The sequence below is a fragment of the Ictidomys tridecemlineatus genome (genome assembly GCF_052094955.1).
Source record: "Ictidomys tridecemlineatus isolate mIctTri1 chromosome 1 unlocalized genomic scaffold, mIctTri1.hap1 SUPER_1_unloc_9, whole genome shotgun sequence".
Taxonomy (NCBI): Eukaryota; Metazoa; Chordata; class Mammalia; order Rodentia; family Sciuridae; genus Ictidomys; species Ictidomys tridecemlineatus.
Genome location: NW_027520950.1, coordinates 244,755 through 316,843, shown reverse-complemented (window position 1 = coordinate 316,843; position 72,089 = coordinate 244,755). Strand labels below are relative to the sequence as shown.

Here is a 72,089-nt window from a genome sequence, read left to right as displayed (position 1 = left end):
GAGTTTTGAGATGGGGTTAGAAGACATCAAACTTACATTTTATGCATAGCCCTTTGACCGTGGAGGGAAGTGGTGACTGCAAAGGGTCCAGTGAAGGAGGAAGAAGGAAGACCAATGGAGGGAGCTACTGCCACATCCAAGAGGGATTCTCAAATGACTGAGTGGAGCTGCTGAAAAGTGTTTGAATACTTCATATATTTGGAAGATGGAACAAGCAGGGTTTAACATAATGCATTTGAAGCTGATATTTGAAAGAGAGGAATCATGACACCTACATTTTTTGCCACTTGGTGAAGAAGGATCTTATTTATTGGAATAGGAAGACGAGCCAAAGATTATCTTTAAGTGTATACAATATCCTCTGAAATTAGTATCATTTTATTCCTATTTTATAGATGTGGAAGCCAAGGATTAGAGAAGTAAAAAGTTTGTCCTAGAAGAAGCTTAATCAGGATTAAGAGCAAAGTTTGATCTGTGCCCAAGTCTTACATTTCCAAACCAATTTTGTTGTACTCTGTAACTATTAGAATTTACAATGATGTCAGATTGATGAGAAATTGCCTGTGCAGATGCTTTAGAAATGCATGTGTTTTTTCAAGCAAAACTCTATTGAGGTATAATTTACATTCCATACAGCCTACTCATTATCAGTATACGGTTCCATAATTTTTAGTAAATCTGTTAAGAGTGGGCAGACATTGCCATGGTCCATTTTTTTTATTTCATAGTCAGTACCTATTACCATCCTTAGCCTTAGGGAAAGTGATCTTTTTTTTCTGTCTCCAGAGTTTTACTATTCTAGAAATTTTGTGCAAATGGAATCATATAACAGCCTTTTGTGTTCCAGTTGTTTTCATTTATTTAATGTATATGAGTGTATCCATTGTTGCATCACACATCTGCTTTTAAGGAACATTCTTGATCTTTCTCAGAAGGCAGCACTCTGAGCTGATGAGAAAGTCATCCACTGAAATATGCCTAAAGTTGGTAAAAATAATTACAGCTCGCATTTACTGAGCACTTGTTAATGACAGGCCTGGGCTCTGTTCATTATCGTATGTGATCTTCTATGTGATTCCATGCGGGACATAACATGATTAATGTTTTACAAATGAGAAAAGTAAAACAGACAGATTTTAGTTTTGGGCCTTGTTTGGGCCTTGTTTCTGTAGACCTGTGACCACTCCTAGGGTCCTTTACTGTTCATTTAAAGCTTGTACATCTTAGCTTCAAAAAGGGCTGGTAATCCCATTGGAATAATGCACTTGCCAGATAAAGCTTCAGTTGCACTTTTAAGGAGAATATTTGTTCTGAATTTGTATTTTGGTATTATTGTATGGAAATTACAGTGTTTTAAAGTTATCCTTTGGTAAATCAATATTGTTAGGCATAGTGTCAGAATGACACCAAATTAAAAACCATATTATGCCTTTAGGCCAAGTTTGCATGTTTGAGTTATGTTTTAAATGTCAATTTTACTAGAAATACATTTTTGTATGAATCATCCCTTGGCTGTTATCTTACTATTAATGGATAGAATTTAATTAGGCATCATGCATTTTTTTCAATGTTTATATAATTGTATTATGGGTTATTACATTTCCCCCTCTATCTACCAACTCTACATTTATTTAAAAAATTATTTTTATTAACTGTAGATGGATACAATGCTTTTCTTATTTATTTTTATGTGGTCCTGAGGATAGAACCTGGTGCCTCACACATGCTAGGCAAGAGCTCTACTACTGAACTACATCCCTGGCCCCAAACTCTAAATTTAAATGGTGTTTTTTCCCCTATCAACACTAATGTCCATATTGGAAGATTTCATATTATTTAGTGCACAGGAACTTCTGCCCTTCACAAGAGTTCTGAAATATTTGAAAAGATTTCAGGCACACAGGTAGCTTAGAGATAGTTATGAAATTTTGGCCACGATGAACAATAAAGTTTTTGGAGTAAGTACTCACTTTACCTGGATTATACCTTTATTTTCTGGTAAGACAATTTTCACTAGTCTCACATTTTCCTAATTTTGTAAAATATATTTATGGCCTAGTTAAACCAAATCTGCAAATGTCTTGCATTTTTAAGGATTTTTATTTATAATCTAGTTTATGAGATCAAAATAAAAAAAAGGAATGCTGTTTTTTACTTTGGAGTATATGGTTTTAAAAACAAAAAATTAATAACTTTAATTTTAAAATATTTCTTTCAACTGTCTAAGTAATCTCTATGTGTTGAAACCACAGGGGAATTTGCTTTTTTAAAAAAGATTAATGATGAAATACTTTGCCAGGCCTTTGAAGTTGGTTTTTTTGGTCAGCTTTTTTTCTGCTGCAACCAAAAGACCCGACAAGAACAATTTTAAGGAGGATATTTGGGGGCTCATGGTTTCAGAGGTTTTAGTCCATAGACAGCTGGCTCCATTCCTTAGGGCTCCAGGTATTGCAGAACATCATGGCAAAAGAATGTGGCAGAGGGACGCAGCTCACATGATGATCAAGAAGCAGAAAGAGTCTCCACTTGCCAGAAACAAAATAAATACCCTCCAAAGGTGCATTATTATTATTATTATTATTATTAATGGATTTAAACATATTGATAATGTATTTGAATCCAATCAGTTATTATCTGTGTTAATATGCAAATTGTTCTAATTTTGGCCAGTGGGATCTTCTTCAATATCTCCTGAATTCTTTAATATAACACTTTGATCTTTGGTAGCTACTATTGTGGTAACTTTCCCTAAGGTAGATTCTAGTTTATAGTAGAATTTAGTAATATATTTAATTTAAATAAACATATTTAATATTCACACAATAAATTTTGTTTAATCATTTGTCAAAATAAATAAATAAATATCCCAAAGACATGCCCGCTTCCTTTAGCCATTCCCTACCTGCCTTAAGTTAACACTCAGTTAATCCTAATCAGGGGTTTTTTCACTGACTAGGTTAGGCTCTCATAACCCAGTCTTCACCTCTAAGTCTTCTTGCATTGTCTCATACATGAGCTTTTGGGGGACACTTAATATCTAAACCACAGCAGTGGGTTCCATTCTTTTTGGACAGTTCTGTGCAGAGACAGGATAAAAATCCTATGACTTGAGCAAGAAACTTGAGAAAAGCAGGACTAGAGGGCAGAGGTAGAGACTTGAAAGGCTCAAAAAGTCTTTGCTTAACTTTAATTTTTGTCTTGGCTGGTAAGTGTGTATCACCTTCTTAGGCCACCAGCAGTGCATAAAATTTGGAAGCAGGTTCTACTGCTCTATCTCAGGCTGGCTTCTAACAGACACAGGCCTTCAAGGAAAAAAATATATATATATATATATATATATATATTTTAAAAGTTAAAGGGAAGTAAAAATTGAACCACACTGCAGTATGTGCATTTAGTGCATGTTATACCTCAGATGTTGAAAAAGAGACAAAAAAGCAAAACCGAGAAACCTTCTGGGTAGAGGTGTTAGGGTGGAATACTGTTCAGGAATGCCAAATCTTAGTTATCTCTTGAGCATTGCTTATCTCTTCCTCCTTTCCTAACTCATGGGCACTTTGTTTGCTCAAAGTGCTTATTTCTCAGAGTACTGATTTTCTACTTTTTAGTTGAAGCTCAGAGCTGTTATAGCTGTTATTAGCAGAATTGCTGGGCAGAGGAACCGGTAAGTGTCCTTTCTAGAGATCCCTGGGAACTCCCCCTTGTTTCTCCATGTGTGAGTCCTCCCCACTGAGGGTTTTATTGTTTGGAGCTGGTGAATCCACCAATCTATCACCCAGTTTTAGTAACTGGGCAAAGCCTTCAACTCAAGGGTGGCTGAAATAGTTTGAGAAATCAGACAGCAAAGAATGAAATGGACACCAGTGATCTGTTGAACCTCCACCCCTTCACCCCCCACATTCAATGCATCCCTCATTAGATTAAAAATGGATTTTTACAATTAGTTTCTTCCAACCAGGATCCCAGTAAAACGCACATAGCACATTTGACTGGTGTGCCTCTTAAAGCTTTATAAATTGAGAACAGATCTACTTCCCTCACCCTTTTCCCCTGTGCACTGATTTCTTCAAAAATTGACAATCTTTGTCCAATAAAACATTCTTAATTTGGCAACTAGTTTGCTTTTAGAACTTGTTTCACTTGTTTTTTTGTGTTTCTATAAACTGAAATCAAGTATTAAAGCTTGATTAGATTCTTAGTGAGTGTTTCGAAGAGGATTAATTTGTTGGCGGTGTCATCTACTTCATTTGCATCATCTCATGGAAATGTCTGGCTGTCTGACTTGTGATACAAACATTGATCATCAGGTTTTTGTCCTGGCAGCTTGATTCCTCATTGTGTATTTCCTCATCGACTTGTCTCTCAATGTTGTTAGCACCCATTGATGACAGTGACTTGAATTAATTATTTCATTAGAGATTGTTTAATGAGCATGAGAGTGAGTGTGAACTGAGACAGACTGGTCAGGGTGTCTGGGAAAACTGTCAACACTGATGGAGATAAGGGTCAATAAGAAACTTAATAGAGAAAAGCAAAGACTGGGTTGCATCCTCAGCACCACATAAGAATAAATAAGTGAAATAAAGGTATTGTTAAAAAAAAAGTCCTTTTTTCGTAGCCTTGTTGAGAAGGTTAGCTAACATGGTGCATGGAGAGAAATTAATGCAGTTCAAGGTACTCAGTAACTGCCCAGTGATTTTTTTTCTATTTTTTCAATTTGTTATTAAATAGAAATAGATAAATGTCACAGTGGAATAAAGCCAATTTGAAAAATTCTATTTAAACGTATGGAGCATGATGATTCATGCAGTCTGTATGGCTAACTAAAAAATCAAGCCAGTTCAAGGCCACATAATGTCCTGGGACCTAACCTCTTGCCAGAGAGAGTGCACTGAAAACTTAGAACCTCGGTGGACAAATGTGGACAAGGGGCCCTGCTAGTGGGAATGCTGCATTCTCCCTTCTAGCCTGTTGGTTGAAATCATGGCCTCCTTCATTGCTTCCCAGTAAATATGAACTGCTAATAAATTTATTGTTGGTATGTGTCTTCCATGTTTGAGAATCTCTCAGCGCATTTCAAATATAGTCTCATGAACATACATAAAAGTCTACATCAAAAGTCATTTCACTAAACATATTTACCTTCTCTGTTTGTAGGTACAAAGAAGTGACACTCTATTTACTACAAAATGGGAATGTACAGCTGGGCAAGGCAACACAGGCGTCCCAGGAGCTCAGGTGGCTGAGGCAGAAGGATCACAAGTTCAAAGCCAGCCTCAGCAACTTAATAAGGCCCCAAGCAATTTAGTGACAACCTGTCTCAACATAAAAAATAAAAATAATGTGGCTCAGGGGCTAAGTGCCCCTGGGTTCAATTCTTTGTAGCAAAAATAAATAAATAAATAAATAACAACAACAACAACAACAACAATAATAAGACATGGGAAAGTTTTTGTTGTTTTTTTCAGAGATTTATAAAGGGAAAGACGTGTTGTCATTCCCGCCACCCCCACTCCCTTTTCATTTAAATGCTAACAGGCAGATATAGCTCTTGTCTTTTTCTCTTGCATTTTGGTCACCTCTAACTCTTTCCCACCTGGCTGCACTGGAGAACAGAAGTCTCTGTGGAAAGGAGGGAAGCCCTTCCCTGCTGGCTACTGTTATTATGAAGCACTGAGGTCTCCCTCCTCCTACCCCTCAACAGAGGTACAATAAATGGGGAAATGGTTCCTTCAGGTGTTTGATCCCTTTGGCAGAAAGAATGAATTGGGAATAAAGTATTCAATATGGAAATATATGGCTGCTCCTTCAAAGATATGCCTCATAGCTGATGTAGAGGGTTCAGGATCATTCTATTAGAAGACATTGGTGGATTTTGAATCTATTATCCCTGAATATAGAAACACTTTGTGGTGAAGACTTCAAGTTGTAGAGTGAGACTTCCTGGATTCCACTTCCTGCTGTGCCACTGTCTTTCTTTTTTTTTTTTTTTTAAAAAAAATAGTAGTATGCATATTTTCTTTTATTACAATTTTTTTTTTTAGAAAGTTCTGGGTGAATGCCAGAAAGCCTCTCCCATTGCCTTTCTGTATGAGTTTGGTCAAGATGCTTGATAACATCAGCCAGTGGGAACAACAACGCTGCTCCCACCAAGAGATGTGGCCATGGGAGAAGCACTAAACCCAAGATGTGTGCTCCACATGGCGCCTTATTCTTGTGATACACGGGATAGGTGTTTGCTGAGAAGAATAAGTGATGTGCTTCTGGGACAAATTAAGTTCCCCTCCATGCAGACTTCCTTGAACACTTCACCCTCATTTGACCCTTAGCTTTAATCCAACGTGTGACTTTCTATGCACAGGTCTTTCTTTCCAGCTGCATTATGGATCCTCTAGTTTCTTTCTTCTTTCGTTAATCTCAGGATTCCCCTGCATAACCTAGGACAGCACCTATATCTTTAAGCTTTGGCTGTGTAACAAACTAGTTTAAAACTCAGTGAATGATGATGGGTAAATGGCAGGAAGCTCAGTTAAGAAAACAGGGGGTGGGAAAGGGGTAGGCAAGGAGAGATCCTGGGGACTGAATTAGAGCAAGATATATCCCAAGCTTTTGTAAATATGTCAAAAAGGATTTTACTACCACATATAACTAAAAAGAACCAATGAAAAACTCTGTCAATGGAAGTTACTATTAACTTATCCTTTTTCAGTAAGACACCTCTGTGTTAGGGTCTGTAAACAAGTCAAGATGGCGCCTGGCATTTTGCCAGAGGGAGTGGTTTGTGAAGTAACACCAGCGAGCCATTTAGTGTGGAGATTCCTTATTGGTTGACTGCTGTATCTAGTTTATGTTAATTAAGATAAGCTGTGTGTAATGTATATATATCCCTCCTGTCCTACAATAAACCGCTCCACTCCTGCTGTATCAATCTACACAAGTTGCTCGTCAGTCATCCCCCCACCTCGTTATTTTTTGTTGCAGCCAGACTGTGGCAACTCTGGGCTTGGTGTGCCTGGGAAATTCCAGTTTAGACTAGGCTCCTGATCTTAATTGTGCTGGCTCATGTGTCCGAAGTCAGCTGGAGGGCCACACGCAAGGGCTGGTTTGTCATAACCCATCATGGATGACTGGATGCCTGGGGCTTCCTTCTAGTTTCTTGACCTCTAATAGGCTCTCCTGGGCTTGCTGTCTGCTGGTTGCAGACTCCACAAGCACCAAGTTCTGAAAGTGCAAGCTCTCTTCAAATCTCTGATTCTGTCACATTTTTCTTTTGTTCTTTTATCACAGATAAGTCACATGACCAGAGCCAGTGAAGAAGGGGATACTGAAGGCATGGTAAGGAGAGGTAAGTGTGAATCAGGGGACATTACTACTATGGTCTACCAGAGCAACTTTTCCTCATCCATTTTTGTGTTGCTATAACAAAATGCCAGAAACTGGGTACCTTACAAATAAAATTAGTTCATTTAGTTCATAGTTCTAAAGTGTAAGGTGCCTGTGCCCTGGCAAGGGCTCCCCTGGATGCATCTCAACATGACAGAGAAACAGAAATGGAAATCACAGAGTGCAGAAGGAATGAAGCACATGGGATGACCTTACTTTATAGCAACCTGCTCGCACAAGAATTAGATCACTCTGAAAGACCAGCATTAATCCTATCCAAGGGCAGTGCCCCCATGACCTACCCATTTTCTTTTTTTTTTCTTTTTATTTATTTATTTTTTTTAAATTTTTTATTGGTTGTTCACAACATTACAAAGCTCTTGACATATCATATTTCATACATTAGATTGATACCCATTTTCTACTAGGACCCAGTTATTAAAAGTTCCATCATGTCAACATAGTCACACTGGGGAACAAGCCTCCAGCACATGAACCTTTGTGAAAACTCTCCAACCATAACCAAGCCATAGCACACCTCATAGTAGACGAATTAAGGGTTACACTCTGGGCCCTTTCCAAGGTGGGTGGTGTCAAGGGTCATGGAAGTTCCACTGTATTCTCTAAGACCAGAGTCCAGGCCAGTTTTCTACACCATGGATTCCACATGGACAGCTGGATGTGAGTTGCTTGTGCCTCCTCTGAGCTCCTTTAAAAGGAGAAGATGTGTTTCTCTCATGGATATGTCCAGGGATCCTTGCTTTAAAATCCCAGTGCTACCATTTTCCTGATTTTTGCTATGAACCTCCTTAATTATGCAGTGCTGAGCCTGTGCAAACATGAATGCCATTGCTGAGGCCTTTGGCAGAGTCTCTGGTGGATCTGCGGGGTTTCCAATCCTTCTAGGGACCTAGGTGACTATTTAGGCAAGAGAGAATGGGGGAGTTTGCACAGGCACAAATTGGATAGTTTAAGAGATTGGTACCTAGATCTTGTCATTATCTCCTGTAAAATTAGCACTTACATGTCAAGTAAATTTCCTTTCTCCTCTACCCTTCTCAACAGGTAGCAAATCATACAACTCTAATTTATACACTCTAGTTGAAGGAGTGGTGACAGAAAGGGAATCAGCATTTATTTAAGGCAATTATGTACCAGGAACATTAATATTGCCTTTAATCCTCCATACAGAATACCTTGTGAGTTGAGTATGATTAGCTCAGGTTTTGACGAAAGGCTAAATGAATTCAGAGAGGTTAAGAAACCTGCCTGTAGGCACAGAGATGTGGAACAATGGGGCTGGGATTCAAACTTCTTCCTAGTGCCTTGGCATTTCCCCTCTGCTGTGCAACAACAGTGCCCAGATGAATAGTAAATAGCTTGGATAACACCCCCTCCAAGTATCCCGACAATCACCAGTTGCCCATGGGTAACAGCAGTTGTCACATCAAACCTGGCTGGGGATGTGGGCCTCAGTGGGTGTCAGGACACTAGATACAATCATCCAGTGGGCCACAGGGCACATCACTGATGGAATGCTGACTCCATTTGGGGAAATTAGCTGTTTACTGTAGATAGAAAAACAGGAAATATTTCAACATTAAGGTATATGAGTTTTGGCAAGGAAAGATTTGATGACTTAATGATGAGCACTGGAGGCTAATTTCAAAACAGCAGATATCACCATCTGTACCTAAAATAGTAGACTGAGCTATTAAAGTGGAATGTTCTGACAAGCATGAAGACAGTGTTATTTAAATTGGACTTGATGGAGGATGCTCAGCACCAGGCGATCACTTTTATTTGTATTTACAATGGATGGTGTGGGGCTGGACCTGTTCAAGTCTGCAGGCTGGCTGGGAAGGTGGCCCCTCCTGAAAGTGCTATTGACTGGAAGTGACTGTCAGTCTTACTGGAGGGCTCTTCTGTATTCTGAAAGGAAAAAACAAAGTAATTAGAACTCCATATGACCCCATCACACCTGAAAGCCCCATTTCCTAGTCTGCCTGTGAAATTAGCCAACTCTCAGTTACCCGAAATGGCCCATCCACAGAAAATTCAGTGTTTCAGAAAGCACTGCTGATGTCATACCAGTCTAGGCTTGGTGCTGGGGTAGACAGACACACAAAGTGTCCTCATTCTTCAGGCCTACCCATGTTAAGGTGTATCAGGAAAAGTGAAGAGTTACCCTCATTGTGACAAGTTAAACCATGAGGTGGAGCCAGGCATGGGAGCTGTGGGTAGAAATGCCAGACCAAATGTGTTCATCTGTGAGGTGTTCAGCAGGAGCTGCTGTCCCCAAAAAAGCACAGGTGGAGGGGAGGGCCCTGGGAAAACCTTGATGGCAGCCGGTGGTCACATCCTCATGAGCCGTGAGGTCACTGGGCTTAACAGGATGCTAGAACTGACTCCAGGTGGTGATCTTCTTTGCCTTTGCCTACCCTACTCTGGCAGAGGAGGCCATGTGGGGAGAGAGAGACCAGGGTGATTGGGGTGGGGGACACATGGTAATCTGAGTAGTGGCATTTTACCAGCTGGTTGGTCAAGGCAAATAGGCCATAGAGTGGGAGGGGAATTACTAGAAGAGAGGTTACAAGGAGGCTAGGGGGAGAATGTTCCCAGAGAGTTTGAGGGAACAACCTCGGCTGCCGCAGAGCAAAGTCTGCCATTTATTACCATCTTAATGTGCTGAGATGCACCCTGACTGTTGGGCCTTGCCTTGGCCTCTGCACACCCAGATGGCCTCCTGGAAGCTCCCTAGGTGACCACTGAGTGTTGAAAGCAAAGCAAGGAAGTCTTCAGTGTGCGTAACTCATGTCTTTTTAGGTGGCTCATTTGGGAGCCCCAGGGGAATCCATTCGATGATGCATATTGGAGTTTCCAGGAGCTTCTCCTGCTCATCAGTTACATTCGGGAGTGCTGTGACCATGTCTAAGATCTTTTCTAGTTTGAACATCTTAACACTTAAGTGGATAATAGCCTCAAGGGGAGAATTGTGGCTCTTAAAATGTAACATTAATGCATTTGTATAGTTCTCCTAGTTCCGTCTGAGAAGATGCTAGTAATTTACCCTTCTACAAGGGTGCTGTTCCAAAGAGCAACTTGTCTAGGCTACATTCTCTTGTCTTTGTGTTTGTACCAAATATCAGATTAAAAAAAAAAGCAGTACTGAAAATCTCTAGTATACCTTGTGCTTAAGATTTGGGTTCAATTCCTGGCTGTCACTTGCTATCATTGTGACCCTGTGTAAATTGTTTAACTTCTGTATCTTATTTTCTTCATCTACAAAATGCATACAATAATGCAACCTTGTAGGAAGCACTTTGCACGAATTCCCTGGTGAGCCCAAGAACTTGGATCATGTGTCCCTTAGGATACCTGCTTATCAAGAACAAGGACTAGCTGCTTTGCTTATATCTCAATCTGTTTGGGCTGCTAGAGCAAAGTACCATAGACTGGGTGTCTTATCAACTGCAGAAATTTATTCTCACCATTTTGAAGGATGAAGACTGAGATCAAGGTGCCTGTGGCTGAATTCTGGTGAGGATGCTGCACTGAAAATAGATGCTGCCTTCTTGTATCTTCTCAAGGTGGAAAGACATGAGAGAGCTCTCTGGAATCCATTTTATAGGAGTACTAATCCCAGTTTGAGGGCTACTCTCAAATGTGATCCTCCCAAAGACACTATGTCAGGGGATAGAATTCCAATGTAAGAATAGTAGGAGAACACAAACACCAGGGATGTGTTCTCAGAACTCAGAACTGTCCCTGGCCATGGCAGGCTCCCAGGATACCCTTCCTGATCAAATGAATGAATAAAGAAACCAAGGAGAGAGATACACAGCTAGTGAGGGCTGAGCAGCATTTTGAAAAGGGCCAGTGTGATGTTGGAGGCAAAGCTTTTGATATAAAGTAGAATAATACTACAGTCCCAACTACAACACCTGTACCAGCCAGGCTCAGGGTCCTAAAGTTCAACTCTATGCTGTACAATAATACCAAGAATGTATTTGCCTCATTCCTTCTCATTCTCCCATGAGTACATGGTGGGATTTTCCAGAGACTCCATGATGTATGATATCTCAATAGATCAAAGGCAGAAGCAATTATGAGCATCCACCTGTTTTCTTTTCAGCCAGATATTTAAGAGCTTATGTGAATATGTCAAATTATGCTCTTCTTCTCATGCAAATGTTTGAAATTGAAAAACATGTAGTTGTTTGGGTAATGTAAAAGTGACATGCACACTTTGTCTGCCAAGCTGGCCAGCCTACGGGCCCCAGCATAGAAGTGGCTGCTGGGTGGTGGAGTAGTGGAGTGTTGGCCCAGGTGGGTCCTACCACAAGTGGCAAACATAGCCTGTGGCTTCATGGAGCCTGCCATTCAGATGCAGCCTGTCAATGCCCAGGCAAGCCAAGGCACACCAATCTGTCATCCTTTGGAGGCCAGGCCCAGATACAGGATGGACATCTGCTACAGAATTCCACTCCACACATTGCTACAGCCCCAAACCTCAACCTCAACCTCCTGCTTCCTGATCTGCTGTGGCAAAATAGAAATGGGTCAGACTTGATGAAAATTGGGACTTAAGAACTGACCAATATGCACTTATACATTGTTGGTGGAAATGCAAATTGATGCAACCACTCTGAAAAGCAGTATGGAAATTCCTCAAAACACATAGAATGGAGCCACCATTTGACCCTGCTCTCCCACTCCTCAGTATATACCCAAAAAATTTAAAACCAGCATGCTACAGTGATGCAGCCACATCCTTGTTTATAACAGCTCAATTCACAAACAGCTAAGCTATGGAACTAGCCTAGGTGTTCTACAACAGGCTAACGGATAAAGATAATGTGGTATATGTACATAATGGAGTATTACTCAGACATAATTAAGAATGGCTTTATGACATTTGCCAGCAAATGGATGGATCAAGAGAAACTATTGTGCTAAGCCAATCCCCCCAAAACAAAGGTTGAATGCTTTCTCTGATAGACAGAAGCTAACCCACAATAAGCGGGGTACAGTCAGAGAAGAATAGAAGTGTAGTTGATTAGACAATGGATGGAGGGAGGAGATGAGGGACAAGCAAAGGAAAGACAGTGGAATGAATCTGACGTAGTTTTCCCATGTGCGTATATGAAAACAACACAATGAATCCCACTACCATGTACACATTAGAACGGGATTCTAACTAGAATAAGATATATTTCATTTTGTATAATTATATCAAAACGGATTCTGCTGTCATACTAAAAAGAACCAATAAAAATTTTAAAATATATAATATGCACAATAAAAAACATGAGTTGTTTATGCAATATTCATGGATAGAAAGAAAAGCTCAACCTAAAAATGAATTGCACCAAAATTAATGCATAGAATAAAAATTATATTTATTAAATTAAATATAAATATATATATTTAATTTAATTAAAATTAAAATACCAACAAGGGTTCTCAAGACACATAGAAAACTGATGCTAGAATTGGAGCCAAGACCATTATGGATAGATTAGCACTAGCGATTATCAACATTATTTTAAATCTACATAATTTAAAGAAAATGTTTAGATTAGTTAAATTGAAATTTAAATAGAACAAAATAATGCTTATTATTTTTAGTTGTATTGTTTTCTGGATGTTCACAAATATGTATGTTATATGACTACTATGAAAAATAAGATATAGAATCATTTGATCACCCTAACGTATTATTGTATGCTCCTGTTTAGTTTGCTCCAACAATTCTAAAATCCCTTACAAACCTTAATTTGCTTTTATTTCAGTATTGACTTTTGCAAAATATCTTAAAAATAGAACCATGAAGTACATATATTTCACATCTACTTTACTTTATGTAGCATAATGTTTCAGGTTTTGTCCATGTTATTTCATATACGTTTCTAAATAAGGTTTTGTGTACTGATAAACTTTGTGTAGTCACATGTTTTCTTTCTTTTATAATTTTTTGGGGGGTGGGGGTGGGGTTCTCTTTTTTTCCCCTTTTGCAACAGAGTTTTGAATCCAGGGCTTTGAGAATGTGAGGTAAGCATTTGCCACTGAGCTATGAATAAACCTACTGTAAATATGAAAAAAAAAAGCAAAAAAGAATTGACCAATTAAATATGCCAATTAAGGTTTCCAAACCTTAATTAGCATAACTTTGGACCAATAGCACAGGTACTTCTTTTAAACCCTAACTAGCATAAGCTTGGACCAATAGCAGTGAACCAAGGACTATATAAACCCCTAGCCCAGAACTCGGATGGAAAAAACCTGCTATGCGCCTGATATTCCAGTGGGAGGGTTCCATTCTGTTTCCTGGTGCAGAGTTAATTCTTCAACTTCATGAGATAAGAATTTAGAAAGAAGAAGAAGTGGTTGGTGAGCTTCTGGGGTCTTCTGCAACACTGAAGGGTAGGGCCCACCACTGGAAGAGGCATGCAGAGGCCTGCAGCTTGCTCAGACCCCCACCCACCTACAGAAGCAGCTGAGTTTTATCTCAGAACTCTGGTTTCAAAGTTATTGTTTTATGTAAGATAAGTAGTAACTATTTCAATTTATCAATTTTAATTCCTATTAGTGAAAATTCTGAGATTTCCTGATGAGATGTAAAGATTCTGTAAAGTGGTGTTAGGCCATGAGGTTAAATGGGGTGTTTTTGTGGGGTGCTCTTCCTTGTCTGAGAGTTGACAGATGTGCAAATTGCAGCTGTGGTGGTGGAAGCAGAAGCAATGGGATGGTGACTGAGAGGGGACTGCTATCATGTCACTGTGCTGGTGACCTGACCCAGCATAGATGGGACCCAGCCATCACTGAAGAAGGGTAGTCTGTGGGCTTTTATTAGAAGTTGTCTAGGTTCTTATTTCACTTGTGTCTTGGTGGGTCATGGGAGGAGAATGACTAGATTCTCCATGACCAGTTGGAATTTTATTAGATCTTAGATTAGAAAGAGGGACATCTTTCATGTACTCACACAATAGGTGTGGTTACATTTCCTTCACCCATGTACCTTGACATCCGAGAGGCAAGATGTGGGTGGGAGGTGGGGAAATTGAATCTGAAATGTTTTGGTAGAACTGAAAAGTCATGATATGTTGTACAAAATGGGAGTAGGACATAAAGTGGGCTTCTTCAGGAAAATAGAACTGGTCACATTGAAATCTGGCAGAGTTCAGGCTCCACTGGCACTGATAAAACCCTGTGAGATCTAGGTGGTTTTGGACCCACCCTACAGGAGAAGTCACCCATTGCTCTCCTCAGACAGGGATGACTGTCCCTTCAGAATAAGCATGCTGTCTGAAAAGCAGATGACAACATAAGTCCAAGAGAAAAGCCAGTACCATGATTGGGTGAAAACCCCATCCATTTTAAAAGAACACTTGTGGAAATTGCATACTTCAGATTTAAAATCTAGTCCCATCTTTCACTGCCCTGGTCCACAGAAATTGCATTGTAGAAAGGAAGGTTTCTTTGATTCATTGCATATATATTCAGGAAGATGGCTTTTAAAACACTTGCTCTAAGCTGGAGGCTGAAGCAACAAGTTGGGAAATGTTGATTTATTCAGTTTCTAATAACCTATTGATATCAAGTGCAATAAAGACAAATCCAGTTAGTCTGGCCTAGAAGGCAGCTCCCCTTGGTGGATGCAGACAAGCTGAGTGAGCACACAGAGCATTTCTTTCTCTTGAAGTTGGGGTAGGGAAGGTGAAGGATGCTCCACCAACACAGCAGCCCAGGGATCCAAATGGATTGGTCAGCTCTCCCATTGACTCTTCATCCTCTGGAGGCCTCTGGTATTCTCAGGTAAGTCAGTTCCCACCTTGCTTGCAACTCTAGTTTTTAGATGTCCTGGAAGGAAGATGGTTAATGGGAACTGTGGATCTCAAACCAGGTCTCTAAACTGGGCCATTCTCTGCAGGGTCCTCTCCATTTAGCAATGATGATATTATAGATATGTGAGGTTTTTGTTTTGATTTTTTTTTGGCAAAGAATGTGGTACTGTTATGGAAAGTGGTGTCGATATTCCTCAGAAAACTTGGAATGGAACCACCCTTTGACTCTGCTATCCCACTTCTCTGTTTATACCCAAAGGACTTAAAATCAGTTTATTATAGTGATGTAGCCACATCAAGGTTTATAGCAGCTCAATTCACAACAGCTAAACTATGGACCAACCTAAGTGCTCTTTGACAGATGAAAGGGTAAAACAATGTGGTAAAAATATCCTATTATATATATGATGGACTATTACTCAGCCTTAAAGAAGAATGAAATTGTGGTATTTGCCTGTTAATAGATGGAGCTGGAGGATATCATGCTAAACAAAATAAGCCAATCCCCCATAACCAAAATCGAATGTTTTAGCTGATGTGCAGATGCTAATTCACAAGGAGAGGGCATCTATGGAAGAATAGAGTAACTTTAGGTACAGGGGAGTGAAGGAAGGGAAGAAGATATGAGGGTAGGAAGAAGAGTAGAATGAATCAGACATTGTTACCCTATGTGTATACATAACTATGTGACTGGTGAAATTCTACATCACGTATTAGCAGAAGAATGAGAAATTATACTCCATTATATAGGATGTATCAAAGTGCATTGTACTGTCACTAATTAAGGCAAATTTTGAAAATTTTTAAAATGAATATTGTACTGTAGGGATTGTTCAAAAGCAGGTTATGTCAGTGAGTGGATGTTGAAAAAATGGGGATAATATGTCCACTCCAATTGGTTAAAAAGAGATTGTGGTCCCCAGGAAAATGCATGCAAGATTAATTGAGCCAAACTGTCTCAACTCAGAGGCTGTTGGGTCCTCCACTCTAGACCAGGGTGAATGAGGGACCAAGTCATTGTCATTCATGTATCCCCAAGGATTGGCACAGAGGAAACTTTGTATGGTTATTTGCTTATTGAACTCAAGTAGGATTAAAAAAAAGACAACAAACTTTCATTTGGGTATAATTCTAATAATTTATGGAATAAATGGAAGAAAATGTGCAGAGGACATTTGTACATACTTTATCCAGGTTTACTATTGTTTAATGTCAATTTCTTCATTTGTTTTTTTTTTCTCTCTTTCTTTATTCATAGAATTATTTCTTCTTGTATCTCTTGAGAGTAAGTTGTATACATCATTGCTGTTTACCCTTAAGTCTCTCTGTGTGTTTTCTAACAATAGGAGTATTCTCTGCATACCTGTGTTGTTGACCCCCGTAATTCTAACACTGACCCAGTACTTCATCTACTCAACTACCTGTATTCCAATTGTCTCATTATCCAAAAATATTCTTTATAAAGATTATTTATAATAAGCCATAATTATTCTCTTGCTTCAGTATAAGATCTAGTCCAGGATCAGGTATCATATATATTGTCATATCTCTTTAGTCTCCCTCTACCTAGAACATTTCGTTTACTTTTATGACATTGATTTTTTTTTATGAATATAGTCACTAACTCTTCTGTATTGCAGTGGGTGCACATTCTGGTTATGGGCTTGACTTTTTCCCCCCATGTCTCCATACAAATATGCAAGGCTTAATTAGGGTCTGGCTTATTGTCATGGGATCTTGAACATCACATGCTGTGTCCTGAGAAATAAAATATGTAGGACTGGCAACCAGGGATGAATGTAGAATTGGTAATTTTTTCTTCCTGTTTTGACAACTTTCACATTCTCTTGGGGGGGTGAGGGTTTTCTATCAAGGGACATCAGAAAAGAATTCTCATCAATTTAAAGTTATGGCTGCCTAATTGGGCATTATGTAAAATTGTGGATGTGTAACCAAGGTGATTCTGCAATCTGCATTTGGGGTAAAATTGGGAGTTCATAACCCACCTCAATCTAATGTATGAAATATGATATGTCAAGAGCTTTGTAATGTTGTGAACAACCAATAAAAAAATAAAAAATTAAAAAAAAAAAGTTATGGCTGCCTCCTGGTCATTTTGGGCTCCTTGAGCCGACAAAGGTGTTGCTCTACTGGTGGTGATGATTGACCCTGATTATCATGAAAAGTCAAAGTTTTTGCTACACAATGGGATAGGGAAGATGTCCTAAACCCTTTTTGATACATTAGAAAATACCTGAAATTGTATAAATCACAAAAAAAGGAAAATTGTCCTTTTTCCCACAGTTCTAGATGTCACAACTTGAAAATGTATGTCCCAATGGCTGCGTCATCCTTTAGCAGATAAGCGGAAGAAAATAAACCACTCTAATGAAGCCCCTTTTCTTTTTATTCATTTTAATTTTATTTTGGTGCTTATAAAAATATTTAAAGAAATCCAGAAAATGTTTCATTGTGTTTTTTTATTGATTGATTATTTTAGTTATACGACAGCAGTATCCATGTTGATATAATTATATAACATGGAATATATCTTACTCTCGCTAGAGTCCCATTGTTATGAATGTACATGCTCATGGGAGTCACTGTGTTGTTTTCATATATGTACATGGAAAAATGGTGTCATATTCATTCCACTGTCTTGTCTTTCCTTTTCCTCTTCCCACCTTCCCTCCATTCCCCACTGTCTGATCTACAGAACTTCTAGTTTCCCCCTTACCCCCGTCTCCCATTTTGGCTTAGCTTCTACAGATCAGAGAAAATATTTGACCTTGGATTTTTTTTTGGAACTGGTTTACTTCACTTAGCATAATGGTGTCCAGATCCATTCATTTGCTGGCTAATGTCATAGTCATTCTTTATGGCTAAGTAATACCCTGTTGTGTGTATATACCACATTTTCTTTATCCATTTATCTGCTGAAGGGCAGCTAGATTGGTTACATAGCTTAGTTATTGTTAATTAAGCTGCTATAAACAACCATGTGGCTGCATCACTGTAGTATGCTGGTTTTAAATCCTTTGAAATGTACTGAGGAGTGGGATAACTGGGTCAAATGGTGGTTCCATTCCAATTTTTTTGAGGAAGTTCCATACTGTTTTCCAGAGTGTTTGCACCAATTTGCAGTCCCACCAGCAATGTATGAGTCAAACTTTTCCTATACATCCTTGTGAAGACTTATTGTTACTTGTATTCTTGATAATTGCCATTCTGATGGAGTAAGATAGATTCTTAGTGTAGTTTTAATTTGCATTTTTCTAATTGCTACAGATGTTGACCAACATTTTTTCACATATATGTTGTCCATTTATATTCCTTCTGTGGAGTGTCTGTTCAGTTCCTTTACCCATTTATTGATTAGGTTAATTAAAAAATTAATTAAAAAATGGTGCTAACTTTTTAAAATTCTTTCTATATCCTAGAAATTAATGTTCTATCTGAGGTACAAGTGGCAAGGATTTTCTCTTATTTAGGCTCTCTATTCACGCTTTTGATTGTTTTCTTTGATACAATGAACCTTTTTAGTTTGATGCCATCTCATTTATTGATTCTTGATTTTATTTCTTGTGCTATAGGAGTCTTAAGGAAGTCAGTTCTCAAGCTGATACATTGGAGAATTGGGCCTACCATTTCTTTCAGTATGTGCAGGGTTTTTGATCTGATATATAGGTCTTTGATCCACTTTCAGCTGAGTGTTTTTAAGCCTATTTCATGAAAGCCTCAATCAATTCCTGAAAGCTCATGACCTAAATAAAAAGTTCTCACTTTTTAATACCACCACAAGGAGGAATAGGTTTCAACATGAATTTGGGGGAGACATGATTGTTCAGCAGAGATTCATCTGGAACGTTGGTGTTTCTGTATCCTTGATTACAGACAGACAGAGACATTATTCTCAAGGCTCAGATCCCTTTAGAGAAAATAATAATTACCCATCATGAGCAACTGAAGTGCTAACCATGGGTGAAAGGAATCTAGAAAGAATGTCGCAGGAAAAAATTAGCTTTGAGACCAACTATACCATTGAGGTGGTCATACAACACTCTACTACTTGGAAGTGAGAATCTTCTAGTTGCTAGAAAGATCTGCTAGTTAATGTCATTCTCACTTACACTACCATTGCAAGCATTTTAAAAATTTATTTTTATCTACAAGTCTGCACTACTTGGAAAGACACAGTAAACTTGACAAGTTGGAGAGGGGAGTTGAGTTGGTGCCACTCCTGTATTCTTTGGCATTCTTCTACATACCAGTGGATTTAAAATATCTATCTATCTATCTATCTATCTATCTATCTATCTATCTATCTATCTATCTATTTATTTATTTATTATGCGGTGCTTAGAATCAAACCGAGTGCCTCATGCATGCAAGGCAAGCACCCAACCACTGAACTGAAACCCCAGATAAACCAGTGGACTTTTTGTGTTAACCTGAAGACTTTTTTTCTTTTCTGGTTTAGGAAACACAACTAATCTACTTTCTGGACAGACTAAACATTTTGGGAGGTTTTGTGGCCCTGGGATGTAGATATGAACCCATGACAGATGGGGAGTTGATGGGAAAACATTACCTTTTTAGCCCTTCACTACCTTCCCAAGGACCTGTTAGCATCTCATTGCCCTCAGTGGTAACTGCCTGCTTCGTGGATCCTTTTTTTGGCTTCTTTTCTTTTTATACCTCAGATTTCTAGTTTCATGTCTCTATCTTCAGGCTTCATTTTCTAAACATCCTTCTTTGAAGATCTTCTTCTGGAGACACTTCAAAGTTCTCATGACCATTCAGGAAGGTCCTCCTCCAAGTTGAAATATTTTTGCTTAACAATATCCAAAATGACTATAACCAAAAAAATAAATGTTTTAGAGTAGTATTCATACAGAAATACACACATTGAAAAGTACACACTCAAGAATTGTCAGGAGGTGAAAGCTTAAGGTACAAATACTACTAGATCCCAGAAGTGTTTGCATTTGTCCAGCTGTTGTAGATACTATGAAAACGTTTTCCATAGTGCTTGTACAATTCTCATTCTCTTAAGAAGAATGGAAGGGTTTGGCTTGCTCTAAATCTTCATGGCATTTGATAATTGCCTATCCATTTTGCTTCAGGCATTCTGGTGGGTGTGTGGAATATCACATGGTAGGTTTTAATTCCCTGATTATCATTTTTAATATGGTTTGCTGCCATATGATTGTTGTCATTTGGAAATCCTCTTTTGTGGAGTGTTCTCACCTTTTTTTTTAGTTTTCCTATTGGGTTATTTGTCTTTTTTTTGTTCATTAGCAGGCATTATTGATATATTTGGACTATGTGTCATTCATAAGATAAATATGTTATATACCTTCTCTCATTCTGCAAATTATCTTTTTCACTCTTTAATTTGAGGACTTTTGATGAACTGGATTTCTTACTTTTAACATAGTATGATTTATTAAATTTTGTTTATGTTCCATGATTTTGTGTCCTGTTTAAGAAATGTTTGACTGCTTCAAAGTCATGAGGGTATTCTCATGTATCTGGATACATGAGGCTTTGTCTGGCTTTCTTTTGAATTGGTCAGCTTATCTATAGTTGCGTTTATTCTATTTTTACATATAGCTTTATAATAGGTATTGACATCTAAACTTTTTCAAGATTACCTTTGCTTCTCTTTCCCTTTTGACTTCAATAAGAATTTTAGAATCAGCTTGCCATTTTTTAAAGATAAAGTTTTGAGGATTGACTGGGAATACATTAAATCCATCAATTTCTTAGGGGGGAAATTGACACATTTATAATATTATGCCCTACAGTCCATGAATATGCTATATACATTTATTTGTTTAGTTTTCACTTATTTTCTCTAGATGATATATTTTTAGTTTTGAGCACAGAGTCCTTGCATACCATGGGCTATTGGAGCTCTAAGTTATTTCAAAGGCAACAAAGAATCAATTGAGAGGTGGACATATTATAGTGAGTGAAAGTTGAACTGTTTTCAATTAAATCACCTACCAACAAACTTCACTTCTATTACTACAGTAATACTCTGGAGTGAACTTAAATTCTTTCCCCCGAAGGAAAAGAACTGTTGTGTATTAAATTGTAATCTCCAAAAAATAAGGTGAAGTCCAAATCTCATTTAAGTCTGAATGTGAGCTTTGTAGATGAAATCAAGATGAAGTCACACTGAAGTAGGGTGGACCCCAATCTTTTTTGATCATTATGGGAAAAGGAGAGACCCAGATATTCACATACACATGTGCACGCACACACACTTGCACACACAGACACACATACACAATATCTTGTGACAATGGAGGCAGAGATTGGACTCACTGCTGCAGGACAAGGAAAGCCAAGGCTTGCAGGCAGCCATTGGGAGCTTGGAGAGAAGCAAGAGACAGTTTCTCTTTCAGAGCCTCCAGAAGAAGCCCACTTCCCGCCTCTCCATTTCCAACTTCCAGCGTCCCGAGCTGTGAGTCAATAAATGCCTATTCTTTTAAGTTGTCCAGCTTGTAGTACAAAGTCACAGCAGCCCCAGAAACAGATATAAGGATGATCTACATGCCAAGGAGCTCTTAGGTCTTCACTCTTCTTTGTTTCTTCATATGTTAATCCCCATATCATCCTGTCAATGCTTGGTCTCATCGTTCAGAAAAATGTCACATGTGAAGTAAAGTCTCCATTTATCTATATTTGCTTAGGGAGTTTTTAAAGTATGTAATTTTTATCTCTTTATAAAGTTTTCACCTTTCCTGAGCATATGAACAGATTTTTTTATTGAGAAAATTTGGTAAGTATTAAAAAAGTATAGAAATTTTTTCTGGCCTACTTTTCATCTGGCATTCCTTAACTTTTACTGCCAACACAATTCCATGTGATGATGGAAACTAAGGATTCCCCTCCTGTTTAATGCAGGATCTTCATGCATCCTAAGAACTTCCTCTGTCTCTCCCTCCTTCTTTTTCTCTATCTTAGCAAAAGGGATAATGTATGAGGGTGTGGTTTGGTGGGTAGTGTATTAGTTGGGGCTCAATTGCAGAAAACAGAAACCATTCCAACTAGTTGAAACAGGAAGAGTTGATACAAGACTGCAGGTGACTTATAAAAAAATTTGAGAGTCTAGCAGCAGAATCTCGGCAAGGCCCTAGAGCCATCCTGCCTCTGCAGAGTGGGGTGCTTGCTGCTTTTCTACAGGATAAATCTGAAGCAGGAAGCTCTGGACTGTAGAGCCATCCTGCCTTTGCCCTGCAAAGTGGATGCTCCCTGCCCTGCCATCTCTCTCATAACTAGTTCTGCACCTATGTTTGTCAGGGCTGCTTGGTATGATTGAACCTAAATAACACTCAGGACTCTGGATCCAGGAGAGGCAAAAAATATGATTCTGTTTTTGACATTTGAGTCTCTATAAGCAGAAAGCACATGAAGGAGCAGAAGGAATGTCGAGTGAGCCAGCCTGTAGCATCTGCCAGATGTGGGAGGACATTTCTTTATTTTCATGGCCTTTGACAAGAGTTAGATTCAGAGAGATGTCCCCTTTCCTCAAAACTTCCCTAGTGTTTACCTTCTGGCATACTATTAAGTTCCGACTACCTCAGTTTGGTTTTCTAGCATTCTTGGCTTTTGAGATTTAAGTTCTTTGTGCTTTTCTTTTTCTAATGATGGTTATTCTGATTTTAAAAGCTCCTGTAACTCATAGGAGCTATTTCTAATCTATAGGAGAAACGACCAGCAGCTGGTTGGTCTGTCTTTCCGAGGTGTTAGAGGCAAAAGTCAACTCTTTAAATCTCTAAGCAGCATGTGCCTCTGCTGCTGCCTTGATTCCTGCAGCTCTGCTCTGGGGACAGGGTGCAGCTCTGTCTAGCAATAATGCCACATGGCATTCTGCCTCTGAATCTACCTCTGAGGAGGTCTACATGCTTCTTTTACCTGGTGACGCTGACTGTCGGGTACTTTTGAAATAGGATCAACAACACAAGCTGTTAATTGGCACTAGCACAGGCTCACAGATATATAATGTGTGTGGTCTAACTAACTCCTTCCACTATGGCAGCTGGGTTCAAACCTTGCAAGATGGCCCCAGCATAGCCTTTGGCAGCCAAGAGGGTGAAGAAGGTGAGGGTCCTGTCTGATTTGGTGGGGATGTAGGGGTGCCCAAACCCAGCAGCCATCTTGCCCTTTCTCTTCAAGTGTGAAAATGACAGGTGAGCTGAGATGAGCCTGACTTGTGTGGCTTTTGTAGGAAGCAAAGGATTGGGGTTGCACGTACATCTGTGACTTGTGGCTCCAGACCTGCCCAAAGAACAAGCAGCACTGAGAGTTGCTCTGTGCCCTCCTGGTCTCTTTGCCAGATACAGAATTGCTTCTGCAGTGACTCAGATCATATTTAATCTTGGGAGAAGAAGGGACCAGCACAAGCATTAGACACCAGGGTGTGATGGGTTGAGTCACACTGGCTAGTCATTTCCAATCTCTCAACCTGGATTTGTTTTTACCACATATATCAAAATCCTGGCAGGAAACAGATGGAGTACTGAAACAGAGTAATTGCAGAGAGTTAGTTAAGGGACTTTATTTATTTTTAAGATGGTAAGAAAGACTTTATTCATGTCAAAGGGGTTGGGGTGCTATTAGAATAGGGTTTTGCAGAAAAACCAAACTCAGCTCCATATACAACAAGAAGAAGTAGAGATTTACAATTGAGAAGTAGAGTGAGGGGTAGTAGATGGACAATTACTAAGAGTAAACATCAAGGCTAAGGTTTCTTGCAAGACCCACTCTACCTAGTTCTTGCTGAAAGCTTGTCAAGTGATATCAAAGGTGGAAAATAAGAAATTTGATCCGATGTCAAGGTATGTATTCTTGCTAATCTGACCTCAAGATACTTGCTAATTAGTGTAAACAATCCTAAAACAGAGCCCAGGTTGGGGGATTTTGTGAATTTAGAGCAACCTGGCTAGAGATTGGTCAGGTAGAGGGTCTTAGTTCTCTCCCTTGTTCAGGAAAAGAAAAGATATTCTTTCCTTTAAATGTTATAAATACATTTTGTGATTGGGTCACCTTGTGTTCATTAAGGGATCTGCTGAAACATCCGTGGCAACTTTGTAGTGCTACAGGTACTTTAAAGAAGATAATGTAGGGTCTGGGGTAGTGGTTCATGGTATCACACTTGCCTTATGAATATAAAACAGTTTCTACATGCCAGAATCAAACCAGACATCTTGACCTAGACTTGTGGTATCATTTTTAGTTTACCCTTCAATACAGAAAATAATAGGTGATAAAGAGGAAGACAGTATTATCCACCTAGAAAGCTGGAAAATGCAAAATGGCTCAAAGTTAAGGGTCATCCAAAGTGCTAGGAGGTCCTGGGTATTAAGCACTTGAGTTTTTATATGTAGCAGGAAAAATATTGGCTTGGCACTCAGAGAACCATTTTGAGACATCAATTTCAGCCATAACCATTGACATATTTTCAAATTCTTATATCTATTTTTTTTTACTTAAAAAAAATTCCTGGAAGGGATTACATTAGTTAATGTATGTAAAGACACTCTATTTTCAGAAAAGCATAATTTGCATTATTATCTAGCTAGCTGACTTGAATTAAAAGCTATTTTAATCTAGCTGTCCCAAAGATCTGATTTCAGAATCTAAGAAATAAAAAGACATAACCACCTTAGTAGCCCCTTAACTCTGCAATCTCCACTCTGGATTTAAAGAAATGAGCAAGGAATCCTGAGCCCTAGGATACTCCAGTCCTTGCAGTTTGCCAAAACACATGTGATTTCAACAAGTGACACACAGCCAAGAGCTTCCTACTCTGTGATTAGTCACATCCAGTTGAGGGCTCCCTACACCATAGTGAATATGGTGGTATCTTCTTTTGCCTCAGATTCCTACTATGATGTGGGAGGAGGGCTGTTCATGGGCATGTGAGACCATCTCCACCTTCTCTTTAAGTACACCCTTCATTGGTCATTGGGGAAGCACACCTTGCATGGATGCTCTTCAGGCCCATTGCTACCCTCTAAAAAAAACCATGAGGTCCTCCTACCTTGAAGTGGTCAAGACATGCTCTTAGCCCAACCCTCCCAGATGACCCAAACCTAGCTTGGAAAGATACTTTAGGCACCATTCAAAGATCACCAGTTCCCTAGGGTAGAACTTTTGACAGCAGAGCCTGAAAAAACCATGATCATCCATTTAGCTAATAGTATGAAATATATGCACCTTGACAGAAGAGCCATATGGGCTGGATAAATCCCACCATTCTGAAGACAATTTGGGTCACATGGTAGGTTGGAAATTCGGACAAAATGCTGAATGAGAGTTCAAGTTGGCTACCCAGGAACCCTTTTCTAGACAGCATCCCTCAACATCTTAAATTGTGTTCCACGATCTAAAAGGGGCCCTAGAGATTAGTACAAACCTCTCAGCAAGTGGCAGAACTGAGGCAGAGAGAGAGGGAGTGACCTACAAAAGATGACCCAACAAGTGGCAAAGCTGGAGACAGAACCCAGGGTTCTTCAAACCTCCATACTCTGTGGCCACTTCCAGAACCACACAAACATAGTTTTTCCTACCATCATTTCTGAATAAATATAACTTTGGCTCTGCCTCCTTATCCAAAAGCAAGGGGCATGACTAGATGATCTTCCCCATTGGTCTTCAGCATAAGAACTCCAGAGTACAAAAAGATAATTACAATTAGCCTACCAGGTATTGACTCCCCCCCAGATGTGCTTTGTGAGCTCTTGCTCACTGTTACAACACACTAATTTCCCCAGTGAGCAGACACTTGATAAATGCTGAAAACTGATGAGATGGTTAATGAGCTTAATAAATAATAATGTTTAGAGTTTCCTTCCTGAACTCACAGCCAAAGTAGTTCAAATAATGGCTTTTTTCCTCTTTTCTTTCCTCTTCCACTTGCTTATAAATTTTGAGACTCATCATGCAATGTATCAGGGAAGCAATTACTTAGGGGTTTGCCATTTAAAAAGAACACCAAAGTCCATAGGGGAAAAATTCCCCAAACCAAACATGAACCAGAAAAATGTACAGTGCCTCCAATTACCCACATTGCTCCAGGGTGCTCTCATCTAATGGTCTTTCCGTGTCAAGAGCCACCTCCCCAGCTTCCAAGAGAGAGGAGAACCCAATTCTTTAATCCAAGCACGAGTTGAGTTCTAGGGAGACATCTCAGGGCAGAGGCCACTGATAAATGAAGGATAAGATCGTAGTGGCCAAGTTGCACCAAATCCTCCAGCCCCAGTCCAACCCTCAGAAAACCGCGGTCCTGCAGCCTCATGAAAGACTGATCCAGAAGCACGCAGCTGAGCCAATCTGATTTCTGACCCACAGCCTATGTGGAAGAAGATTCAATGTATTGTGTTAATGCCACTTTTAAGTTCTAGGGTAATTTTTAATAGAGAAACGTCACTAATACAGCGTCAGTAATGGATCCCTGGATTCCAGTTTGGATGATAGGTTAGATGAGATTCAAGACCAGGAACTGTCATAGGGAAGAGGGTAGTCTCCGTTTGGGGGAGGTTGAGCTTGGGGGTCTTGGGTGAAGGTTGCCCATGGACCATGGGTATAAATGTTTAAAGGCTAAAAGAGAAAGATCAGGAGAGGGAGAGGTGGGAAAATAAACTTAGGGAAGAGTTCATGGAGCAGAGAGAGTACAGGGCTGAGGAAGGGCCCCGGAGAAGACTACAGTGAAGGCGGCTGAGGAGAAGCCATAAGAGAGGCAGAAAGAGACTAGGGAATAAAGTAGTTTTTGGGAGAGGGAGAGTTTTGGAAAGCCATGGACTGAGAGGGGACTCTGAAGTCCCGAGGGGCAACATGGTGGCCTTGCTGAGAGAGTAGCTCCAAGTTTTCAGTCTTCTAAGTTCTTCTGGCTGAGGGCTTTCCTCAGTGAAGTCACTCTTCAGAATCCTGAACACCCTCCCTGTCCCCATATGGATACCAAAATTCCTGGGTGCTCAAGTCCCTTAAACAAAATGGTGCAGTATTTGTGTGTCACCTGTGCCTTCTTCCTGTGTACTTTCAACCACCTCTAGAGGACTTACAGTGCTAATTCAATACACATGCTATGGAAATCACTGTTATACTGCAATTTTATGTAAATCATGTTTTCTTGTTGCATTTCTATTTTTAAAAATCTTTTCTCTCCACGGTCCAATCGGTGGATAAGGAACCTGAAGGTTGAGTCGACTGTCCATCCTCCCACAGACAAAGGACAACCCACCCTCACCCTGGACCAAGAATGTTCAGGCAAATTCTCCAACCCTGGAAAACGGATCACCTAGAGCTTGTGGGAAGAGAGGCTCCTCACATAGGTGGCCCCTGTTCCTTGTGCTTACGCTGTAGGGAATGGGTTTGATTTCTTCATTTTTTTTCTTGTACCTTTCAAGAGCTTTCTAAATATCCTCTTCCTCTTTCCACGCTCCTGTCTGGGGAATGAAGTGTTTAGAAACCCACCTCTAAACATACACTCCACAGAAACACACTTACGAATCCAAGTTGGAGGGGGGGGGTTCCTCTTAAGATCTGGCCTCTTCTTGAGTAATTTCAGTGGTGGCAATTTCAAGGGGAGGAAAGGCTCCTTCAAAACTCCATGCAGCATCCACGTGGGACAAACTTGCCTTCCCTGGGTTTTCAAAGCCCAATTTAATCCAAGCTTATTAACACATAACATTTTAATTTGCCTTTTCAATATGTTCTGCACTGTAAAAGTGTAACAAATTTAATAATATCAGAAGTAAGGATATCATATGTTAATTACAATGCTCTACATCTTCAAGAAGCTGCATCTATTTGGGGGGTAACCCATGTGGAAAAGAGATTGCTGTAAAGAGAGACAGTTTCTGGTCCTTCCTTCACCTATCCCCAAATCACTGTATTGAAAGAAATCCAATAGGAACAAAGATGAATTTCTCTGGCAAAAAAAGAGCTGAAATCTCATGTTCTCCAGTGTCTCCGTATGGATTGCCCTAAAAGCAGAGAATGAGCTAAGGGTCCCCGTGTATGATGTTTACTTGGAGCCAGAATGTCCTCAAGGGGAGAGGGAAATTAAGGGGAAGAGAAGCCATCAGTAAAAGATGTATTATGGATCCTGCTGCCCATCTTACTGGGAACTGTGTGACCCAATACACGACATGTCACACTTCAAAATTATCACCGGAGAGGGGAGGGTCTGTCAATCATTGGTTAAGAGCTGTTTTCAAGGCCATTAATTCCCTGGCAGTCCACTGCATGGTGGCAACATTGGCCCCAGTTCCCAGATAAAGCCACAGACCAAGGGAGGCAGGTATGGGCAGCAGAAGTCAGGCTGGTGAATGCTGAAGGGATCAGAGTGGGGGAAAGGGGGTGGGCACAGACATCCCCAGGATGATACAGCACAGACCCAAGTACCCCTCGCACAACCTCCAGCCCCAGTATAAGCTTGTTAGTTCCTGGATTGTGCCAACATTCAATGCAGCTCTAAATTTTCCTGGGCCAGGAGAGATTCTGAATCTTCAGAACTAAACCAGCCAGCAAATAATTTTGAGCATTTATAAGGCAGTAGGTAGATACTAGTTAGGTCTGGAGACTCAGTTATGAGTCTTGATTTTTGTCCTGTACATGCATACAGTGTGCAGACTGTCGCATAGAGGTGCCATGTGAACCTCTAGTGGCAGACAGGGTCACTCTAGGGGATTGCAAGAACACTTTTAATTTTTATTTGTTAGTTATATATTTATTTTAATGAGTATCCAAAATGTATTTTACCATTCAACTATAGTTTGGTTTTTCTTTTCTGCAGCACTAAAGATTAAACCCAGAACTGGGTATGGTGGCCCACGCTTATAATCCTAGTGACTCAGGAGGTTGAGGCAAAAAGATTGCAAGTTCAAGGTCAGCCTCAACAACTTAGTGAGACCCCATATCAAGATAAAATATTTAAAAGGCTGGAGATATAATTAAGTGGTAAAGCACCCTTAGGCTCAATTGCCAATACAAAAAAGAAAAAAAAAAGTTCCCACCCAGGGCTCATACCTGCTAGGTAAGTAATCTGCCACTGAGATACATCCCCAGTCCTTGGATTTCATGTACATTATTGCTTAGGATCTGACTGAGTTTAGAAGGTGAGCCAATCCAAAAGGTTACTAATGGGTGAATGGATTTAAAAAATGTGGTTAACACCAAACCCGGATAAATATTAGCCTTAAAAAAATAAAATTCTGGCACATGCTCTAACATAGATGCACCTTGAAAATGTTATGCTAGGTGAAATAAGCCAGGCTCAGAAAACAAAATCATGGCAAGATTCTTCTTGCTTTAGGTATCTCGAGTGGGAATATTCATGGAGACGAAGTAGAATAGATATTACTGGAGGCTGTGGGGAGAAGGGAATGGATTTATTATTTAATGAGGACAGAGCTTCTGTTTGGGATGATAGAAAGTTCCAGAGATGTGTACAGGGATGGTTGTGTAACTTATTGTCACTGGAACCTGGAGTGAATGATGGTTAGGGGCTAAGGAGGCTGCTCAATGGTGGAATATTTGTCCAGCCTGCACCAGGCCCTGGGCTCAATCCCTAGAAACACACACACACACACACACACACACACACGCACATGCACATACACACACACACTCATATGCACACACACATGCACACATGCATGGTTATTGTGGTAAACTTTATGTCATGTCTTTCTTACTACATTAAAAAAGTGTGAGCAAATGAAAACATTGATCTGAATAAAAATAATGTACAAGTAATGTACACCTGGCAGCACCCTGTAACAAAGGATGTTTGAGGAACTGGCAGGTGAACTTAGAGAAATGACAGGTAGGTGGCTGAACAAAGGGTCAGGTAGACTCAGGAAGCAGATACAAGAATTTTCCAAGGTGAAGAGGGGGGAAAGACATGGCAGGGGACATACTCCTCTGTCCTGGGGACAGTGGTGCTCTGCTCTGCTGGGTAGTTCGGGGCAGAGCTGGTGCCGGTCATCCCACTAGAGGGGTAACACAGCTGGCTGCAGCCTGTTCAGGGAGCACAGCTATTCCCCACTTCTGTCCAACTCATGAACAATGTCAAGGGGCCAGAGAAAACCCCTCAGAAGTCAAGGGTTGGCAGCCTGAAGCCACGAGATGGGCATGCCCACCATGGTGAGTGCAGGGGGGTCTATGACAGGTGCCGACCATTTTTGTGACAATAGTGCAGCTCCAGGCCAGGAGTGGTGGTGCACACTTGAAACCCAGCAGCACAGGAGGCTGAGGCAGGAGGATGGTGAGTTCAAAGCCAGCCTTAGCAACTTAGTGAGACCCTGTCTCAAAATGAAAATCTGAAAAGGGCTGAGGATGTGACTCTGTGGTTAAGCACCCCTGGGCTGAAACCCAGGTACAAAAAATAAAAATAAAAAAGTGGGGTTTCATCCTGGTAATGTTTTATATTGTGACAAGTTCTTCCTGATGTATGGTGGGGGGAGAGAGGAAAACATTGTTCCAACACAGGCTGCTCTGTCCACCATGCTCTCCAGGAGTAAGCCCTGCCCCTCCTACCTTCTTTGGCCATGGGCCACCTGGGACCAAGTCCCTGCATTGAGGATACTGGTAGTGTTTCAAGATGTATATTCTTCCTTCCACTTGATCCCTCAATGCAAAACATAAACATCACCCAGTCCTAACTTAAAAACCCTGGCCATGTTGGTTTGTTGGGAGAGACCCAGGGCAGGTAGGGAAGGGGTCTCCAACATGATACCTACCTGAGACATGACAGATGCCTTCTTCAGGGTGTCCATGCCCTCACACTCTCTCTTGCTCTTCTATGACCCTGTCTCATTTGTTATCACTGACCAGATGGTCCCCCGTGAATCACCCTATGACATAGAGCTTCTGAATATATATATATATATATATATATATATATATATATATATATAAAATTTTATATTGTTTTGGGAGCTACCAGGGATTGAACTCAGGGGCACTTGACCACTGAGCCACATCTGCAGCCCTATTTGGTATTTTATTTAAAGAAAAGTTATCACCGAGTTGCTTAGCACCTTGGGTTTATTTAAAATTTTTATTCTTTAGTTTTAGGTGGACATAATATCTTTATTTTTTTATGGTGATGAGGATGGAACCCTGTTCCTCACATGTGCTAGGCGAGAGTTCTGTAACTTGAGCCACAGCCCTAACCCTTAGCACCTCCCTTTTGCAGAGACCAGTTTTGAACTCACAATCCTCCTGCCTCAACCTCCCGAGCAACTGGTATTTCAGGTGGGCATTACCGTGCCTGGCTTTATCTTATGTTTGAGGCAAGGTCTTGCTTATGTTGACCAGGTTGGCTTCCAACTCCTGGGCTCCAGTGATTCTCGTTGTCTCAGCCCCTTGTACAGCAGGGACAGCGGGGACTACAAGGTCATGCCACCATGACTGGCTTCTTATTTTTTAAACAAGGCTGTTCCGGAGCTGGGGCTGGGTTTCAGTGGTAGAGTTGCTTGCCTAGCTTGTGTGAGGCACTGGGTTCAATCCTCACCAGTACATAAAAATAAATGAAATGAAGGTTAAAAAAATACAACAACATTATTTAAAAAAACAGACAAACAACCAAGATTGTGCTGATGTCCCAATTTTACAGAAGAAGGCTTGAAGGCTGGGGCTGGGTAACTTGCTGTAGCAGACGCTGTGGGTGCTCCACCCATGACCCACTTCCATCCCACTCAAGGCCCTGGCTGTGGGGGTGGGGGGGATGACAGAGAGCCAAGTCATGTTATTGGTATATGTTGGGACACATTCGCTGGCAGAGGCTCAGCCACTTTCCTCAGTTTCCCCACTTGTCCTGGGGTGTCTGTGTCTTGCAGCATGACAGATGAGCCATGTCTCACAGGCATGGTGGACTGTGTGTGGACAGTCAAGGGGGTGGGACTGGAATGAAGGTGAGCAGGAGGAAATAAGGTCCCTGCGGCCCCCAGAGGGAACCTCAGTTTTTCCACTGTCATTACTGGGTTTGGGCAGCCTAAGCCATCCTGTGTCACAGAATAAGAGCCCCAAGCCCAGCACCACACTTGCCATCCCAAGCAATCCTCCCTGGGAAATCTCCAGTGGGGTGTGCCGGCTGGGATTTTTGTTGTTTTGGTTTTGTTTGGTTTTTCAAACACAAAGCAACTAAAACAAACACATAGCAATTAAAACCTCCAAGTGAGGGCAACCACTGTCCTCAGGCAAAGGGTGGAGCAGAGTTGGCCCCTGGGAAGCTTGCCCTGTTGTTCCTCAGTAGAACATGCTGGTGGCCAGTGGACTTGTCTGTGTATCAAGTTTCAATGAAAACAAGTTGACTTACAAAGTACTAAATTCCCAGATTCGGTGTCGCATGCCCGCAATCCCAGTGACTCGGAAGGCTGAAACTTGGGCATCGTGAGTTCCAGGCTGGCCTGGACAAAACTCAGTGAGGTCCTGTCTCAAAAACAGAAGGGGCCACACAGGTGTGGGAGGCTGAGATAGGAGAATTGCAAGTTCAAAACCAGCCTCAGACTTCAGGAGGTGATAAGCAAGTCAGTGAGTCCCTGTCTCCAAATTAAAATACAAAATAGGGCTGGGGAGGTGGCTCAGTGGTGGAGTGACTCTGAGTTCAATCCTCTCCCCTCAAAAAAACAGAAGGGGATGAGGGTGTGGCTATGTGGTCAAGTGCTTTTCTAGCAGGTGTGGCCCTGGGTCCACATCCGGTACCAAAAAAGAAAGAGGGAAGAGAGAGAGAGGAAGGAAGGAAGGAGGCAGAGAGGGAGAGAGGGAAAGAGAAAGTCCTGAAGTGGTGCTCAATGAATGGGTTTGGAATCGTTTCCAACACTGTCCGCAGCACAGCGCGGGAACAGAGGGAAGATGTCTGCATCTGTCATGCGTGTGGCGGAACACACAATTGCCTAGAACCAGGCAGCAGAAACTAGAACAATAGTGGCCTCCAGGAAAGGCAGGTGGGTGGCTGAGGGCTGTTTTTAATTTTATCCCGTATGCATTCATGAGCAGCCAGTGTTTTTAAAAGTGTGTGTGTGTCCTCCTTACAACCCTCTGCCCCATCCCCAGGGTGCCCATGTTCCCTTGGGGACAGGGTATTGTGGTGCTCCATCTCAACCTCCTCACTCCAACCTGTCCCTGCTGGTGGTGGGGCCCTGGAGACATTCTTGGCCTCTCTGGACTTTCATTTCCCTGTGATACAAGGTGAGACTAGACCAGGTTTCCCCCAAGACCCCTCCCACCCCAATGTCCCATGTGCTGTGACTTGCTAAATGTCAGGGGCTAGAAGGTAGTTACACTCTTACCGTCGCCTGCCTCAACAACTTATAAATGATGTACAAACTCTATCAGGAACCATTAAAGATTTACAGGACCAAATAGACTCCCTGGCAGAAGTGGTCCTTCAAAACAGACGAGGCTTAGATTTGCTGACAGCTGACCAGGGAGGTATTTGCTTGGCCCTAGGGGAACGATGCTGCTTTTATGCCAATAAATCAGGCATAGTATGCACTAAAATTAAGCAGCTTTAAGAAGATCTAGAAAAGAGATGAAGGGAACTATTTGAAAATCCCCTCTGGACTTGGCTTAATGGATTTCTACCCTACCTTCTAGCCCCTGACAGGTAAACCCAATCCAGGGCCAAAAGCTGCCCTGATGGGCAACAAACCTCTACACCCAGCCCACCCCACAACCCAGACCTGGGCCTCTGAAGTCTCCCAAGATGGCGGGACAGCACAGCCAAACAGCAGCAGTGTTTGGGCAGGTGTCCCCACCTCCAGGCAGCCTCTGCCCCGCCTCTGCTACCAGCATTCTCACTGTGCCTTAAGACCCCCCTCACACTGTGTGGACCTTGAGGGACTCTCCCTGCTAACCCAGCATAGTGCATATGCTTCCCCAGGCCCTGGTTCCACAGCCAAGGGATGGGGCGACAACAGGACAGGGGCTCTCCCCATGGAGGAGTTCCCTGGAGGGTGGTCCATTCCTTGGTCCCCTAGGGTCTGGAGCACCCAAGCCCTAGTCCTTCTCCCATCCATCACAGCAGCTCTCCCCCAACCAGGAAATTCCTCTTGGGCCTAAGTTGTCACCTCTGTCATGTGCAAACCCTGGACCATGATGGACGGGAGAGCAGCCCTGTTGCTAAGATAGCAGCTGAGACCAAGCTTGTCTCCACCCTCATCCTACACAGGAGCCACCTTGGAAGGGTGATCTCAGCAGGCCTGAGAGTGCACAGCCCTCCACTCTGCCTTGGAGAGTCAGGCCCAGGCCCCATCTGGGGGAAGAAAGCAAGCTCTTCCTTCCTGTAGGTTGGTGGGGCTCACTGAGCACCCACTTTTTTCCCTGGAGCCCAGAGCGCTCAGGAAGCAGCTGGTGCAGAAAGGGCAGCCTGTGCCCAGGGACTGGCTAGAGGCTGCCAGGAGTTCCTGGCTGGGTCCAGGCTCCCCCAGCTGTTTCAAACCCAGGCCTGAGATGGATGAGGCCTTGGAAGCAGTCACAAACCCAGCCATTAGCAGCTGAGAACGTCGGCCAGAGCCTATAACATTAACCTTTTCAGACATCACCTATAAATTGGGGGATTCAGCCCCTTTCCCCAGAGGAGCTGCAGAGGGGGTGAGTTGCAGGGGGAGCCTGGCAGGGGAGGTTACCCTTGTCCTTTCCATCAAAGGGACACAGGCTGGGAGTGGGCACGGACAGGGGTTTTCCTTTCTCAGATAGGAGAACCAAGGCTCAGACAGGACACGCTGGGTCCTGAGAACTACGAAAACTCCCCATTCTCCAGGTTCATCCTAAACAATCACAGCAGCTGTCCAGGCTGCACAATGTGGTCTATGGAACTCGGTGCGCAATTATTACACCTGCAAAGAACCACAAGGGACTTTTGGCTGGATGGGCCTTGAGTGCATCTCCCTATCCCATCTGAGGGCACCACACAGCACCACTGACCCTTGCTGTGCAAGAACTCAATCAAGGGCTGCCAGATCTCCTGTTCACCTGGAGCTTGAGAGCACAGCCCGGGTAACCCCTGGGGGAGGGAAGCTTGGTCCTTAGCACACAGCCAGAAGGGGACTTCCCTGATTGTGCCAATGGCCTGAGAGGAGGGCTAGTGAAAGAGGTGGCAGGGTCTCCCCAGGGCACTGGCCTCCCCTTTGCCGAAGGGCATCTCTCTACACCCACCTCCTCCCAATCCACCTAAGGGACAGAAACAGTAGTTAGGGCCCCACTGTCTGCAATGACACAAACCGGGGCTCTTGGCCACTCATAGCTATGTGACCTCTGGCAAGTTACTCAACCTCTCAAAACTTCAGTTTTTTTTTTCTGTAAAACAGGGGAGGAGAGCCTCTCTTTGTAGAAGAATAATGCTGCTCAACAAATCCCATCATTCTTATCAATAAACACATTATGGTTCCAGAAGCCTTGGTGCATGCCTTTAATCCTAGCAGCTCAGGGGGCTGAGGCAGGAAGATCACCAGTTCAAGACCAACCTCAGCAACTTAGAAGACCTTCTCTTAAAAATAAAGGAGGTGGAGGCTGGGGATAGAATTCAGCAGTAAAGCACCCTGGGTTCAATCCCCATTACCACAAAAGAAATAAAAATAAAAAGGTCTTGTCCCTTTCCTGTTCTAATACACCTCAAGCCCCTGGCTATGGGGTAAACACAAGTAGTTACCCGGGAGTTTTCCAACCCTGGAAGAGCAAGGAGTCACCTAAGCAAAATCTGATTTCCAGGCCTAATTCAAAAAGAAGAGAAGGGAGACAAAGCAGCCCACATCTCAGCCTTGTCCTGGCTTAAAGTGGAAAATCACTGATCTAGTCTACTGTCCTCCAGACAGATAGGGAAATTGAAGCACAGAGAAGTGGCGTGACTGGAGCAAAGTCACATAGCAAGCAGGAAGCAGGGCTGGACCAGAAGTTTCATGCTGACTCCTGCGTGCTGCCCCAGCTTATCTAACCCTTAGTGTGTTAGCAACACTCAAGGCCTCCAGGGCCAGATACAAAAGGGGAAAAGAGGGCTCACCTGCATTCAGGAGTCATGGAAACTGGCAGGACAGCACCAGAGATCCTTGCTATGTGAGAACTCAGTCTGGAGCTGCCAGGTCTCCTGGTGACTTTGAAGGACAGTTAGAAACCTGAGTTTTTGTGCAAACTTTCCTGAATCTTAAGAATTACGTTCTAGGGCTGGATTGTGGCTGAGTGGAAGAGGGCTCACCTAGTATGTGTGAGGCACTGGGATCGATCCTCACCACTACATAAATATAAAAAAAAGATATTGTGTCCACCTAAAACTAAAATATAAATATAAAAAAAATTATGTTCTAATTCCAAGCAAATTTTTTAAATATTTATATTTTAGTAGTAGTTGGACACAATACCTTTATTTTATTTATTTATTTATTTATTTATTTATTTATTTATTTATTTTTATGTGGTGCTAAGGATCGATCTCAGGGCCTCGCGCTTGGTAGATGAGTGCTCTACCGCGGAGTCACAGCCCCATACCCCAAGCAAATTTTAAACCTGAGCAACCAACAAACAAAAACCTGGAGCCAGGTGCGATTCTTGGGTTACCAGTTTGCAACCTCAGTTCAGGATTTCAGGGTTGGACCTGGGGATGACTTTTTGGCTCCGAGTCACGATGACATGAGAGGTTCTTGGAAAGTATCTTTCTATATAAATCAGTGTCTGGTCCTGGTGGCTCAAATTCTTCTGTTAGCTATTTGTTCTTGTGAGCCAAACAGTGCTCTCCCCAGATATTCTTGCCAAAAGATTTCAAAGAGTTTATTCCAAATATCTTTGTCTAGAGGACAGATCTAGGTACTGTCCTGGACCTAGAAGAACAGAAAACAGTAATATAGACAAGAGCAATTGGACGACACGGAGCAGTTCCGATGCCCCAGGTTCCACCCCAAGACCTAGGGACACAGAGTACCGCCAAAGCTTCTGAGAGGTTGAAGCAAGGCACATGTTTATTCTAGATAAGAAGCTGCCAATATCCCCCCAATATACCACCCATGAGAGGCTGAGATCAGAAAGCTGGTGTCTTGCCAACCAGGAAGCATCCGCCACATTTGCCATCTCAAAATAAGTCTGGCATCTTCCAGGAACAAAACTTTTAGCTGTCAAATGAATCACTGGGGCTCAGCGGAGGCTCTGGCCACCTAAAATTCTGTCCAGAGTCCTCACAGTGCCGAGGGGAGGACAGAGGTAGGTGGGCAGGCATGGGAAGCTGTGCCTCGACACTTTTCCCTAAAATGCTGATCTTAGGTCTAGACAACAGAAAAGATGCTGCTAAAATTACTACAAAGCCTTTCCCCAAAAGGCATCCGGTTACCTCGGATTTTAAAACTGCACTGATGGAAGCCTCTCCTCTTGGCCTGTCCTGGGTTTCCACACGAGGGCTCTGGAAGAGGACTCCAAGATTAGGGACAAAATTAAGGAGAGGCAGAGGCTTAGAAGATTTCCCAGGAAACAAATGGGGGCGAAGTGGGGAGGACCAGATTCTTTACAAACTCCCTTCTCTCTATTCAAACATGATGAGTTCATCTGGTGTGCCAAGCCCTTCCCATCAGGGTGCCTGGGGAGCTTTGGACCATCATCACCAACGCCCCAGCCCCCAAGCCCATCCACATCACCTCTTTACTCCTTAGACCCAGCCCTACCATCCCTTTTTCTCAGGAGTGGTCTGTAGTCTGGAATTCAGTTCCCCTGCTCCTAGCAGCACTCAGTCCAACAAAATTGCACTGTAGCATCACACCCACTGCCAAGCTAGCCTGAGCAAAGCTGCATAAAAATCACCTGGAGAGACTTTGCAATTTCAGATTCCTGGTCTCCACCCACAGAGATTCTTGCTCAGCAGATCCAGGGGCCTGGGTTCCCAAGTGAGGGTGATATCCTGGGAACCCAGGATAGCCATTAGCCTCTTGTGGCTACTTAAGTGAAAATCAAAGTTAAGTCAAATTAAAAATAGTAAGCCAGGTGAGGCAGAGCCCATATCTATAGTCCCAGCTACTTGGGAGGTGGAGGATGGCTGGATTTCAGGAGTTCAAGGCCAGCCTGGGTAGCACAGCAAGAGCTGATCTCTAACAAAAGTAGTCACACTGGTCACATTTCAAATGCTCAACAGCCACATGGGGCAGGTGGCAGCCATGCAAGATGGTCCAAATGGAGAACATTCCCCTGTCTGCAAAGGTTCTCTCAGGTAGCACTGGTCTAGACTCCAGAGCACACGTCATGTTGGAAATCGTGGGCTTCCCTGTGAGTTCCTCAAGGCTGTTGTCTCGAGCAATCAGAAGGCAGGATTCCTGAGGACAGGGACTAATGCTGTGTTCAGCTCATAGGAAGAAATATTTGTTAAAGAAAAGGATGGCTAAAAACTGGATGGATGGAGGGAGAGACTGATGGTCAGCTGGACACAACTCCAGAAGGGTTACAGAAACCTGGTGGCCTGAATCCTCTTGGGGATTGGATCCACACCTCCTTTACTGACTGGGCATGCTCTCTCCATTCAATACCAGAACCCTGCCCCCAGACTCGAGCAGCCAAGGACTGTCCCCCAGGTCCTGGATGGCCATGCCCTGCTTAAAACTGAGAGGAAGCCACTGATGGAAAAGAAAGTCGATTCTAAAATGCCTTTACTATTTTTCTGGCTACCGAGAAAAATGGGGCTAACAATCTGCCTTTAATAGCTTCAGCTCTGAGTGTCTTAAAGACATTTATTTCCAACTAAGTAACCCAAATAACTTTAGTGACTTTTTTTTTAATAAGGATTAAAGATGCTAGAGGACCTCAGTTTTCACCCACAATGTGGGGCTCCACCCTCTGGGCCAGCTGAGGGCCCTGCAGTGGGATGTGCATCTGTAGGAGGAAGGATGAAGGAACAGAGTCCTCTTTGCCCCACGGACTTGTCTTTAAACACTCCTGTGATTGGCTGAAGAGGTGGCTTAGCAGCAGAGCATTCGCCCAGCATTGCACACCCAGAGTCCTGCGGGGGTGACTGAGGCAGATGAGCTGACCTTTCAGCCCTGACACCAGGGAGGCTACTGTACCCAGACACCTGTCCCCACAGGGTCCGCCCATGCTCTTGCTGGAACTGTCCTTGAGCCAGCCACGGTTGCTGGAGCGCTCCTCTTGAGTGTCTTCCCTGCAGTGGGAGAGGAGGTGTGGAGATAACTGAACATTCTCTGGTGGAGGCCAAAAAGCCCAACTGGAGGCCTCATATGCATCCACCAGAAGCCCTTCCGTGGGTGTGTGCAACAGACCTCATGCCCTTGGAGCTGCAGCCCTTGAGGCTGCAGAGGGACTGGGGCGAGGGGAGGGTGTAATAAATACCTTGATGCTGGTGGAGCCCTGAATGGCCTTTTTCCCTGGGCCTGAGTGACAGCCAGCCTAGGTCTTTGCACTCCCAGGAGCCAGAAGGAGGGAAAGAGAGAGAGCTACAGGGGCAGAAGAGGGGGTGCCAGCCAGGGACAAAGGAAGAGAAAGAAACAAAGGAAGAAAAATCCCCTCTTGTTATAACCTGTGGTTTAAAGAAAATCGTGGCTTGCTCCCCCAGGAGACCTCGAGTGCAACCCTGAGTCCATCTGATGCAAGGCCAGGCTCTTCTCCTTTGCACACTACACCTCAAGCCCAGGTGTGAAACGGTGTCCTGGGCATTCTCCTAGGCCGGAAGCTCCCCAGGCCTATGTTCAGAATCAGGTGGAGTCAGAGCCAATCATCTCCAGCCAGATTTGGGAGCAAACAGTTTTCTTTCTGGATTTAAATAATTGCATTGCATCCCCAGTTCTAATTCTCTTCTAAAGCCAGCCCAAAATGACGTTTGGCAGGCTAACAGTGGTCTGGCTTTTCACACCCCCTCTGCCCTATGGGGTTTTCTCAGAATATTTTCCACAATGTCTGGGTAGCTGCCTTTTAAACAAGTTTATTCTTTTTTAGATCAGGTCTCAAATTTTATTAAATTTAAATTTTATTCCATTTCAGGCTATAAAATCTCCAGAAGTGGCTTTGAAAGTGAACAGGTTTTGGCATGCTGGAAATAGGTTACCTCCAATGCAAATAAAAGAGTCTAGCTTCTGAGAAGAACAAGACTCTAAGGGTTGGGAAAATGTGTGGAGTGGTTAGAGACCAATTTAAAAGCACATATATTTTAAATGAAACATTCTGTGAACATATGGAACCAATATTTCTGCCAAGAGCTCAATTCTAGGGATCAAGTCTCAAGACCTAAACTTCAGTCTTTACTACCCAAGGTGATTTTAAGCAGACAAAAGAAAACTCCTTTTTTGGTTTCTAGTCTAAAGCAAATCTTTATACATTTTTAAATTATTTGGCATTTTGAATTAATTTTCTTAGAATGAAACGAGACTCTTAAATTGGGATCTTTATTTATTATATATATCACCAATAAATTTCTAAAAATATAATTTACACCTATTTTTTTCTAATACTGTTTATGATTTCTCTATTTTCTTGATTATATGAATTTTTTAAAACTGATATTAACTTGATAATCTGTTTCATTTCCTGGTTTACAAACACTCATTGATTTTTGCATCTATTTATTTGTAGCTGGCCTCCGGTAACTAAGGGAAAGACCCCTTTCTGTCTGTTCCTCCCAGTCTTGCTCCAGCCTCTCAGCTTCCCAGACCCTCATGCAGTTGGTTGTAAATTCTTCCAGAATTTTTTATTATTTTTCAAGACAAAAAAAAAAACTTTAGAAAATACTTTAAAAAGAAAAATGTGGAGGGAGGAAGCAGCAACACGTTTTTTTCAAAATTAGGCTCTTTAAAATTTTTTTTAACATTTGTCCATATTTAAGGTGGGTCAGCCACTGATACTTCATCAAAATAACAGTTTCTTTGCTGAGTTCAGGTGACCAAGGAATAGCCACACCCTCAGAATAAAACAAAACACACACATACAAAAAATAAATTAAAAAAAACCACAGAATCATCTTTAACCTAACTTTTTATATGATGTTTCAGATACCCTTAACTTTGCAAACAAGATTCTGTATTCAGTTGAATTTTAACTTTTTTTTATTTGAAGAGAGTGTGACTATTGAACTTGAAACCTTTTATTCTAAACATCTTGATGGTTTCTAGTGAGTTTAAGTGGGTGATAGGGTGAAGAGAAAGTGGGGGATTCTTTTCTATCATAACATGAAGTTTCCCCCACAGTCTGCTCTCAGGTGCCAGACTTCAAGTTTTTCTTACAATGGTATACTTTGATTATTCTTACTTCCCCTTTACCCATAAGTTTTAACAGAATTTGATCAAACTGCACTTATTAAGAAAAATTTTAAAAATTTAATTATAGTTCACTTTACCAGTCTGTACTTATTGCTTATGGTTTCACTCACCTGTTATGTCTGTTTTTGGTGTCTGAAAAACAGACATATTATTTTACATATTTTACCCAGTTTCCTCCATGTTTATACTGGAAAGAAAATCAGGTATGGAAATACTCCACTTTGATTGAATGCTATAATCAAGAAAATAAATTTTAAATATGCTAAATATATCTCCAGAATTTCTCAAGTTGCTATGCCTAAAACAAAGAGAATTTCCTGAAAAGAAAAAACATGGTTTGTCTGAATGCCTGTGACTTTAAAAGTAAATATTATTTATAGGAAAAAAAAAACATGGTCAGTTTCAAGAAAGCATGAATAGAACCCAAGTATTTATCACTAACGATAGATTGTAGATGATAAATACAGAATAACCTCATGATTTAAAGGAAAACTAGTGTTCAACATGGTATTCTAAACTGAAACAGACTATCCTTTAATGATAAATAAAAATAGATTTTCATAAATGATAAAATTCTAAAAAGCTGTTTTCTGTTCCTCATTTCAAAGAGAGTTACTCAATATAGAAGAAAAATAAAACAAAGGGAGCAAAGTTTGTGGATAGAAACAGGGCCTCTAACTACAGAGCTGAAGAAAGTTATGCTGAAGAAAGTTATTCTGCAGTAGACCTTGAAAATAGCTTTGTTAGCATACCCCAGTCCAACTTTTAAAATGATGGTTTAATAGAAATATTAGCTAGTGAGTAGTCAAGTGATTGAATGTAGCAAAAGTTAGAAGATTCTAGTGATCTATTTTCCTCAACACAAAAAAATTAAATATTGGAAAATACAGAAAAAACAAAGTGATGGAAAAGAAAGTAAAAACCCACTAAACACAAATAAAGGAACATTAAATTCTGCATATGAAACACAGTAAAATGTGCTTTTTTTGTAACATTTGATGACATTGAAGAAAATAGTATTTTTTTAACTACTCAGTGCATGTGCAAGAAGATCCATTTGTTTTCATATTCAAAGTAAATAAGATTGTTTTAAAATTATTTAATGTTGCTTGCCTTCTTAAAGTTTTGAACTCTTAATATCCTGCATTTGAAAAGTGACAGGGCTATTTGAGTATTGATTGTTCTTGATGGGAAGAACTTTCTTTCATGAGCAGCATTCAAGTCCTAATATTGGATGTCAGAAAAGCTAATAAATTAGAGAAATAAACTATTCTTACTTCTGGTGTGTGTTTTGCGATGAAAACTATTTTGAAGTTAAATTTGTGAGAATGGTTATTTTAACCTTCATAAATTTTCTGTAGACAAAGAATGCAATACATAATTATTTTGAAAAGAGAATAACTAACTGATGAAGCATGAACACAGGCACTTGTAACTATTAAAAAATAGAGTGGGGTGTAGAGGCCTGTACAAATGCTGATGTTCAGAAATAATAAAGTGTCCAATGTTGATTAAGCAGGAAATCACAAAACACATATTATTATGATTACATAAATGATAAATAATTAAACACTAAAGCCTTTTAATATTTGCCTCATCAAGCCTGAAGAGAAAGAAGTGGCCCCATAAGCTAAATTGGTTTTCCTCCCTCTCTCATTGCAATTGGAAAAAGTAATGGGAACACCTAATACATTGTGAAGGTTCTCCTATGTATATATTTAAAAATTATGGTCAATATCATACAACTAGTAGTAGGTATGGCTGAATTTAGTTTCCTTTTAGAACTTTACATAGTTGCATATATAGTGGAGGCTGCTGATTTGCGTGTAAATTTTGGAAACTACTGTTTTATATAGTCCTTGGAATTAAACCCAGGGGTGCTTTATCATTTATCTATATTCACAATTCTTTGAAATTTTATCATGGAGATCTGGTCTCAGTTACCAAGGCTGGCCTTGAAGTTGTGATCCTTCTGCCTCAGACTCTGTGATTTTTTGAGGTTACAAGTATGTACCACCACATCAGGCCTGGATACTACCTTTTAATTTTTTACATGAGTCTAATAATCAAAACTATTTTAAATATTTCGGCCTTTTCTTTTATATAAAATATTCAATACTACCTTTCCAAATTGTTTTTCACCATCACATTCTTTTTTTTTAAAAAAGGCCAATCTTCATGTTGTGTAATTATACATTTTTGACCATCAAAAGATATACTCAATAGATTTTATTCTGAGTTAGCAAGTCAATTTTATATATGTTTTAGAAAAACAAATTGCCATAAATTTTTCTGGTCATGCTCTTAATAGAAGTACCTTCCTCCTCTTCCCATCGCAGCAGATTCTCTCTGCTTCAGCTGGCCAAGGGCTCTCTCTGCCTTGCTGCTTCTCAAAGCTGCTGCTGTCTCTCAAGCCAAGAGGTTTTAAAATGGAACATTTTGATGCATCACTCAGTACCTATTTCAAGGCCTTGCTGGGCCCCCGAGATACCAGAGTAAAAGGATGGTTTCTTCTGGACAATTACATACCTACCTTTGTCTGCACTGTCATTTATTTACTAATTTTATGGTTGGGACCAAAATACATGAAGAATAAACAGCCATTCTCTTGCCGGGGAATCTTAGTGGTGTATAACCTTGGACTCACGTTGCTGTCTCTCTACATGTTCTGTGAGTTGGTGACAGGAGTATGGCAAGGCAGCTACAACTTCTTTTGTCAGGGCACACGCAGTGTGGGAGAATCAGACATGAAGATCATCCGCGTTCTTTGGTGGTATTACTTCTCTAAACTCATAGAATTCATGGACACATTTTTCTTCATCCTGCGCAAGAAAAACCATCAGATCACAGTCCTGCACGTCTACCACCATGCCACCATGTTCAACATCTGGTGGTTTGTGATGAACTGGGTACCATGTGGCCACTCTTATTTCGGTGCCACACTTAATGGCTTCATCCATGTCCTCATGTACTCGTACTATGGCTTGTCATCTGTACCTTCCATGCGTCCATACCTCTGGTGGAAGAAGTACATAACTCAGGGACAGCTGGTTCAGTTTGTGCTGACAATCATTCAGACCAGCTGTGGGGTCATCTGGCCATGTGCGTTCCCTCTTGGTTGGCTATATTTCCAGATTGGATACATGATTTCCCTGATTGCTCTCTTCACAAACTTTTACATTGAGACTTACAACAAGAAAGGAGCCTCTCAGAGGAGAGGCTACCAAAAGGACCACCAGAATGGATCTGTGACTGCTGTGAATGGACACACCAACAGCTTTTCTTCCCTGGAAAACAACGCGAAGACAAGGAAGCAACGGAAGGATTGAAGTGGCAGAGTTGAACACCTCCAGACATGCCATGCGATTGTAAGCACAATGATTTGTGCCCGACAAACAGCTGCTGTAACTAGTCCGGCCTACAATAGTGTGATTTGTGTAGGACCTCCTTCATCAGTTCAAAACCCCTAGAATACAGATTATACAAGTAGGCATAAGATTTCTCACATTTCTGGGCTCTTGTCGACCCCTGCACTAGACTGTGGAAAAGGGAGTGTTACCGTAGTACTCGACACTGCTGTTGCCTTATTAGTTATAACATGATAGGTGCTAAATTGTGATTCGCAATTTAAAACACAACTGTAATCCAAACTTTTTTTTAACTGTAGATCATGCATGTGATTGTAAATGTAAATTTGTACAGTGTTGTTATAGTAGAGAAACACACATGCCTTAAAATTTAAAAAGCAGGGCCCAAAGCTTATTAGTTTAAATTAGGATATGTTTCAAGTTTGTATTCATTTGTAATAGCTCTGTTTAGAAAAATCAAAGACCATGATTTATGAAACAAGCATGTAACACGTCATTTTAAGTGACTGGCTAGATGTGAAATCAGAAACGGCACCTTCGGTTTTATAATATTGGCTTTCAATCAAGCAGGTTCAAATCTAGTGGAACAGTAAGTTTAACTTTTTAACAGATCTTATTTTTTTATTTTGAGTGCCACTATTAATAATGTAAAAAAAATTAAAAATTGGGGGTGGGGAGCTCTAAAGGAGTCATGATGAAACTTAAATATATATTCTTTGTCCTCAAGATTTTAGGAAGAGTGTAGGGGGTAAGTAGGCCATTTTTAATTTCTGAAGTGCTAAGTGTTTTTATATAAGAAACAGAGGTCCATTTTGCTTTACCCAGTGAGAGAGAGGTTGGTATTTTTTAAGAGATGATTGAATATTTACCATTTGACAGAGTCCCATAGATGAACTGATTGCTAGGGTCCAAATTTGGATTGGTTTCTGTACTGCTTTCTGTTTTGACAGACTTCCTTTTAAATGTACATAGTTTACCAAAATTAACAAAGGAGAGGAGAGAACCTTAAAAAAATTAAGGTAAAATTAAACAGATAGCTACAGCATAAGAGAACTGGGAAATTGGATGGAGAGATAACCTGTTTAATGTAAATCTAATAGCATCTGTGATTTTTTTTTCTACTTAGAATTTAAAGATTTGTTTAGAACCACTTGTTTAAAAATAGACTGCTTATCTAAAATCATGTCTTACACTTCAAATTGAGGCAGTGGTCAAACAGATAAGGACTTTTATATGTCATTTAAAAGTATTGGAATTTAGACTCTGAATACTTTCTCCATTTGGGAAAAAAAATTCATTGAACCACTCATGACACATCTTAGAAGGTTATTGACAATGTATAAACTAATTGTGTGTTTGATATTTATGTAAATATCAGTTTACCATGCTTTAATTTTGCACATTCATACTGTAGGGAGCCATTTGGTTCTCTTATTAATCTTGTGGGTTTTCTGTTTGGAAGGAGTCACAGCATCTGTTTACATTTACCTTATCAAATCTAGAATGTGTATATTTGTAAATGTATGTCTTCATTCCTAGGTACTAGTTTGCAAATGTCTTTACATATTTCAATACAGAAACTATAACATTCAATAGTGTGCTTGTCAAAGTGTGCTTAGCTCATCTGGATATACCCACACTGTTAAATAATGTCTAAACATTAATCATTAAAACATTTTTGATTACAAAAAAAAGAAGTACCTTCCTTTTAGTCATCATCAAAATAAAATAGGAGGAAATTTAGAAAAGTCAAAAGCTAAGATCCAACAGTTGGCTAGTTGATTTAACCAGATGTTTATGATTTTATTGTTTTCTATTAAATTACTTATTCTGATTGCTCTGATGGCTTTTCCTATGATATTTTATAGTCAGCTCAATTTAAAAGCACTAGTTTATGTGAAAAGTGGATACTAATGGAAATAAATATCTGGAACAAATTAATATTACTCAATGTTTCTCATAATTATATACAGCTTCCTCCTATCATACTGGGATTGCAATACATAGAGCTTTCAATGACTTCTATTCCTCACTATATTTCACTAATCAGCACATGCAAAAATAATTTCTCAACAAATTTATATTAAATAAGTAGCAATTTAGAGAAAATTAGATATAATTCACACCTGTAAAATTAAAACAATATATGTGGCAGTTTGCCAAAGAATACTTGGCATATTCAAATAATAAAATAAATAACTATTGCTTTCCTTTATGTGATAGGGAACAGTTTATTGTCATGTTGTTTCAAAAAACATTGACAGTTTCCTTATGAAAAAAATAGTTGTTATTGTTTAACATGGATTTTACTTGAATTTATTCATTTTTATTTTTACCCATTTATCTTGAACACTGAGAAGGTATTTGCTGTGGTCAAACACAGTGAGATACTGATCAATTGATTGTATTTTCAAGTAATGTAAAATGCCTCTCTGAAACATTTGCAATTGTTTTCATTTCATATAATATAACATCATGCACACTCAGCACGAGAAGAGGTTGCTCGTTAATTTTGGTATCAATACTGTGTTAGGTACATTGAAAAGATGTTGAGAAAAATATATCTATAATGGTGAAATCTCCCAATTCTTTGTTTTCATTTTTCCTGTGGTGCTTCTGCTATTGATATTAGTATGTTAACTTTAATTTGAATTTTTCATACAGTTTCTTAAAACATAAGACACTTAGAATTGAGGATATCACATAAAGCATATTTATTTCATAAACTGATATAAGATTCAATGAAAGACTTCAGCATTATTAATGTACATTTTATCAAAACTCCATTAAGTCACAATGTAAGAAACAGTATTAAAATTTTATATAACTAAAGGATTTTTAACAATGAGCTATAGGCACCCTAAGCAGGTATGTAGTTCCAATTATTCATTTACTGAACTTCATTCATTCATAATATAATAGTTGGTAAAAATTACACATTAGAGTGCCTGTTTTTGAAAAAATTGTTTGGTGAATTACTAACAATGCAGCATGTAATTGGTATTTGTCATTTGTTCATCATACCCACATCTTACCCACATAAGATTTTATAATACTCAATAAGTTGTAGCTAAAAACATGAAAAACCACATACCATATTGAACAGATTATATAAATGCTCTTTTTAACAGAAATTTACTATATGCTAATTAAAATTAAGTTCATCCTAATTATTTCAAATATTAAAAAAAAACCTACAAGACCTCATTTGAAAAGGGCAAAATATATTTCAGAAGTAACTACTGTTTCTCTAGTGAATAATGCGTATAGAAATCTGCTATGGTATTGGGGTATGAAAATATATTTGGGATGCATCAGAGAGTGCATATGAAAAAACATACTATTGATCATATTATATAAATGAAGTGAAATATCATACCAAAAGGTTAAAAAATTAACTTTTGGGGAAAAAAAGCAAAAGAGTGCACTAGTATTTGAAATAAGGTAATAATTTTTTTTTTACTATAAGTAGTTGTTTCTGGGTGTCATTTCAGTCTTTACTTTAATTATCCATGCATTTTGTTAAGTACCCCTATAGGTGTTTTTGAAAAATATTTGCATTCAGTCAGTAATGCCACCAATTTTCTGTTCTGCAATATTAAAGAACTATTTCAGATTTATTGCAATGAATAGTTTTGTTTAAAAGTAACAGTAATGTTCCAGTGTAGAAATTACTAAGGTAAATTTGGGTGTTCTCAAAAAGTTTATAACAACCATATTTGATGAACTTTTTGTCATAGTGTATAAGAAATGTTGCTTCCATACCCCAAACCAGAAATCATTGTAATACCCTTGTGTAATATCAGCATAGACAAGTTTTGATGAGGACTTTTGCATATTTTCTCCTTTTACTTCCCACCTACAACATGGCTTATTTTTTATAAGCAAATTTCTATGCTTGTTCAACATCTCACACATCTCAGAATTCACTAGGAGGGATCCCTGACAATCTAGAAACAAACATATCTGAGATAGTGTATTGATTAATATATGAAGAAGTTCAAGAAAATATTGATCTGGCCATGAGATGGTGTGGTAACTATATAGAAAGCTAAAAAATTGAAATTGAAAGATAGATAATACTCCTGAGAATTACTATGAATTATGTAGTCTGTGGAAGTAGATATTTTAAGTAGGTAGAGAAGTGTACATCATCACAAGCAGAAAAATTAAATACAAAAAAGTGCAATTTGCCTTATGCTAAAAAGACCCCTTCATTTATATCCTTTTCTTTTAGCTCTCAGGTTACATATCTTTGGGCTCAAGATATTCAACAAGAAGAAAGTGGATTTGTTTTATGCTAGAGGAGTTAAGAACTGATATAATTAGAATGTAAAGATATTTTGATTGGGGGTTCAGTTGTTTCAAGTATGACAGCTTGCCCAGGAAAACAATGCAGGAGATTTTGTCCAACACTTGATCCAAATTGTATGGAAAAATTATTATCTTTTAAATTAAAAGTGGAACCCACAGGCAATCTACAGCAGGTATTGAAAGGTCATGATGAGACACTAAAAAGCAGTGTTTTTCTCTTGGTTTTTCTTTTTTTTATCATTAATTTCTGTGGAATTTGATTTGAATGTTTGAAATATAAAAACTATATTTAAAAATAAACATATTCTTTTGTATTTTAAGGCTCAGAGCCTGAGGTCATAATACACAGTATAATTACCTCATATTTTTCTAATGCAATCCCAAGACAAAAAAGTTGGGATATATTTTTCATTAAAAAAATATTTTTACTAAGTAAAACTATGTTGTTTAATGTATCATACTTTTCTCTGCAGTAAATGTTTGGCCTTAAAATTAATAGAAGTGAATGCTTTGATGGGGCTGACAAAAGGTTTATATTATCTTGTCCTGGTGAATATTGTGGCAGAATATATGGAGCATGAACCAGAAGATTTCTGAAATTGTGTATTATTGTGGCTGGAAACACCTGAAAGGTACATCACTGTTATTAATAAAAAAGACTTACTAAAAACAGCAATGTTCTTTTAGCTGTACATAAGTGAACAAATTCTTTGTTATGCAAAAATGCCTTGTGCATCCAGAGATCACTGAAATACATTATACAGAGACTCTGGAAATCTCAGTTCTATTTTTTACCTCTAACTAGTAAGTTTTTCTAGCTCAATAAATCTTTATTCATTTTCTTGCTTTTAAAACCAGAGGAGAAATACTTTTCTTTTTTTAACTTTCTGGATTGTTTCTCAATTTGACTGAAATAAAACACGCAATCTTTTGGAATATATTACAAAGCATAAAAAAGGAAGTCAATAATCTTTGCTAACATTGTGATTCTTTTTCTTTCAAATGCTGTTCTAGCTCAAAGTGGGTAACTTATCTTTCTTCAATTACCTATGATTATATGATGATTTTCCCCCTAGAATTTAGAGGCCACACTTCATTCACTATTTGTCTCTTGCTTAAATCTTTACAAGTTTTTATTTGTATATGGTTGTGCTTTGATCCAATTTATCTTTCTTCTTATTTAGTGTAATTTGATGTATAATTGGCATAAATATGTCTGTATTGGAGAGTGTACAATGTCCCCAGGAATTGTTCTTAGCCATATATTGTTTTAAACTCAGTTCTAAATAAATTATATATAATATTAATAATATTGTGAATGATATTCAATATGATTTTTGAATGGATTCCATGCATAAAAAGCCTTTGCCCTATTGTAGTTGGTAAGCCAACATTTTATGATAAGAAAGTTAATCTTTACATAAAACCTTCTCAGTTTACCTCTTACCACTTGGTTCACAGAAAATAAGACTATGAAATATAGCTTATTATTGTTTCATAAGAATATGACCTCACTCAACCTTGACTTCACATCCATTTCTCTGATTCCTGCCCTAAAATAACACTGCCTATAGAATAACAGTGATGTCAGAATTAACTAATGTATATGAAAACACTGATCATTTACCTCATTCACATAAAAATGCAATGTTTCCAATGAAGCTGAAGTCTAGAAGTGCATTATGCACACACAAGAAAGATAAAGCACTTCTCTCTTGGAAGAGCTACCTTTAAGGTTGTGGAAATTAAGTCTATTCAAATCATTATGAAATGTTAAAATGTTAAAAAGTTAAAATGTTAAAATTTGTAAATATAGATGTGAAAATCTGGGGCTTATTTTCCAATATTTATCTATGTCCTTCCTATAAATTGTAATTTCACCATGGAAAAAAAACAGAAAATAAATTACAATGATTTGATTATGCAAATTGTACTCCACATTAAGTTTGATTAAAATGTGTAAAAGTATTAAGAGATGCTAGAGTGTTATTTACTCAATAATAGGTTTTACTGTTGCATAAAATATTTAATCAAGTGGAATACTGTGATATCTGTCTTTTAATGACACAATGCAATACATGAGTGTTAACATATACAGAAATATTCAGTTATAAAGACATATTGCATACATAAATAGGTAAAAAAAAAATGCACTGTAAACTGGGCAAGATGGTCCATGATTGTAATCCAAGCAAATTGGGAAGCTGAGTAGTTTCAGAAGTTTAAATTCAGCCTCAGCAACTTAGTGTGGATTCACACAACTTGGCAAGACCATTATCAAAATTTGAAAAAGCAAAGAGAGGACATAAGAATGTGGCACTGTGTTTAAAAATCCCTAAATTTAAACTGCAATACAAAAAAAGATTAAAATAATACAATTCAGTGTTACACATCAAAAAATATTCTTTATAATTGTTTTCTCTGGTATTCAAAAGTGAAAATAGTAATATTTGATTTAGGAAAAAAATATGCTTTCAACGATGAGGTTTCTGCATTACACATGTATGAAATTTATGACTGACATTTCTACCAAATAACTTGATAATTCTTAACAAATTTAATCAAAATTTAAAGACAGGTACTTATATTCGATATTTAAATGAGTTGTGTCTTTACTGATCCTCATATACATCATGGTGTAATGTATAGATAATGACTTCACTATACTCTCACATTTGTCAAGGTGTTGATTATAAATGTTTCATTGTTATACAAGGCATACATTTTGGACAAAATCGGTTCAGTGTTCACTACTGGTATGATTTTTCAGATGTTCAATGAATTTAAAATTTGAATAACTTTGGAAATATTATTTAACTTTTTAGGGTTTCTGGGCACAATGTATTCTTCAAAAATCACTAGTGTTTAAGAAACATGTGGCTATGAAATGTTTTTTTTTTTCCATTTGTATTCTCTCTAACCTGTATGTATCCACTCGTGCTGAGTATTGGTGAATAAATTTTGAAGGAATTATCACATTGTCAATTTTCACATTTCAAAACTTTCTCTCTGCTATGATTATTGTGGTGAGGATTAAATTTTAACCCTTTCTTAGAGGAATGGTTCAATGGTCTCATTTATAAAGCTTCTCTCCAATATATTTTCTCTGATGTCTAGTAATGTATGATTTATAATTTAAAACATTTCTACATTCTCTATATTTGTATGTTTCCTTTTCAGAATAAATAGCCTAGTGGTGAAAAAGAATTGATTTCTTATTAAAAGCTTTGATACATTGTTTTCATTCATAGGGGTTCTTTCCTATTAATGAGGTTTAGTTTTTCTTTAAAAGTATTATCACTTTATTTACATTTCATATTCACCAGGGTGTCTTCTTCTGTGATGAATAGTTTTATTTTTTATTAAAAGTTTTGCCACTTTATTCACATTTTTAGGGCTATTCTCCAGCGTGAGTTCTTCTATGATGAATAATGCCTGTTTTATTCTAAAAGCTTTGCCACAGTTGTAGGGCTTCTCTGGAGTGTGAATTCTGTGTTGCAAATAAGGTGTTTACATTTGTAGGGTTTCTATCCAGTGTGAGTTCTACTGTGGCAAATAACGTGTGATTTTCGACTAAAAGCTTTGCCACATTCTTTACATTTGTAGGGTTTCTCTCCAGTGTGAGTTCTGCTGTGGCTAATAAGTTGTGATTTTTGACTGAAAGCTTTGCCACATTCTTTACATTTGTAGGGCTTCTCTCCAGTGTGAGTTCTCCTGTGGCTAATAAGGTGTGATTTTTGACTGAAAGCTTTGCCACATTCTTTACATTTGTAGGGTTTCTCTCCAGTGTGAGTTCTCCTGTGGCAAATAAGGAGAAATTTTCTACTGAAAGCTTTGCCACATTCTTCACATTTGTAGGGCTTCTCTGCAGTGTGAATTCTCCTGTGGCAAATAAGGAGTAATTTTAGACTGAAAGCTTTGCCACATTCTTTACATTTGTAGGGATTCTCTCCACTATGAGTTCTTCTGTGGTAAGTAAGTCGTACTTTTCGACTGAAAGCTTTGCCACAATCTTTACATTTGTAGGGCTTCTCTCCACTGTGAGTTCTGCTGTGGTGAATAAGGTCTGTTTTTTGACTAAAAGCTTTGCCACATTCTTTACATTTGTAGGGTTTCTCTCCAGTGTGAGTTCTCCTGTGGCAAATAAGGTGTGAATTTCGACCGAAAGCTTTGCTACATTCTTTACATTTGTAGGGCTTCTCTCCACTGTGAGTTCTGCTGTGGCAAATAAGGTGTGATTTTCGATTGAAAGCTTTGTCACATTCTTCACATTTGTAGGGCTTCTCTCCACTGTGAGTTCTGCTGTGGTAAGTAAGTCCTACTTTTCGACTGAAAGCTTTGCCACAATCTTTACATTTGTAGGGCTTCTCTCCACTGTGAGTTCTGCTGTGGTGAATAAGGTCTGTTTTTTGACTAAAAGCTTTGCCACATTCTTTACATTTGTAGGGTTTCTCTCCAGTGTGTGTTCTCCTGTGGCAAATAAGGTGTGATTTTCGACTGAACGCTTTGCCACAATCTTTACATTTGTGGGGCTTCTCTCCAGTGTGAGTTCTTCTGTGGCAAATAAGGTGTGATTTTCGATTGAAAGCTTTGTCACATTCTTCACATTTGTAGGGCTTCTCTCCACTGTGAGTTCTGCTGTGGTAAGTAAGTCCTACTTTTCGACTGAAAGCTTTGCCACAATCTTTACATTTGTAGGGCTTCTCTCCACTGTGGGTTCTGCTGTGGTGAATAAGGTCTGTTTTTTGACTATAAGCTTTGCCACATTCTTTACATTTGTAGGGTTTCTTTCCAGTGTGTGTTCTCCTGTGGCAAATAAGGTGTGATTTTTGACTGAACGCTTTGCCACAATCTTTACATTTGTGGGGCTTCTCTCCAGTGTGAGTTCCTCTGTGGCAAATAAGGTGTGATTTTTGACTGAAAGCTTTGTCACATTCTTCACATTTGTAGGGCTTCTCTCCACTGTGAGTTCTGCTGTGGTAAGTAAGTCCTACTTTTCGACTGAAAGCTTTGCCACAATCTTTACATTTGTAGGGCTTCTCTCCACTGTGAGTTCTGCTGTGGTGAATAAGGTCTGTTTTTTGACTAAAAGCTTTGCCACATTCTCTACATTTGGAGACCTTTTCTCCAGTGTGAATTCTTCTTTGGTAAATAATGTTTAATTCTTGACTAAAATCTTTGCCACATTTTTTATATTTGTAGGACTTTTCTCCAGTATAAATTCTCTGGTGGTGAACAAGACCTGATTTTTCATACAATTTCTGGTTTCCACTCTCACTTGTAGTTTTCCTTATTTTCTTTTGTTGTAAATAGTCAAAATCACGACTTCTGTATTTCCCACTTATCACTTTGTGAAATATATGTTTTATGCCCTTTTCTGGTTTATATTCTTGGGTGTGCTGAGGAGTCATGGCTGAAATAAACAAAAATAAAAAAATAAACAATACCTACTAGACAGGGATAAATATATTTTGCATACATAACATGAAATTGGGGTAGAATAAATACATCAGGAGTGTAGAAGATTAGTATGTCCAAGTCATCATAAATCAAAAAATATATCAGTCCAATAAAAAAGCACAAACAAAACAACCTTCAGAATATTACTCAAATTTTTGTAGAGATCACAGCCTCCAAGAGGAGTATATCATTAAGAAGAGAAATATAATAAAGAGAAGGTAAATATGTTACTTTTATCATCTACAGCCTTTTGTTCTCTATAAGATAGCATTGTGTATTTAGGAAATATCTACCAGCTACCTTCACTCTCAGTAGAACAAGAGAAATGTAAAATATACAAACATTTGTTGCTTTTTCAAAGAAAGTATCTAAAAACTGGCTTTGGTCTACCATGACATACAGACATGAAAATAACTAGTATATTTTGAGGGATAATACCACAACTATTCAACAAGGGTAAAGAGGCTATGGACTCTTAAAAAGAAAAATGAACAAAAAAATTTACTAAGAAATATACACATATATGTCTATAAAATTTTCCATTAAAACATTTTAAAAGACTATAAAAACCTTGCATAGCCTATGGCCATAATAATTAGATGAAGTCAACCCATAACAATCAAGCATAATAAATTGATTTTTATATTTTTAAATTCATGAGATATGATGATGTCTTTCATTGACAAATACACCTTTGTTTATTTCCTAAATATATCATGGTACTTTATACTATATATATACAAGGTAAAATGACTAAATATAATGAATTAACACAAAAATAATGAATTAACACAATTATTATTTTAGATAATTATCAGTTTTGTTCTTACAAGGTATTATATTTCTTCTATTAGTATTTATGAAGAATATAATACACTCACCATGTGGTAAAACAAAACTCTTGACTCTCTTATGCTCAATAAAATAAAAATATGTAACTTTGAGTATAATATCAACCCTACACAAAACACAGTACCTGGTGAGCAAAATTTTACCCACTAAATTTCTGACTTCCACATGTGAATCAAATGTACCTGCAACTTAATCTCTGCATGCCATATTTCTTTAATGCAAAGTCCTGCATATATTTCTTATAACACTTTAAGAGACAAAATATTTTATAATTCAATAATAATAATACATAAGTACAATATTTTTACACGTTTGGTCATTGATAGGCACATACATTGAGCCCATAACTTTAATACTGAGAACTAAGTCTGCACTAAACACAAAAGATGAGGTATTTCTTCAGTTTTCTGATTTAATTATTCATGGATACATATTTAGCACTGGCATTTCTCGATCTTTAGGTCATCTAACGTTTAATTTTTCATGTGTGGTGCTTGAGATTAACCCCCCAAATTCTATATCACAAGTCTTTTTAAAATTTTTTTGACTCATGCTGTTTCTAAATTTCTATGACTTCCCTCAACATGAAGTACTTTTGCATGGCCTCCCAATTAGCAAATATTACAAGGATGCAGCACTGCTCTTCCCTATTTTTATTTATTTAAATGTTATTTTATACTTTTTTACAAAAATGAACTATATAATCTACTGTTGGCTCCTTTAATGAACAAATAAAAATAATACAGCAAATATAAACAAAGAGAAGCATGGCTTAATCCAAGTGACAAGAAAAAAAATTAAAAACTGAAAATTAGGATACTGGCAGTTATTAATTACAAAGAGAACATTAAATAACCATTTAAAGAAAGTTTTGAGAGTGAAATTGAGACAAAAAATATAAATAAGCATAAATCGTGTATTTGAATAATTCTTTTAAAAAAATGAGAGGGGCATTCCTAGTGTGCAAACCTGAAATTCTACCAATATGGGAGAGGCTTATCAAGCAGGACCAAGTTTAAGACAAGTCTAAGGGGCTGGGGATGTGGCTCAAGCGGTAGCGCGCTCGCCTGGCATGCGTGCGGCCCGGGTTCGATCCTCAGCACCACATACCAACAAAGATGTTGTGTCCGCCGAGAACTAAAAAATAAAACATTAAAAATTCTCTCTCTCTCTCTCTCTCTCTCTCTCTCTCTCCCCTCTCTCACTCTCTCTTAAAAAAAAAAAAGACAAGTCTAAGCAACTTGTGACATACTGTAAAAATTAAAAACCTATAGAATATACAAAGATAAGTGGGATACACACACACACACACTACACTTGAGGGGATGTAAAAAAATCCACTCATGTCACAATAACATCAATGATCTAGATATTAAATCATTAATCAAAATAGAAAAATAAGAAATATAGAAAATAGCTTACAAAGCAGAAGTATAATGAGTTATTCACTTCAAAATATTTATGATTATTAATGCATTATTAAAAAACACAATAAAAAAGAAAAAAATACTAACAAAATTGAATCTAAAAAAAGAAACTTCCAAGTCAGTACCAGCATTGAGCATGAAAAGAAACCAAGCATGATCTCCTCCTAGAGGGCCTATTTGTTTAAAGACGGATAATACCTCTGCATTTATATCTTATCCTTTTGCACAATGTTTAATGAATGAGATTTAGTTTTAAATTATGAAATTTCTCATAATCGTTTTGGGCAAGCTTTTGTTGAGTGAGTAAATTATATCCTGATCCTTGCCTTTTAAAACAGAAACAAACCAAGATCTAGCCTCTCTCATATTAATATGCATTAAATAATGTTTTATTTACACTTAATGTGCTCAATATACAAAATAAAATTAATATTCAAAATTGGTCAACTGCATTGAATAGGCATTTTATTCTCAAACAGCCATTATCTATCTATCTATCTGTCTATCTATCTATCTATATCTATCTATCTATATCTATCTATCTATGAAAATATATATAAGATTCCACCTTATTACCATGGCAAGGTACTATACCTTTGATCACATGGGGAAAAGTATAGACTGTTAAACTTATGCCAAAATGTTGTTTTTGATGCATGAAATATAGCAATTATAAATGTATATCAGGGACTTGACAAGCTGATTTGTAAGATTCATTTAACCCTGGAAGAGAAGAGTCCCTCCAAACAAGAGAATAATCATTCTCCTTAAAAGAGGAGAAACATTAATAGAGGAACCCAAGATACTATAATTCCAGATTCTTGGGGGGATATAAAACCATTAATAACCTCAGCTCAAAAGGAGTTGGCTCAAATAGGTTAGAATGCACTATGGATAACTTAGTTACTGCTTTGATTGCTAAACTCACACAAAACTCTGTTAATGCTTTGCTCTGTTTTTGTACACCACTTGTGGGAAACTCAGTACTGTCAAATCCTGGACTTCTACAACCCATTACAATATCTTGACTCACTTGGATGAAATTATTATATACCTGAAAAAATGTCTCATGGTATTCATTGTTGTGTTAGCAGAATAACTGTGTCCTTACCATCCACATAGTATTTAATAGGTCACAATCCTGCACAATATATTCATAAAAGGTCTATTCCTCTTGATAAAAACTGTGATAATTCAGTGAACATTCTCTCTAAGGCAGAATTTGATGCTCTGACATTTTTCTTAGTGGGTTTTCCTGATTAGCTCTATGGGCTTACAAAACTACAATGAAACTTACCTATGCTATCATAAAAAGTATTAGTCATGCCTCCATGGCTGTTAATATGCTTAATGAAGAACAAAAACAACATTGTAAGGCCTTACTTAAAATTCATGATTGCAATTGATTGTGTGGTATTGTTATATCATAATGGATATCAGAAGTTTAATAACATGTGTTTCTTCAATTTAAGTGATAATAGTAATTTTATTTCAAAAGAGTTAGATTACCTTAAAGATATCATTAATAAGGTACAACAAGATGATTGATGATTGACTTGTTGGATTGGCTAACTTCATGTTTACTCAATTTCATCTGCATCAAAAAATATTTATAGTTGGATGTTTACTGATGTTGGGACTTGTTGTCTATGGCTGCCCTATTTTTTGCCCCCACCAGCATTAAGGAGATAAGTAATATTATTTATTCAAAAGGCCTTAAAAAAAGAGGGGAGGGGGGCTTTAAGTATTCTGACCTTGGAAATAAAAAGTGTGCAGGTGATGGAAACTGGCACCCTGAGTCCCCCAATAGTAAGTCCCAGCAGTTTCTCTCTGAAGCTATTAAGACAACTTTACAGGTGCACTATCTAGTTTCTGTGGTAATGTCCTTTGGGAGAAGAGACTCTTTGTTTGTATTAACTATACGCTATTCTGGTTAGCTAACACTTGGGGTTAAAATAATACTAGGTTAGAATGTAGTCATTGCAACAGAAGCTATGTAATTTGGGGGCATACTATGTACAGCCAAGAAGAGGAGGGGCCAGTTTTTTTTTTCTTTTCACTGAGATTGATTCTCTCTCTTCTTTTTTCTTCTTTAAAGGTTTCCTCACAAGAAGAATTATAACACATCATGCTGGCCCTCACAATAAAACGTAAGTATTGATAGTTAATCTGAATAAACTGGGAAATCACTAAAGAACAAAATGGAGGATCACAAAGAATTTGAAAATGTGATAAATGTAGGGCAGTATGTGTTCAATGATTAAAATCAAAAGAAATAAACCTAAGCTTCTAAAATGTTTTTTTTTTCTGCTAAATAACTACTCTACCAACATTTTTTAGATTGGTTTTCTCCATTTGAAGGTATCGCTGTGTCCCCTGCTCTGTGTAGGCTACAAGAGTTTAGATCACTAAAGTATGCTAGGAACTCCTTATCTAAAGTGGAGAATGTATAACATACCAAGAAAGAGAGAGATTAAAGAGTAACAATATATATTAAAGAGTAAATTATCTGTACTAAAAATGCCCTTTATCTTTGAAACACAAAACTGAAACTTATTCTTATTGAGAAGTTCCCAGAAGATACAACAGAAGTACATTAAATAATAACTATTAATTAAAAATTTTAAATGGAAATTAAACTTACCAAGGAAGGCAAAGTTTCTATAGTTCTCTAACATCACATCTTTATATAAGTTTTTCTGAGCAGGTTGAAGGCATTCCCACTCCTCTTCAGTAAAATCAATGGCTATATCCCTGAATGATAAAAGTAACTGTAAAAAGAATATATAAATAAATAACACATTGACCACATGAACATTTGCACAGTCTGTAAGGTAAATGAAGTTAAAATTAAAGTTAGTAGACTATCATGTAGGTGGTGTTCTGGAACAAAATGATACTATTATCTACTTCTGCAGAAAAAGTGATTTAAGTTCCAAAAAGTATATATATTCCACATTTGTGAAACACAACATAAAACTCAGGCATTACCACAAAAACATATAATTTTTTATATTTTATATCATGATCTAAATTATGTATATTGTTCAGATGAGAAAAGTATTGTAATTAAAAAAGGGAATCCTCAAATTTTAATTGTACAACCACTAATCAGAGATTCACTAAAGTGTAGAATCTTATTTTTTATTTCTCTGATTGAGCTGGCTTTTCTGAATATGTAGTGATATCTCCAGTAATCCCAATACCAATGGTAAAAGAGAAATTTTGAGATATAACAAGGTAGACAGACCACTGAATGGAAATATTTAACAGTGAATTTAAGTTCAAACATTCTATGGTATTTATGAATGTTATTAATATAAAAAATAACAAAAATAATCCTGTTTGCATTTTCCATTTTATAATTTAAAAAATTTTTAACATACAAAATAATATATGCTTATATATATATATATATATAAAATTTGATTGATGCATATATTGAATGATGTTTATAATAGAATATACATGTAGCTTTTCAAAATATATAATTTGTTTTTTTTTTCTTTTTTTGGTTCTTTCTAGTTCTACCTGAGAGTAGAATCAATTTTTATGGTATGATGTAAGCATGGGATATATCTTATCCTAATTAGAATCTTATTCTTGTTGGTGACTCTGATGGTAGGATTTATATATATCTTTAATATTTCTATCTCCTTCCCTTTTATTTATTTATTTATTTTTACCACTGTGCAATCTACAGTTCTTGTTTTCTTACCCTTCCCCACTTTATGAACTTTAGATTTTACATATCAGGAAAAAAAATTAAACATTCAGTTTTAAAGAAATGGTTTGTTTTACTAAGCATAACATCTCCAGATCCATTCATTTACTGGCCAATGTCATAAAGTTATTCTTCTTTATGGCTGATTAATAGTTTATTGTGTACATAAGCAACAATTTTTTATCTTGTCATCATTGAATGGACCCATTCCTCATTGAATGTTTGCTTTTGTAGCTTAGCTATTGTGAATTATGCTGCTGTAAACATTAATGTGGCTGAGTCAATGTAGCATTCTGATTTTATGTCCTTCGGGTTTATACAGTACAGTGAAAAACCTGTGTTAAATTGTCTTTCCATTTCTTTAAACAATGTCCATACAGGTTATTATGTTTCACTTAGACCTCTATACAGCTGCAAAAATTAAAATTCAACTAAACTTGAGGTTGAAAATAAAACATACAGAAAATAATTAGTAAGCCATAAAATGACTAAGAATTTATTATCAAATCTTTGATCCCAATGAAAAGTAAATTTTATAAACTAAAAGTAAAGAAAATCTTAAGCAAAAGAGCAAAATTAGAAGCTATTAAAATGAACATAACACAGAGACAGTTACCAATATCCATGTTGGTGCTTTTTAAAAGCAAATGAGCAAGGTCTAGTGATGGAAAACTATAGTTCTAGTGACTGAGGAGGATGAGGAAAAAGGATCATAAATTTGAAGACAATATTATATATAATATTGTCTTATATATATTGTATTGAGCAACTTAGTGAGGCACTTAGAAACTCAGCAAGACTGATAAAATAAAATACAGAAAGGACTCAGGATGTGGCTTCATGGATAAGCACCCCTGGGTTCAATTTACAGTACGAATTTTTAAAAAGCAGATACAATTAAAGAAGCAGTAGCAAATTTGAAAATTCAACAAATAATAATTATTTTAATTATATAGTATATAATTTCAAATATATGCATATATAATGATTCTCATTTGATGGAAATACACTCTGATGGAAATTTTATCCTATGAATATTTGCAATTTTTCATTTCTCTGAATATAATGACAAGAATCTAGATATCTGGATAAGATATTTGCTATTTCCACTGTTGTACATAAAGTCTACTGCTGATGAAAATATCATGATGCCACATGATTGATGCTATGAAGTTAAATCAATCAGGGTAAACCTCATAATAAAATAAATGAAAGAACTACAGAAAACAACAACAAAAACAAAACTTTTAATAAGCCTCTTGTTATTTAGGCAGTGATACATAATGAAGATTGGAGTGCAAGGAAGAGGAAAAATGGCATTCATTCCAAAGAAAGATGCTAGAATATTGGAAAAACAGTGTGATAATAAAATGCAATTTTATCCCTTTATTCATAAAAATATAACAACATATAGACACATTAAATGCTGAATGTGTTATTAATAAATAATACTGAAATATATAAAAAGTTCAAAGCTTAAAAATTTATATACAAAAGATAGTGTACATACTACATTTACAATAACTTCAAAAAAATAAGATACTTGGGAATCAACCTAATGAAAAAGGTAAAAGATCTATACAAGAAAAACTACAAAACCTAAAGGAAAAAAAAAAACAGAAAAGACCTTAGAAGATGGAATGATCTACCTTCCTCATGAATAGGCAGAATTAATATTATCAAAATGACCATGCTATCAAAAGCACTATATAGATTTACTGCAATTCTAATCAAAATCCCAATGGCATTCCCCATAGAATTCGAAAAGCAACCATGAAATTTATCTGGAAAAATAAGAGACCCTGAACAGCTAAAGCAATCCTTAGCAGGAAGAGTGAATCAGGTGGCATCACTATACCAGACCTTAAACTATACTACAGAGCAATGGTAACAAAAACAGCATAGCACTGGCAACAAAACAGACTGATATACAAATTGTACAGAATAGAAGACACAGAGACTAAAAATGCACAAAATTACAATTATTATATATTAGACAAAGGTGCCAAAAACATGCACTGGAGAAAATATAGTCTCTTCAACAAACCCTACCTCTCACTATGCACAAAACTCAACTCAAAGTGTATCAAGAACCTAGGAATTAAACCAGAAACTCTGCATCTAATAGAATAAAATGCAGGCTCTAATCTTCATTATGTAGGATTAGGCCCCAATTTCCTTTACAAGACACCTATAGCACAAGAATTAAAACAAATAGTCAATAAATGGGATGAAATCAAACTAAATGTTTATTCTCAGCAAAAGAAACAATCTGTGAGGTTAAGAGAGAGCCTATATCCTAGGAGGAATTTTTTACCCCTCACACTTCAGATAGAGTACTAATCTCTAGGGTACATAAAGAACTCAAAAATCTAAGCCAATAATAATAATAATAATAACAACAACAACAACAACCCAGTCAACAAATGGGCCAAGGATCTGAACAGACAATACTTAGAAGAGAATATTCAATCAATCAACATTTTTTCTATATATTTGATAGGTTATGCTGCTCTCTTTTCAGGACCAAGCATAGTTCTTGTTCAGTTTCTAAGGAAGGAAGACATGAACCAGAAGTATTCTCAACTCTCCTTTATAAATTATCAAATACAATTTTCTATGTCATTTTTTAAACATAGGTGGACATGGGAAATAGAGACTTGGAGCAGAGAACATTTTTTATTAGAAACACAGTGTAAAAGAAAGACAAAAAAAACATAATTATTTGCACCACTTTGAAGCACAAAAGAAATGGACCCTGGAATTCAGAAAAGAAAGATTCATACTTTTATACTCAGGAATGTGGATGACATGGATGCCTAAAGTGAAAAGGTTATTACAAGCTTATGAAATACATTTTATGTGAGTGGCAGATAATCGTTAACCAAATAGTATCTGCACAGTGTCTTCCAGGGGCTTTATCAGATGTGCACTACAGAACATATAGGTATTTCTAGCCTCCATGAAGAGCATTATTTATCTGTGTCCTCTAAAATTATTTCCACAGTACAGATAAAAAAACATGGGTATTTGTATACTAAATGGCAATTCAGCAGCCCACATCAGACTACCCAGAGACAGAACTGTATGAAATTTCTTCAAAGACCATCAATGTATTGTTAGCTCCTGACACAGGGATGTCAGTCTGGGAAAACATTATTTTCTTTCCATTTTGAAGAGAGTGCATTGAGAATACATTTCAGGGGCAACACAAGTACTTTTTTTTTTCATGTTAAGAAACTATTCAGAAACAGAGCTCCCAAGAAGGATTTCTTAGAAGGGTAAATGCCTGAAGATTACAAAATGAAAAAAAAATCAGTGGCCCTGAGAGACTCAGTAAGGAAATAAATATAAAAGGCTTATTAGAAACTGAAAAGCAAAAAAGTAACTATTTCTAAAAATAAATATGCTCATTAGTTGCTATCTCCTCAGCATGTCATTAAGTAAACAACAAATTATGTATGAATATTTCTAGGATTGACCAAATTTTATTCCATATGATTTTATATTAAACACCAAAATCCAGATAAAAGAATTCATGATTCACTGTCATAAATATTTAAGAAAAAATTCCTTAAGGAGTGGATGTTTAGTAAATATGTCATTTAACAATTTAATTGCCATATGATTTTGAGGAAATTTACTCATTTTCCTGCAGCCATAGTGTTGAGATATTTCTTATTTATTTTTCCTGTAGTAACTTCCAAAGATAAACCCTAGAATCCACTTTAAATAACCTACACTTACAATCACACAAGAAACCTATAATAAATGATGAGGATAAAAAAGGCAATTTAAAAAAATAATTTAAACCTTTTTCTTTTTGTTGAAATCAAACTCAAGCTGCATTTTTGGATCCATTTTCTCTTTTAAGCCAGAAATCATAAAAAATATAAAGGCCAAAAATTTGAACTGCAAATTAATACATGAGTTCTGTCTATTAGATTTAAAAATTCAAAATTTTTAGAAATTAACAAATGCAAAATAAAAACCCATTTTGGGAAAAAAATAATAATATTGATGAACATATAAAACAAATGAATAATTATTAACTAAAAAGGAGTTTAAATTAGTATCTATTTGTGGAAAATATTTTGCTATTGAATATACATGATACTCCCCATCATAGAGACTTAGTGAAATTAGAGCATATGTGACCATAATAACATATAAGTACACAATGGTACTCATCCAAACACTTTAATTCCAAGGGCGTGGCTCAATACAACACACATCTTGGAAGAGAAAAATAATAATCTGTAGGAAAAATGGTCACTAGGCAGGTCACATTTCATAACATATCCAGTTTAAAAAAGACCATAAAACACTATGTATAAATTTTACATAGGTGCCTTATGAAAGTGATATTTTACATGTGTAAATTTTTAGAAATAAAATATGTAGAACTTATAAGAAAATAAAAATTATGAGAAGCACATAAAAGACTGAATTATACATTCCATATATAGATGATAAAACTCATCATTATAAAGGTGATAATTTTTCCCAAAATTAATCCCCAATACATCTCACCAAAATTGCTATGTACAAATATAAATATATCACAGTGAAGTCCACTTTTATGTGTTTTCTATAATGCAATAATTTTAAAAAGCTATAAATAAATATACAATAAAAGTAAGTAGGAGAATAGGGAAAGGGGAACTACTGGATACTGACGGGTAGCAAATTATATTCCATGTTTTATGATTATGTTAAAATAAACCTGAGTATTAAATACAACAATAATGCAATAATTAAAAAAAATCAAAAACATTTACTTTAAATGAAATAAGAAACCAAATCATAAATTTTAAAAATTAATCTACAAAATTATATGTAGGGGCTGGGGATGTGGCTCAAGTGGTAGTGCGCTCGCCTGGCATGCGTGCAGCCTGGGTTTGATCCTCAGCACCACATACAAACAAAGATGTTGTGTCCACCAAAAACTAAAAAATAAATATTAAAAATTCTCTCTCTCTAAGGAAAAAAAATAACACAAAATTATATGTAACTTTAGCCAAAAACCTTTTCAATTATAAGAGCAAAAAAAGAAAAAAAAGAACTTATCATGGCCTACTATTCATATATATTATATTGAGAAATCATAATATTACAATAATCATGAAAGTATCACAATACAAATAAAATCCTCATATGAATACATTTGTATGTAAATCCTGTATGCTTTATTGTGATAGTAAAGTCTAGATATATCAACCATAGCAAAAATAATCTCAGCAATTTAGCTATGACCTTTCTCAAAATAAATTTAAACCTACTATTAGGGCTATTTACTGGTGACAAGTCCTTGCCTCTGCAATGCTGAAATATAATATCAGAGAAGCATGCCAAGGTATGTTTAGAGTGGAATGTTGAAGCTTTATTAAAGGACAGTAGAAAAGACTTTTCTTCAGAGGAAGAAGGGGACCCAAGATGAGGAATCCATGAAAGGGCGAGATCTTCTCTTTTTTATAACTAAGTTCTTCCTTCAGGTTTCCCCCATTCCTGTCAAATTTCTGTCCTTTGATCTGTTATCTTGCAGTGATGGAATGTACATGAGAAGGCCCAAAGGCTGGGGGACAGGTGGGCTGAAGCAGTAATCTGGGCAGGAAGGGCTTTTGAATTAGCATCTCCCTGTTTGCTGGGAGCTGCTTCATTAACATTTACTTGGGATGGGCTCTGGGCCTTGAGGATATTTTCAATTCCCCTTTTCCTGGACTCCATTCTCAATATAATGTTCATTCTTCATTTTACTTGATATTAGACCTGATTTACCTAATGACACTAACTACCTAAATAATAATAATAATAATAATAATAATAATAATAATAATAATAGTAAAAATAAAAGAAAGTCAAAATAAAAATTAGCTGGCTCAAGAGGAAATTAGGTGCCCCAAAACAACAGCTCCTTTCTTCAAGAAAATGGCCTGTGGAGATTTGATTTTGATAATTATTCCACCTGTCAGTCTCCAGCATCTGGTAGGACAGTGGGCTGCAGGAACACACCTGACACATAGTATTTTAGGCAGACTGAAGATGTCCTTTTAGCATAAGGAAGACAGCAAAGAGTCTCTTCCACTGACATGTTCCCCACCTGGTTGGCCAGTAGGACTGAGGACATAGTGGCCCAGTGGAGGACTTAAGCCTGCAGAAACTGCCCAGAGTCGCAATCTCCTAGCTCCTGTTTTCACCACAGCCAGTCTTAGTGGTTCCAATAAATAGTCTTTCTCCCCCAGCCTACCTCACTAGGCCAATGCACACTCACCATTTCCTGGTTCTCTGCAGTTGGGCCTCCTTGGGATCCTCAGTTTCTTCACAGCAGAGCAACCTGTGACTCTGAAGAATGAGATTCAAGTCCAGACAAATGTCAAAAAAAAAAAAAAGAGGACTTAGGAGATAAGAAGTAACAGTGAAAGCCCACCCTCCTCCTCCCTGACAACACACAGAATTGAACAGTTCCCACAAAATTCTCTTGATTGGAAGGAGCTCCAGATCATGTATATTGCATCTGAGACCAGAGAGCCCTTTGTGAGTCATCACTAAAGTTTCAGGGAGGGTTGTTATCAGGGAAAACAACCCTGATTTTTACAAGCATAATACAAAGGCAGGTACAAGGTTAGTGTTTTAAAATTGTTCATCACTTAGGGAGTAAGTTTAGATCACAACATCAGAATTTATGAGGCACTACTAAGGTTTCAGAGAGGGTTGTCATTTGGTCAGGGAAAACCAGAATTTATGAGTCATCACTAAAGTTTCAGGGACGGTTGTTATCTCATCAGGAAAAACCAGACATGGGTGAATTCAAGGCACTGGAAGACATTTCAAGCAACTTTAGAAATCACAGTAATTTATAATGAAGCAGAAATTAACTTTTCATGCCTGTGTGATGAGATGGCTCCCAATCTTAAGAATAATTTAAGATGGATTTTTTACTTGCCAAAGCCATAGCTTTTAAAGTATATCTTTCATACTTTAACAAGTATGAACATTAAATTATTAATATGAATTACTACAAATTTTTTTCTTAAAAAACAATTAAAATAGAAACTAAGATTTGTTATTAAGTGGGTAAAAATTTTGATTAATATATTGATGATATAAATATGGAAAATTGTGACAATGATAAAAAGACATTTAATATAATGGCTTCAATATTATAAGTCCCTATGATTAATGTTCAGTGGGTCAGTTCTTCAATTTTTTTTTATTCTTTAGGTCATTTTGAATTACAGTCTTATAAATGTTTGTTAAGTATACAAATTTCAGATTTTGTACCTGTAAAGTAGAAAAATGGCAAATTCGAGCCCCTGTGAGGATTTTAAAACTTATAAGCCACGTGGGGCATCTTAGCACATTTTTTTTTCATATTTGCACACATTACAATTCTAGAGAGGAATGAGTTGGAGATATAGTCTACTCTCCTGAGCAAAAAAGAAAATAGCCTTAGGCTATTTCTAAAGCTTTTAACTTTTTTAACTTTTAAGAATTTTTGGTAATTTGAAAAACATATTTTTAAAATGAATTGTTTGAAATTAATTATTTATCTTTCCTGCATTCTTTTTCCCTTTCATTTAATTTTTAGAAGAACTAACAGAACAGAATTCCAAAAATGTTCCATGTGAATATAAATGTATGTTTCTAATGATCAAGATAGAAAGCAGAAGTAAAACATCATCTAGTTTAATGGGTCTGCCTCAAACTAGAGAGTTACATATCTATTTCTGCCATACTTCAAGAGACTCCTGAGGTTGAAAAAAATCACCAGCCAATAAAGAGAAATGTGGTTTTTGTTTGTTTTTTTCTCACAAATAATTCAAGCTAAAATACAGTAGTATCACTGTAGTTTCAGAACAAAGTGTGTTATTAAATAATAAAAATTATATATATATATATATATATAATGTTAGATAGATATTTTTTTGCCTGGATAATCATCTTGTACATATTTCCCTTTAGACAAGTTCTGGGAAAAATGTGTCACAAATAAGACATGGATCCTACATTGCTACACAGAGTAATTAAGGCATATACTAAGAGCTTGAATAAAACTTGGAATACAGACATAAATAAGTAGAGAACACCATAGAAAACTATATCTAAATGCTAAGCAGCAAATTCATAGTCTGTAAGTACATGAAGAGACAAGTTATCATAGTATATTTTATGATTGAGTTGCTGCTAATATACAGAGATAGAGATATTTATTAAGAGATGCATATTTTTATTTAAAAAGGGAAAGATCAAATGATGTAGGTGACTTAAACATGAGCAATTAATATTTTTCTGCACTCAGTATCTTTTTTAGCAGATATATAAATTGTAATTAATTTCAACCAGTAAAATGGAGAAATGGTATAAAGATTATTCTCTATGAGTAAAACTACTTAAAAATAGTACCATAACTTCAATTAGTGTCCAAATGTTTATTCCTGACCAAAAAAACTGCTTCTTTAGAACCATTTCTGTAGATATGATTTTTTATAATAAATATTTTTGTGATTTTTTTGCACATTACTTGATATAGTTATACTTCACATTTTCTCTTCTGTGCAAAATATAGACCTGAGAAAGACTCAAATCTCTGCCGTCTCCTCTGCAAAGACTTTTGATTTCTCCCAGCACATGTTCCATCTACCTATTTTACCACCTATATTCTGAAAGAAAAAATTTCTAACTTCTAAACTCCCTTGATATTTGAGCTATCTTTTAATTTTTAAGCTTATATCATTTCTATAATAAATACAGTGCTTTCAGTAAAAATGGCTATTATTATGCACCTGGTTCATTTACAGGGGTTTTGTTTTGTTCATTGGTTTTATTTACAATGAAGTTTTTTAAAAAAAGTTAATGTTGAAAGAGAACACAAAGAAAAGACCACCAACACCAATTTGAAATTAAATTAAATCAAGATTGTATTGTGTACACAAACCTGGCCAGAACTTTCTCTTACAAAACTCCATGCTAGAGATCACCCCCTGATCTTCAGGAAAAAGTATTTTCAGCACAAAATATTACAAAGAAGGTGGGTGTCTCGGGTACTATACAGCTAACAAGTTTTTGACAAGCATAAAACAAAGGCAGATAGCAGGTTAAGGATCTACATGTCTCAACATTTCAAGGTAGAAAATAAATTCAACTCCAGACATTAGAATTTATGAGCTGCCACTGAGATTTAGAGAGAGTTGTTATTTGGTCAGTGGGAGCCAGGATTTATGAGGCACCAGTAAGGTTTTAGAGAAGGTTGTTATATGGTCATGGATAGCCAGGCATATTTGAATTCAAAGCACAGATAGAAATTCCAAACAAGTTTAAAACATCAAAATATTGTTAGGCCAAAGAGAATTTTTAGTTTTCTTACAGAAAATAAAAATAAACTTTTTATAGCTTTTTGACAAGATGTCTCCCAGTCTTATACTGGAATTAGGCTGGTTTCATGATTAATACTGTTCAGAGTCAAAAGATTGTTTTAAAATCCCAGGCCTTTTAAATATTTTTTATATTATGTCATTTAAATATTCATACCAATGGTGATCACACCAGGTGAAAAGATTAATATTTGGAAAATAATTTCCAATACAATAGTAAATATAAAATTGTTTTTTTCTCTTTAAAAGTTCTTTAGCACAGTTCATGTTACCAACATTTGTTGTATATTTTTCTATCTAGTTTTAACATTAAGCCTTACATTTACTTTGATAGGGTAACTAGTTAAATTTGATTTCTTCAAATGGACAATGTCAAGATTCAATTAGATATTCCAGCATAGGTTGGCATGAAGCACTTGTGATATGTTTAAGGCAGACCTCTATAAGACTACAGCTGCTTGTTTATGTTATTGCTTTTGTTTTCCTAAAATAAGTGAAGTTTTGTATGGTAAAACAATAAAATTATCAAAAAAGTAAGATACAAATTGAATTTTTAAGTGGAAATATATAGCTCACAGTCATAATTTTTTTGACTCACCTACAGGCAATATGTTACAAAACAAATATTTTGTAAAGTTCTGATAAATGATATATAAAAACATTTTTTAAAACTCAATGATAAAGAGGCATAACGAGGCGCACAAAAGATTAGAAAATGGTTCATAAAAGAAGATGTACAGAATATCAGTAAGAACAAAAAAAAAGTCTTCAGATAAATGCAAATTAAAATCCTAATGGCGTATAGTTACATATTTATTAGACTGGTTAAAATACAAAAGGCTAATAGCCTCTCATGTGGGCAAGATTGCAGAGCAACTGGAAATCCTCTGTGATATTTCTGAGTATATATAATGGACCCAACATTTTGAAAAACAAACTTGTATTTTCCATTTTTGTTTCTAAAATTGAACATAGACACCAAATGTGAGTCCCAAAACCTCCACTCTGAAGTTTTACCCAAGAGAAGTGAAGACATACATCACAAAAGTAGCATTTAGTAACATTTTATTCATAATACCTAATATTTGTAGTTTGGAGTCTACAAATAGAAAATTAAATACACTCTGGCCAAATTACATATACATTGAATAGCATTTAGTAAAGTCCTTCAATGCCTTACTGTTAGACGTACTATGAATTAATAATAAAACAAGATAACTAAAGTTCACTTAAATAAAAATACATAAACTCTTGTGTTTTATATAAAATTCTAGCACAGACTATTATCAGTTGAGAAAATATAAAAATAGTGATTGCTTCTGGAGTGATGGAGTTGAAATTGACTATTGTAAGAAATTTGGGGGTTTTGGATGGTTATAAGGCATAAAAATACAATTATGGGAGAGGGTCTCATTAAAAAAAATATGTTTCACTGTGTGTGGTGGTTCAAGCCTGTAATTCTAGAAGCATGGGTGAATGAGGCAGGAGGATAACGTATTTGAAACCAGACTCAGCAACTTAGTAAAGTTGTAAGCAATCTAGAGAAACCATGTTAAGAAACAAACAAAGAAATTTAAAAAACCTGGGGATGTGGCTTAAAGGTTAAGTGTGCCCTTTAGTTCAATTCCGAAAGAAAGAAAGAAAGAAAGAAAGAGAGAGAGAGAGAGAGAGAGAGAGAGAGAGAGAGAGAGAGAGAGAGAGAGAGAGAGAAAGAAAGAAAGAAAGAAAGAAAGAAAGAAAGAAAGAAAGAAAGAAAGAAAGAAAGAAAGAAAGAAAAGAAAAAGAAAAAAATAACACCCTTCACAGCCCGAAACTGCCCAGGGAATTATGACAAAGAGCCATAATCCAAAAGTTGAGAATTTCAAGTGAACTCATTGGTAAAAAGAGAGTCAGAGAAAGTGTCTCTGGAAATTATTTGCCCAGGTAATATAGCGAATAGTATGGCAGGGGTTATAAAAATCTGAAGGGTGGTATCACCTTGGGGTCTCTTAACCACACTATCTTTTAATTGGACATTAGATGCTAGATGCCCAAAGCAGGTGGGATGTGAATGGTGAGAATCTTTCTACTTTCATCTATATTTTTAAAATA

At 37.6% G+C, this 72,089-nt stretch overlaps 2 protein-coding genes across 2 annotated transcripts; one reads left to right on the top strand and one right to left on the bottom strand.

The window, feature by feature from the left end:
* The first annotated feature begins 43,850 nt into the window (after positions 1-43,850).
* Positions 43,851-44,853, top strand: LOC101963600 (very long chain fatty acid elongase 5). Its single transcript, XM_040281966.2, has one exon. It carries the CDS (start codon positions 43,912-43,914, stop codon positions 44,809-44,811), a length of 900 nt encoding a protein of 299 aa, XP_040137900.2. The 5' UTR covers positions 43,851-43,911; the 3' UTR covers positions 44,812-44,853.
* Positions 44,854-47,540: 2,687 nt separating this feature from the next.
* Positions 47,541-67,405, bottom strand: LOC120888586 (uncharacterized). Its single transcript, XM_078035597.1, has 3 exons — positions 66,899-67,405; positions 59,548-59,674; positions 47,541-54,577 (listed from the first exon to the last, which is right to left on the bottom strand). The coding sequence occupies exons 1-3, from the start codon at positions 66,899-66,901 to the stop codon at positions 52,692-52,694; spliced, it is 2,016 nt and encodes a 671-aa protein (XP_077891723.1). The 5' UTR covers positions 66,902-67,405; the 3' UTR covers positions 47,541-52,691.
* Positions 67,406-72,089: the final 4,684 nt, after the last annotated feature.

What these genes read in the sequence shown, in the direction of transcription:
- LOC120888586 (XM_078035597.1), bottom strand. An exon ending in TAGAAACTTTGCCTTCCTTG is followed by an intron (nt 54,578 to 59,547) that starts GTAAGTTTAATT and finishes TGTTTATTTCAG; the next exon opens with CCATGACTCCTCAGCACACC.
- LOC101963600 (XM_040281966.2), top strand. Translation starts at nt 43,912, where the DNA reads ATGGAACATTTTGATGCATCACTCAGTACCTATTTCAAGGCCTTGCTG.